Below are 71,100 nucleotides of genomic sequence, written 5' to 3'. Positions count from 1 at the left end.
TAGAACTAGGATCCTATATAGTAATCGGATTCAACAAGTTCACAAAAGATAGCAAAGATCCACTAAGCATTAGGGTGGGAACGGTTTTCACTTCTACGTGACTGAAGGAGACGTGCAATATAATGCGGCTTAGCTTCATCCGGCAGCCCAATGAAGATCTCCAAACGCTGCACCTTATCGGCCAAAATTTCACAGATATCAAACTTCTCATTTATATCCAGCCCAGGGATCTTACCAAGTTGATCGAAGACGGTTTGCCTAGCCATTCCAAGATCAAACTCGTAGCCAACACGAGTTGCTAGATCTCCAAGACGTCCGCCGGTTTCATGCCCAATCTCTCTAAGTACAGCAGCCATCATGTTATTCTCATCTGTGGCCTTGCGCTTCTTGTTCTTAGTTTTAGCAGCTGCATGTTCCTTCTGAACTTGACAAACACTGTCCTCTGCCTCATCGGTGGATGCGTCTTCAGCGGATGTGGGAGTTGGTGCGCCATCCATACCGCCGTTCGCAAGGTTGTCAGCCTGGTACATCTTATGAACAGCCTCCATAACATCCTCAGCATTATCACCTGTCGCACGATCATTCCCGAAGACTTCCTTCCAACTCTCAAACATTGGCCAACTTTTGAATCGCATACGTGATGCATTATTATCACGCTGAGGGTAATGCAACAAATGTTAGCCAATTATCTGTAATATAGATATGGTTCATAAACACAAAGGATTCACAATATATAACTAACCTGCACAATCATTTCCCATTGCTCGTTATTGCAGTCAAGCATAAAAGTCCCATTCAGATTAAACCCCACACCACTAAACTTCAGTGCATCTCTCAGCGAGTTGTGATTCTTCTTCCAAGCACTGATTTTAGAATTGATATGGGGCATGCCTCTTAAATCAGTGCCAGGAAACGCGGTACGCATTGACACTTCTAGTTTGTTAAGATAGCCTGCTCGGAACCCATTGTCAGCCTTCCAACCCTGGACAACGAGTTCTTTAAGCGACACTAGTAAAATCTCCTCCTCCTTCAGAGTCCAGCTTCGCCGAGTCTTATCGGACTTCGAGGTCTTGCACCGACCACCCTCGCTACTGTCTGCAATATCATGTTGAAGGAGAAAATAAATGAATAAAAAAAAACAATCTACTATCCTCGAATTAACACTTGTGCATCTTACGATTTTGGGAAAAAAAAAAACATATCTTGATGTTTATTACAAAATAGCGAGGTCACCAAAATCAGCCAACACAAGTTAAATAAACATCACTCTCAGGTTCCCGGAAAATGTAGAACAACACTTGAAAATCCAAAATGGCATCCACCCTCAATTAATGAATCACTGAATCAAAATATTGTATCCCAAAATAAAAATTTACTAAGATTCGAATCACACTACCTTGGCCGGTAGCCTCACTCATGATCGCAATTAGTCGAGAATGAAATATCTCACTTCCGGATTGTGAATCTCGTCCCGATGAATCGCCCAGCTTCTGTCGTCGTTTGTCTGTAGATGAATCGCCCCTCTGATAACACTCTTGTTTCCATGGTTTTTAGTGTTCATATGATGTTATTTTATAGGAAACTGAGTGTTGGATGATTGTTTTATGCTTAATTTGCTTTATCTTTTGAAACATGATTCTTATTCGAACTTTCAAGGAAATTTCAGGTTTATTGAGTTCGAATTTGGAAAACTTATCTGAAATAGAAGTTGTAGATCGTCTCGATACGAGTTCGTGAGCGCAAACGGATCATAAATCGGAGTTCGGACGAGAAAGTGATGACCAAAACAAGAAAGTCGCGCGCAGCAGCGAAACATCGGCGATCAACCGACGACCCAGCCGGCGACCGCCGGATGATGAAGGAATTTAAGGCAACAGCCGGCGACCCAGCCGGCGACCGCCGCGCAGCCCGCCGAGAAATCGGCGTGGCTGGCGATCGAGCGGCGCCCGCCGGGTGCCCGCCGCGTGCAGTGGAGAATCAACAAAGGAGCCGGCGATCGCCGGGTGCCCGCCGGGGGGGTCGCCGCCAGTCCGCTATTTTGCGTTTTTATGCGTTTTTCGAAGTCTTTTCGAGCTCAAACTCTGTAGTTTTACCCTGGTACTATAAATAGGTCTTCTTTTGACCTATTTTGGGTTCCCTTTTTAGTTCCCAAACTTTATTTTCTCAGTTTCATAGCTTTAGATTATTTTAGCTTTCCAGTTTTCAAGGCTTGGATGAAGACTGAAGATTCAAGCCGCTACAATCGTTTTAATTCAGTTTTTATTTAATTTAGTTTTTACAATTGCATTCTTTTTAATTATGTTTATGTTTGATTTCATTATGTCTGGCTAGTTTTCTTTATCTGAACCTAGGGTTTGTATATAGCTGATTAATTATGTGTTTTTGATTTATTGATATCAATTTGCCCTCCAACTTGTGATTCATGATTCCTGGTGCTTAATCTCTTGTGAATTATCTGATCAATGATTTACATGTCTAGCTGTTCAGTTTGAGTCTTGAATGCGATAATTGTTCAGCTGATTCAGGAATGCATGATATAGTGTTAGCCTTGAGTCTTGAATGCGATAAGTGAAGCTATAGGAAGCTATTCTTTATGTGCTATTGGGAGTTAATTTATTCCTTGGAGTCTTGAATGCGAAAAGGGATTAATTAATCTACATTCATAGGTGGTCGTTAGAGACGCTTGTGATTAACATAGTGATCTTTCATCAGGGTTGGATTAAAATTGGTAATTGAATCAATAGGTTGAATGCATATAGTTGATTAGTGAAAATACATCCCTAGGGTCAGAGCTTTCCTTTTATTTGAGTTAATCATCATAGTGTTTATGCTCTTTAGTTTTATTTAGTTAATTTTAGTTTAATATTCGCCTTCATATTTGTTTACTTGCATACTGTGAAAGTTTGTGTAGGAAATAGATAAAGTGATTTCGTGTTACAATCCCTGTGGATACGATATCCGATTTCTGTTTATACTACGATTACACCGTGTTAGTTGCGGTATTTTTGTTGCTAATAAAATTAGTGATCAACTTTTTGGCGCCGTTGCCGGGGATTGTTTAGATTTTACTTTAATATTTCCAATAGGACTTAATATTACTGCAAGATTTATTTGTTTTTATTTTTATTTTCTGGCTTTTATAAGTTGCGTTTCTGTAGGTTGCATATGAACACACGATCTCACGAGACTCCTCTCTTTGAGTTGAATCCTGAAATCGACAAGACCTTGCGCAATCTTAAGAAGCAACAGAATCAAGTTGAGGATAATACGATGGCTACTCCAGAGCAAATCCAAATTCGAGCTCTGCAAGAGCAGTTGAAGAAGCTGCTTGACGCACAGGAGACGAGAGAGGCTCCGAAACAACCAGCCATCAATGAAGCGTTCATACCACAGTATGTATACCAGGAGCCCCCACGTGTGAACGCTACCAACTTTGAGCTGAAAACGGGTCTGATCACGATGGTTCAACAGAGCCAATATGGTGGACAGGCGACCGAAGACCCTAATGCGCACCTGGCGCATTTCCTGGAGCTGTGTAGCACGGTGAAGATGAATGGTGTCCCTGATGACATTATCCGTCTTCGTCTTTTTCCCTTTTCACTGCGGGATAAGGCGAAGTCGTGGTATCATACGCTGCAGCTGGGAAATAATGTTGTGTGGGGGGACTTAGCTCATGCGTTCCTACGAAAATTTCATCCGCCTGGCCTTACATTGAAATTGAAGATGGACATCGTGCAGTTTCAACAGTACGAGGGAGAGAAGCTAGCGGAGACGTGGGAGCGATATCAGGAGAAGCTCAGAAAGTGCCCAGGTCATGGATTTAATGAAGGCACACTAGTGATAATGTTCTACAATGCCTGCGGGGAGCGTACACGGATGCACATGGATACAGCTGCAGGTGGATCTCTACTTCAGAAAAGCAGTTCTGAAGCGTGGAACATTATTGATAGTATGGCTTCTACGAGCTACCAATGGCCATCTGAGCGTATGCAATTGAAGAAGGTTGCAGCTGCGTCCACTTCTGATCCTATGGCAGCTATGGTTACTCAACAGGCAGCGATGGCTACACAGCTGGCAGAGCTGACTGCAAAAATTGGTGAACTGAATGCTGGACGTCAGGAGCAAGCTGTGATAGACCCATCAGGCTTGGGAAACGTCAATTATATCAATGACAGAAATTATGGGAATTTTCAGCAAGGACAGCCAGGGATGTATAACAGAGGTCAGCCATATCAGCAGGGTCAGCAGCAGTTTCAGCCAGGAGCACGTCCGCACCCAAATCTTTCCTATGGAAACCCAAACAATGCTGTGCAACCTCCACCAGGATTTTCTGTTTCTAGTGGGGGAGTCATCAATGAGCCAAAGAAGGATTCGATGGAGGACATGATGAAGCAGATGCTCATGAAGATGACTGGGATGGAGGTGAATGTTGGAAATAAAATCTCTAACATGGAGAATAATTTCTCAGCATTATCTAAGCAGGTACAGATGTTAGAGAATCAAGTTGGTCAGATTGCCAACCAAGCGGCGGCACAGCACAAGCCGGGCCAATTCCCAAGCAACACTACTGTCAATCCTAAGGGCCAATGCAATGCTATTTTCGATGGTATTCTGTCTCCAAAGGATAGGAGGATGAGCAAGGAGCATGAATCTCTGATTGAGGAACCATACAAAGCTCCTGTTCCACTTAGGGAATACATCCCAAAGGCTCCATTCCCCCGTAGGCTGATGAAGAGGGAGGTGCTTGAAGAGCAATGTGCTGTGCAGCCAAGCAAAAAGGTGGATGCCAAGGAAATCAAGCTGGAGATCTCCCATTGCAAGAATGAGAAAAAAATTGCCAATCCCGATGAGACAGAGCATAGACGTATAGTGGATGAGCTTGAGAGACTACTTGAAGAATCGGACCGGCGTGCACAGCCTCAAACTCTCTCAAAATTTCAGGATCCCAAGGATAAAGAAGAAAAGGCAGTTGTTCACACCAAGAACATGGGTGATGAGGATAGGAAAATCTCGCAGGCGAAAGCTGTGAGCACTGAGCTGCCAATGAAGCTACTTTCGAAGAAGAAAGATCCGGGTAGCTTCACCATTGAGTGCGAGATAGGAGGAGAGCTCTTTCCCGAGGCTCTATGCGATTTAGGGGCTAGTGTCAATGTGATGCCCATCTCTGTTTTCAAGCGGTTGGGAATTGGAGATCTCAAGTCGACCTCGATGGAGATTCAGATGGCGGATAGATCAAGAGTGAAGCCGAGAGGAAAGCTTGACGACATCTTTGTGAAGGTTGACCAGCTCGTCTTCCCTACGGATTTCTTGGTCCTCGATATTCCTGAAGATACAAATCCGCCGTTGATTCTTGGTCGATCATTCTTAGCTACGGGAAGAGCTATGATAGATGTGCCGAATGGAAGCGTCGTTTTTCACACAGCTGATGCGCATGAGTCCTCTGTCTCTGTTCGTGTTAGGCGGTCTGTCACGCCTGCTGCGTTTGATGTTCATTGAGACCATGAGGTACCGTCGAGCTCTAGACGTTAAATTAAGCACTTGTTGGGAGGTAACCCAACTGTTTTTCTTTGTTTTGTTTTCCTTTCTTTTAGTTTCTTTTAGTTTCTTTTTGTTTCTTTGTTTTCTTTGTTTTGTTTGGGAGTTTAGTGCAGTGTTGAGCTTGGAAGATGCGGGAACTCGCGCCTTGTCCATACTACCACCGTGGAGCATGTGTTTTCTGTGAGTAGTGACACACATATCATCATCCCTCCAAACTTACTTTCGAACTTATGTTCTGTAATAAGTTTGGGGGAGGGGGGTGAGAGTAGATATGTGTATCACTTTTATTTTTTATTTTTTTTTTGTTGGCTTTATTATTTTATCCTGCTTGGTTGGTGGTGTGTGATTGTTCTATTTTTGAGTTGGTTATTACTCCATTAGATTTCTGGTGAGATGCCAATGATGATTTCTGTGAAAAAAAATTGAATTTGATTTTCTTTGATGATTTAAGCATAATTGGAACTAATTTGCATAATTCTAGAGTGATTTTGACCTTGACTTTTGGACGTTGAATAAACCTGTGAGGATTTGAGCTATAACTGTTTATCATGCACAGTTTATTCTTTGTTGTGAGTTTTGTCATGCATATGTAGTGATCTTCTAGAACTTGCCATGGTTTCTGTGTCGAGGTTGCTGTTGTGCCCAGGATTTTGAGATGATTTTAGGCCATCTTTTGTTAGCCACATTATTTTCCCAAACACTGTCCTTAACGAAAAATTATCCTTTGTTATCTACTTTGAGCCTATTTAGCTTTTATTCTTTAGCCGGATGATAGGGGTGATGTAGTATATGGGAATCTTTGCGTGGTGAATATTCATAGTGGGTTGTGAAAAAGAAGGGATGATTTTGTGTTACTATTTACTCTTATAAGCTCTAGAAAAGTTGTGGAAAGAAAAGAAAAAAAAAAAAAAGAAGAAAAAAAAAGAAAAAAAAAGAAAAGAAAAAGAAAGAGAAAAAAAGTGAAGTCGAGTGTATATTGAGAAATTTGTTAGAAAATCGACTTCGTGTGTTGGAAATAAATAGAGAGCATAAAAGAGTGTTTAGTTCTGTTTTGCGATGATTAAATCCCTTGAGATGTGTTGATTATGGTGACATAGTTGGGTGGAAGATGGAATTTATTCCATACTTGATTTGTGAAGTTATAAGGTTGGTGTTCTTGATCTATTTGAAGTCACTTAACCTATATTTCCCTACCTTAACCAATGTCCCTACATTATAACCCAAAAATAAAGACCTATTTGATCTTAGTCTTGGCACACTTTTAGCGATGGAGATTGTAGACGATTGGCAAGCTTATGGTAAGTGATCTATATTGCATTGAATTCGATGAGAGTATACACGTCCCGTTCCATCAAATTGAGAGTTGAGTGATACACATACCTTGTGAGATTCAATTGTTTGGAATGTCAAGGTTGATTTTGCTATAGGTTGTGTTTATTGGTGAATTTTGTGCTTGATTATTAAGGATTTGACAATTCTATTATTCTTTATTATTCGGAGGCATTGATGATCTAGATTTCTTACCCATTCGTGTTATTGATTTTATTCTTCCCATTATTCGAGGACAAACAATGGCTTAAGTTTGGGGGAGTTGATAACACTCTTGTTTCCATGGTTTTTAGTGTTCATATGATGTTATTTTATAGGAAACTGAGTGTTGGATGATTGTTTTATGCTTAATTTGCTTTATCTTTTGAAACATGATTCTTATTCGAACTTTCAAGGAAATTTCAGGTTTATTGAGTTCGAATTTGGAAAACTTATCTGAAATAGAAGTTGTAGATCGTCTCGATACGAGTTCGTGAGCGCAAACGGATCATAAATCGGAGTTCGGACGAGAAAGTGATGACCAAACCAAGAAAGTCGCGCGCAGCAGCGAAACATCGGCGATCAACCGGCGACCCAGCCGGCGACCGCCGGATGATGAAGGAATTTAAGGCAACAGCCGGCGACCCAGCCGGCGACCGCCGCGCAGCCCGCCGAGAAATCGGCGTGGCTGGCGATCGAGCGGCGCCCGCCGGGTGCCCGCCGCGTGCAGTGGAGAATCAACAAAGGAGCCGGCGATCGCCGGGTGCCCGCCGGGGGGGTCGCCGCCAGTCCGCTATTTTGCGTTTTTATGCATTTTTCGAAGTCTTTTCGAGCTCAAACTCTGTAGTTTTACCCTGGTACTATAAATAGGTCTTCTTTTGACCTATTTTGGGTTCCCTTTTTAGTTCCCAAACTTTATTTTCTCAGTTTCATAGCTTTAGATTATTTTAGCTTTCCAGTTTTCAAGGCTTGGATGAAGACTGAAGATTCAAGCCGCTACAATCGTTTTAATTCAGTTTTTATTTAATTTAGTTTTTACAATTGCATTCTTTTTAATTATGTTTATGTTTGATTTCATTATGTCTGGCTAGTTTTCTTTATCTGAACCTAGGGTTTGTATATAGCTGATTAATTATGTGTTTTTGATTTATTGATATCAATTTGCCCTCCAACTTGTGATTCATGATTCCTGGTGCTTAATCTCTTGTGAATTATCTGATCAATGATTTACATGTCTAGCTGTTCAGTTTGAGTCTTGAATGCGATAATTGTTCAGCTGATTCAGGAATGCATGATATAGTGTTAGCCTTGAGTCTTGAATGCGATAAGTGAAGCTATAGGAAGCTATTCTTTATGTGCTATTGGGAGTTAATTTATTCCTTGGAGTCTTGAATGCGAAAAGGGATTAATTAATCTACATTCATAGGTGGTCGTTAGAGACGCTTGTGATTAACATAGTGATCTTTCATCAGGGTTGGATTAAAATTGGTAATTGAATCAATAGGTTGAATGCATATAGTTGATTAGTGAAAATACATCCCTAGGGTCAGAGCTTTCCTTTTATTTGAGTTAATCATCATAGTGTTTATGCTCTTTAGTTTTATTTAGTTAATTTTAGTTTAATATTCACCTTCATATTTGTTTACTTGCATACTGTGAAAGTTTGTGTAGGAAATAGATAAAGTGATTTCGTGTTACAATCCCTGTGGATACGATATCCGATTACTGTTTATACTACGATTACACCGTGTTAGTTGCGGTATTTTTGTTGCTAATAAAATTAGTGATCACCCTCCTGCTCTCTTTGTATAGAGGATTAAAATCCCTCCAAAATGCATAACCCTACATTCAGATTTCCCGCCGTTCTCCCGTAAAAAAAATCCGAGGGTAAGCTTGTAATTTACCTCAAAAAAATAGGGATAGTATGGTAAATACACTTATATCTAAAGTGGCATATCTGGGCCTACCAAACACAAATTCTTATTTGACCCCAAATATTCTGGGCCTACCAAATGGGGGCGTCCTTAATATAGTCATGACTAAAATGGAAGAATTGTGGCCCACTTTTTTAATATGGAGAAAACCGGCAATGCTACAAAACACACCCCAAGTTTTAGAATCGGCAAGCGCTGTTTTTGGGTGTATTTCAGCACAAAAATGGTGACCCACTCGGCGGGTCACCGAGTTGGGCGGTTTTAAGAGTTTTCCCGATTTTTAGAGTTTTTCTGGGCTTCAAACTCTGTTTTTTACCTTGGCACTTTATATAGGTCTTCTTGTGACCTATTTCGGGTTCCCAACTTTATATTTCAGTTATATAGCTTTAGATTTACATTGTTTTTTCAGTTTTGAAGGATTGGATCAAGATTGAAGATTCAAACAGCTACATTCGTTTTATCAGTTTTATTTAATTCAGTTTTTACAATTGTGTTCTTTTTAATTATATTTATGTTTATTTTCAGTATGTCTGGCTAGTTTTCTTTATCTGATTCTAGGGTTTGTACATAGTTAACTGAATTCATGTGATTAATTTATTAATACCTTCTTGCCTTCCAGTTTATGATTCATAATTCCTGGTGCGTGATTTCGTGTGAATTATCTGATCAATAGTTTGCATGTGTAGCTATTCGGTTTGAGACCTGACGGAGATAACTGTTTAGCGGATTCAGGAATATATGATATGATTTTAACCTTGAGACCTGACAGATATATGTGTATCATAGGGAGCTATTCTTAGGAGCTATTGGGAGTTAGTAGATTATCTTGAGACCTGACGGAGATAGATAGTTTATTAATCTACGATCTTTGCTGCTTTGACGAGAGTAATTGATTATAATTGTGATCTCCCATCATAACTGGATTAAATTGGTGATTAAGATTAATAGATTGATTATGTGGATTTAGTTGATGAATTTACTACCCTAGGATCAGTTGTTTTTATTATCTGATTTATTTACCTGCGTTGTCTTTGCCTATGTTTGGAATTTTAGTTTTAATTTAATATTCTCCTTTTTTCTGATTGTCCGTCTATTGTGATAGTTTGTTTAGGAAATAGATAAGTTATTTCGTTGTTTCAGTCCCTGTGGAGACGATACTCTATTTGCTATTTATTACTACAATTGTACCGTGTTAGTTGCGATTTTGTTGCTAATAAAAATAGTAATTACAGATCTCAATGGCATAATGTGGTTGTTGAGAATCATATATGTCCAAATCAAAAATGACTTCTTCGCTGCTAATGCAATAAATGGAAACTTATAGAAAATATTTAACTATTGGCTTCTCAAGGAATTAGGATAGGGTTTAGGTACGATAGCGTCGAGCGAGCGCTGGACAGAATAGAGGTGAAAAAATCCACATAAATCTCATAAGATGAGGTGAGATTTCTCTCTTTGTATCTTTGAAGGAGAATCCATCAAAATTCATAAAGTTTTAAAATCCACTAACTTTTGAATATCTAAAGAATTTTTAAAATTCATATTGAATACCTTTAGATTTTTAAAGACTTTTAAAAATTTGAATTAAATAACCCCAAACTTTTAAAGTCTAAAAAAATTCTACAAACTCTACAACCAATACATCCTCCTTAGTTTTGTTTTACTTGCCAAAACATGACTAACTTTTCAAGCATTAGTCTTAAAGAATAAAATATGTTCTAGAAGAAAGAATAAAAATATAGAACCAAAGAAATAAATTGGGTGAGGATCCATTCATGAGGTAAGCACCTACTGTATATAGAATCTTGAGATTTTCGAATGCCAAAACATAAAGAAAAGGAGGAGCATTGGAATTGTACTTAATTGAGTAATCGAGTTTACCATATGGAAGATCTTTTACCATTTCTCGGTATCCCAACCTTAGATCATTCTATTTTAGGGTACGTTCTCTTTTGTTGTAAATTTATCATAAAAAAATGAAGGATAAATAAAATTTCACCCTTTAAATTTTTCCTTTCTTTCTCCTCATTTCTATTTGACCCTTACCCAATCCTCCTTTACACTACAAAGGATGTATAATATTATCACATAATTTTTGGAGGGATAATATTATCCCTCCTTTATAATGAAAATGAGGAATGAGTAAGGGTCAATTAGGAAATGAGGGTAAAGAAAAGAAGGATTTAAATGGTGAAATTTTAATTATCCCTCCTTTTCCATGATAAATTTACAACCAAAGATAACGCACCCTTAGTTTTCTTCTTCTTTTTATTTTGTTAATTTTTATAGACAAATACCAATCCTTGGGAACAAGAAAATTAATTCGAGACATTACGAACATTTTTTTGGGGTTCACAAACAATTACTCCCTCCGTCCTATTTTTTGGGCACGATTATTAAGAATAGTATAATTAATGTAGTAAATGTGTGTAAAGGTGTAGGGTCATATTGTTTATAGTATAAATTCATTATCAAATATAGAAACATGACAAGATTAATGAAACAACCTAAAAAAGAAAACATGACAAGATCAATGGGACGGAGGGAGTACTAACTAAAGTGTAATCGATCCGTCAAAATTCCACGGGTATGACTTTACGTCATTATTTACAATTATTTTATATTATTTTTATAATCATAGTAATAAAATAATTATTATATAAATTATTTTTTAATTAATTTAATTTGACCGATTTAAATTGATGCTGCATTTTAGATTATATAAATCTGAATCACTTTCATTAATTAGATGTTAATTTTTTATTGGGATATAAAAATACTTTTTCATACTAGTTTTCATTTGATAAAGTTTTATAAAAAGTCAATGTGAAGTTCATGTTGATATTAGAAAAATAAGAAGAAATTATGTAAATTTGGCATAAAATATGAGGATTGATGTGACGAATATACCGTTAATCATATCATCTGGAGTTTGTGAAATTAAAATTTATGGTTGAGCATAATTTCGTATGGAGCATAAACGATCGTAATTGACTTCTGACCATTATCTTATTTGGAGCTCGAATAGTCAAAACTCAATTCTAAGCATCATATAGAGATTGAAATACCATAGTTGACTTGTGAGTTTCATCTTATTTGTAGTTTGAAAGACCATTATTGAGCTTTGAGTATTATCTCATTTGGAGCTTGATAGACCATCTATGACTTATGAGCATTATTTCGTTTGAAACTTTTTTTTTTTTGAGGAATTTCGTTTGAAACTTGAATGACCATAAATGTGTTATGAATATTATCACTTATGGATCTTGATATAACATCATCAAATGCAAAATTATACTAAATTATAATTTCAATTGTTAGCTCTCTAGCAAATATAATTATAATAATTAAATTTTTTATTAATAATTTGAATTAATTTAGTAATTTATAATTATAATTTACATTATAAATTGTTGTGATAATGGTTATTTGTCTCAATACACATCCGAACATTACAGAATAAATAATACTCTATCTATCCTTATAACATCTTCATTTATTTCCTTTTTGGTCCGTCCCCAAAACATTTTCATAATCCGTTTTTGAAAAAATTCACTAATGATTATCTTTACAATTTCCACATATTTACACACATTGCCACTAATGGACCCACCTTTATTAATTTTAATTTGTTAATTTAATTAGCCATTATCATCACTTCTTATATCATCAGTTTTTTATTTAATTGTGGGATCCATTTTCCACTCATCAAATATACAACTAACTTTTATTAAAATTTGTGCTGCCTCTTATCAGGAAGATGTTTTAGGGATGGAAGAAGTAATAAATAATAATTTAAATGACAAAAGATGAAAAAATTAGATAAAATTTAATGTAAGTATATCGATAAATGTTTAGACCTATCTAAAACATGTATACTCGTACCCGTCCAAATCTGAATAATCGAGCACATTTAAATTTATAATATAATAATTGATTATTTGTCTCAATATAATAAAACATTACAAAGTTATATGCCTCAATAATAAATAGTATAAATAATAAAATATTTTAAAAAAATCAACATAGACATGCCGATTAATATTTAGACACCTTTAAAATTTATGTATCCGTACACGTCGAAACTCGATTAAGCTATGGTTTTACTGCTCATATCTTCATGAGCATCTGCTATACAAATTAATGCATTAAAAAAAGAAAAATTGTTTCCTTCAGGATTCGAACCCAAGTCTTGCATTCATCCACCAAGATGATGTATCCACGGTGAATCTTGATGATCGAATGACTTAAAATGGTTCTCCGTACTTATTTTATTTAGTGGTACGTATTTGAACCTCTCTCTATATATATAATATATACTCCCTCCGTCCACCAATTCAAGGCCTACTTGCTTTTTGGTCCGTCCACAAAAACAAGGCCTACCTATTTTTGGTAAGTTTTTATTCATTATTTAATAAAAAAAAAGTGAAAGATTCTTTACAAAAAAGTGGGACCCTTTCTCCACTCAACTAATAAAAATACACTTTTTCTTAAAAAGTGGGACCCTTTCTCCACTCAACTAATAAAAATACACTTTTTCTTAAAATCCGTGCCTTTTCATATAGGCCTTTAATTGGTGGACGGAGGGAGTAATATTTATTAATTATTATTATTTTTATTTTCATGAATTTATATTTTAATATTTACTATTTCTATTACAATTAACATGCACAAACAATTTAATAGTGTCACATCACAATTAGAATTACATGTAAAATATTTATAAACTATATATATATATATATATATATATATTAATTGATTTGTGCTTTGTAATATCTTTATTAATTGATTGATTAATAAGTATTAATGTTAATTAGAATATGCTGTTAATTAAAGGAAATGTAAAATTCAGAATAATTACAAATAAAGAAAAATTAAGAAATGTTGAAATGGTTACGTCAAAAAAAAAATGTTGAAATGGTGAAATTTAAGAGTGGCTCGTGGAATTATATACATTATGACATTTTTGCTAACTCGAATAAACAATTCGAGTATTTAATTTTAAATATAACATGCTAGTTTCGTAAAAGCTAATATCAAATTATAATTTCCCGATATAAATAAGTTTTCCAGCCCCCAGTTAGGTTAGGATAATCTAGATTGGAGTGGAATAGTTCATAACAAATGGACTGGAAGTCTCCAAAAACCTGCTTCAACGTCACTATTATTATTTATTATAGGTATTATAGGAAATTGGGTTTAGTCATAATCATAATAGCCCTATAGGAAATACCAATAATACACTTTTATGGTGTTCTGCTATTATTGTTTCTTTAATTATCAGAGTCTCAGACTTTTTTAAAGTACAAATATATGATCATACTATTTTCCTCAAGTTCACGGAAGTTTCACTCATATTTTCTAAGGAGTGAATTCATATAAAACGGTCTTTTAATTTTTAAAAATATGTTCCCTTCAATAAAATATATAAATATGTATTTTAATATTTAAATGAGGAATGAAAATGGTAATTATATTCATTTAATCATGTTTTGAATAAAAATCATAAAAGGACCTTTAATTTGATACGCTATGATATGAATGAAATGAATTTAAAATAAACAAGCTATAATAATTTAAAGTTTTAATATATTAAATTATTATATATTACTTGAAATTAAAAAACCTTATTATAAATATATTTAAATTTTTTAAATTTTATATTTTACTTTTTAAAATTTTGTAATTCTATTTAGGTTACGTGAAAAAATTATTAATAAGAAATAATTTAATTATTATAAAAAATAAGATACTATATATATAATTTATCTTAAGAAATACTAAATCAATATATTTCCTCAATCTTATTAAACATATTTACATTTTTTTAAAACTTAGTTATATATTTTATTTATTTTATATTTTCATTATAATTATTAGACGGTAATTGAATCGAAAAAGAGCAATAATATTTTTTAGGCGAAACCTTTAATTTATTTTGAGTGTTGAACTATATTTGGAAGCAGAGTAGCGCTTTCCGTCGAAGCTGTGCAGGCCAGGTCGGTTCCCAATTCCAAACAAAGATTTTTCATTTAAATTTCCGCATATTCTTTCACCTTCCTTTCCAAGCAAACCCATCTTCTTCTTCTTCTTCTTCTTCTTCTTCATATCAGAGATTAGAGATACACAGAGTCTTGCCTTTCTTTTGAATTTCAATACAAGAATTTGAAATTGAAATTGAAAGCCTTGGGTTTTGAAGGTGGGATTCGATTCTTTTTGAATTATGGTGAAATCAGTGGAGAATGGAACGACGCTGCCGCCTTTCTTGGTTAAATGCTACGAGATGGTGAATGACGAGTCAACGGACGAGTTGATTTCTTGGAGCGATTCCAACGACAGCTTTATCATATGGGATGAGTCCAAATTTTCTTCACACTTGCTGCCCAAGTACTTCAAGCACAGTAATTTCTCCAGCTTCGTCCGTCAGCTCAATATCTATGTCAGATTCTCTTTCACCCTACCCTCTTTTTTATTTTAATTTAATTGTTTTTGTGTATGATGGTGTGTTGTGCTTCTATCGTTGGTAATTACTTTATTTCTGCATTTTAAAACCCAATTATTGGATTGCTCCCAACACCATTCAACTGATCACGGAGGACACTGGCAATGCTAATTTTTCATCTTCCATCTTGGGCTGATTGCGCTTGTGAGAATTGTTTTTGTTGAAATTTTCTTTTATCAAGTATGTATAAACTTTGGATTGGGGAAATGGATTTGTAGAGGAAATCTGCGCTGCTAAGTAGCAGTTGTAGTAGAAATATGTTTAGGATTTGGTGACTATGGTGATGCCTAAATTGTTTGGAAGTCTCAAGAATTGTGGGATTTAAGTCATTTATTCATGACAATGAGAATAATGGTATGGACTTGAAAGTGAAGTATGATGAACAAAATATAAGGATGAGACTTCCTCGTGTCTAAGTAGTATCGAATTATAGTGTATCTTCTCGACTCCTGCACTACATAACGTACGAAGAGCTCTGAGTACTTAAAGTAGGATTATTACTTGTTCGTTATCCTGGAGGCGAGGAGACATTGCACTTGTTGCTCGAGCAAATATCCCTATCCCTCACTCAAATCCTAGTGTCTGCATTGAGACTAGATTCTTTCTATATTCTCAACTTCCTGATCATAATAATTTGTAGAAAAATTTAGTGTTTCCCTTTTATTTTTGTGTGCAGTGGAGCTATATCCTCACATGGTTGTAATTGTAAATGTAGTGGATATTGCAAAGATGTTAGTTCAGAAGGGAGTGTCCATTGATTTTTCAGTCATTAACCCTACATTTGTCGAACCAGGGTTTCAGGAAAATTGATACTGACAACTGGCAATTTGCTAATGAGGCCTTCATCAAAGGGCAGAAGCATTTGCTGAAGAACATTATCCGAAGAAAAAACAGTCACAATCTGGTGCAGAAGAAAGACGCAGAGCCCGCCCTACAATCTGAAGAAGAAGACAAGAGACTGGCGCTGTGGAAAGAAGTCGAGAGCCTTAAAACGGATAGAAATGCTTTAACACAAGAGCTGACAAACGTAAGACAGCACCAGCAGACTTCACGGAGTAAAATGCTTCTCTTGGCCGAACAATTAAAAGGAATGGAGAAGAACCAGCAGCAGATGCTGTCCTTCATCGTCATGGCAATGCAAAGCCCTGAGATTATGGCTCAGTTCTTCCAGCCGAAAGAGAACAGTTGGCGTGTGGCTGAAACTGGCAAAACTAAACTGAGTGAAGTTATCGATGATTGTGAACCAACTCCTTCGGATGGAACAATAGTGAGGTATCAGCCACCTAAAGATGGAGCCGCCAAGCCTGCATGCACAGCAGAAGCTGCCTTCAATTATGAAGATTTTATGGAATTGGATTTTTCTTCTGATGAAATGAGAGATCTTCTGATGGATGTGGACTTATTGTTAGGTCCAAATCCAGTGGATGAGAAGCTACTTTCTTTTGAAAATCAAGGACAATTTGTTCTTCCGGATGCACCTGAAAACGATGCAGTTCTGGAGCAGCTGCTTTTGCCCTATCCATCGACACAAAATGAAGTTCCCGGTGAGGCTTGTACTCACTCTGGAATGGCATGCCAGCCAGATGAATCTGAGAACTCAGATGCTTCAGCTGATGATGTCAATGAAGATCAGAATCAGATGGCCGAAGCTACAAAGTTTCAGAGCTCTGAAAAAGTTGAAGTTTTAACTAGACAAATGGGATCCCTAACTTCTGAAATGAGCTGAGATTTTACCTATATCTTGGGCTTTTTGTGGAAAATGGTTTTGCGTAAGAATAAGGGAACCAAGAATCCCCTTTTTCTTCACTCAACTGAATATCCAGTCCAGGTATTATAAGTAATATTTTTGAAAAATTGAAATCTATTCTTTTTGTTATTTGATGGTGCACCATAGTAAAAAGCAACAATATTACAAATATTTCCTTTAAATTTATATTTTTTTTACATCGTGTGTGTCATTATCTGATGCCACATTTGTCATGGGATTGGTTATTTACAGGTAGATTAAATTATGTTTGTTGTTGAGGGGAACAGGTGATCAAAACAATTTTTTTGCAGTTGTTGATGTGATAAGTGAGTTGAAGTGGCTTAAATTTGATGATTAAGAAACGCAAGCTAGGAATGCTCACTTGTAGCTGTTTCACTAATGAGAATCCACAGCATAATTGACTATTGTTTGTTGTGACAAAATGGAACTTGCTTTACTTTGCTGTAGTTGCCTCTCAATTATTGAGGTTAGGGTTAAATATCTCAAACCTAGCAAAGCAAATTGGCAAAATGTTGCCCAAAATAAAGTAGACATGACATTCAAAAATAGCTCTGCTAAATAAATGGTTAATGTCAACACTAGAACATGGTGGAGAAAGAAAGAGAGGTGTGAATAGTGGTCATCCTTGTACAAGCTTGGCCATGCCAAAAGCAGCTGCAGAGGCGATTGCTCCGATGAAGGCGGTCTGGAGGGCACTCCAAAAGGGTTTGCTTCCGGTGAAATGGCCTTTGCCATAGCCGAAAACGAGCAACGCCATGAGAGTTACAATGATGGAAGCAACAACAGCTCTATCAGCAGAGGAGATCAACATGTAAGGAAAAAGTGGGACTATCCCGCCTACTATGTAAGCTATTGCGATCGTCAATGCACTCTGCACTGCTCTCTTTGGATCTGGCTTCTCCAATCCCAGTTCAAACCTGATTCATCAATGCATTTACCACCAACTAACACAAATCTTCATCTTAATTTCTCATCACCAGATTAACAACTTTTCGATCTTATACTAAGAAAGAGTGATTTGATGCTGCATTTACAAAATTTTCTGTTTCTTTAGAACAAAATGACACTTGAACTGAAGTGATCTCAGATTTTTATCCAAACATAAAAGGTTACAAGATGAAAATTTTGATTTAGAACATGTTTGAAGAGGAAATGCTAGAATTGATTCCAAATCTCAGAACCTAGTCTCCCTCACCTTCACCTTTATAGTAAATGGTGATTCGAGTTTATCAAATCCCAATTAGGATGGATGATAAAACAAAATGCAGTATCTAGCTAGAAGCATATGTAAACCAAATTTATGTCGTGACGGAGCATAGTTTTTTCCCCTGAGCGGCGATGATAACTAAGATTGGTTTAAACTATAAACAGGAAAAGGTAGGGAGAGAGAGAGAGAGAAGAAGTTACTTCATCATGAAATCAAGCCAGGCTTTGGGATTTTTTCTGAGTGCATTTACCACCGGCGAATACTCATGTGGCTGAATTCCATATTCCGACAATATCTCTGCTACCTCTGCTGCTTCTGTTATAGATTCCCATTTAAAATTAGTAAAATCCCCTACGCTTGAACTTTTAATTAATCATCTACTTATATGAGAAAGCAGAAGCTTAAAAGGAACCTGTATCAGGCACATCAATGATCTCGTCCTGCTCCCTTTGGAGCTCCCTCATGTAATGATCCGCCTCGCTTTTTGCAGCCAAGTAACTGCAAATTCCATCCATGTGCATTATACAACTACTACAAAATTCATTCAGCTAGAGCTAGGGATTGATTGAATACCCTCCGAGGCCCATGGAGATTGCGCCGGCGGCGATCTCAGCGACTCCGGCGGTGACAATGACGGCGGAGGTGGCGTTGGCGCCGGAGAGACCCGCGGCGAGGGCGAAGGGCACCGTGAGACCATCAGAAACCCCGATGATGATGTCTCGCACGATCTCGCCGGCGGTGAAATGCTTCTCTTTGTGCTGATTCAGCAGAGACGCGTTCGATTCTCCTGCCATTTTTATTTCCTCTACCTCTATCTGTGGATCACAACAGCACTATATATATATATATATATATATGTGCGCTAGCGCTTCCATCCTACTTTCCATATCTCATTATTAATCTTTTTCTATTTTTAATTAATCTGTAGACCAAGCGTGCCATGCGTCGCAAAATTGAGTGCCCTCGTGTATTTGATTGCGTCGGTTAAATTACAAATTTACATTTTTATTTTATACCATAAAAGGTAGGCAAAAAGGCGTGTGCTGTATGCATAAAAAGGGGTCTTCTATTATTCAAAACGAGCATTCTATTTTTGTTTCCTTTTACAATTGAATTGAATACATAAATTATTTGGGTTTTGATTTATGTTGGGGGTTATCAAATGATGTGTAAAGTTAAAGCGTGGTCTCAGAGTGGGTATGCGGTAGATTTGTTGTTATTTGCATATTGAGGCAGTCACTCTTTTGATCGTGTGCTTTTGGATTTTTTGTATTCCGACAAGGATTCCTTCCACGCAGATCCTTTTTTTGTTTTTTCTATTTTGGAAATCATTAATAATATTTCAAAGCGTTTGGAGTTGTCCATTCTACGTTGTGATTCGAAATTGAATGAAAGGAAATGTATGTTTTTTCCCGTTAATGGAAAATTACTAATCAAGACTAAGGGCAAAACGTCCTTAACCCCACCCGGGTCGTAATCTCTCTAGGCATTTGGAATAGGTATTATGAATATTTATAATTTTATTGATATTTGAATTCAGATATAAGTATTGATTTAGAGAGAGAAAGAGTGGAGAGCAAGGTGGTCCATCTTTTCCGTGTACAGTTTGAGGCTAAGTTGTTTTATAGTGGCGTCGGGAATAATGCGCGCTTTCTAACATTTTCAACATTATTTTCAATATCTTGCGACAAAGTATAGATTTGTGAAAAGATTTCTGAACAAAGATTTCGGCTAAGGAATGATGTAATTTCAGTACTTGATTTGCTAATTTCATTAAAATTTTAAAATATATGTAAATTAACGTGAAGAAGTAAAAAGCATAGGACATATACATAAATGATTTAATATCAGTACTGTTCGGACACTATTCTCTTATTACAACATTACAATTATTTAGGGCCGTGTAAGTTAATATAGTCTCGTTGTATTTTATGGGTTATTATTAAGAAAAACAATCAAACTTCCATCTCATGACAATTTTTTAGTTTGAATTTATAATTATTGTATGTGTAGTTGGTATATATATCCGATCTTAAGTTCATAGTATGAATCAAAATTTTCGGCTAATTAAAGCTTATCATCTTTTATACATTCAGACATTTGGCCACGTGAGTTTTGATCATCCGATAAAGTCCTAGCCATATGAGTTCTGTACATTTGCACTTTTGATCTTACATTTAATCAAAAATTTTGACTCCTAATATAAATTAAGTAACTGTAAACACGAATTTTATTGTATTCAATTTAATGAAATACAAAAATGTGTTCAAATCCAAAATAAATGGATTGAGATGGATTTATTGTGGGTTGCGAATCTCCACTTGATCCTCTGATTATCCTCTTCAAATGTTACTTGAAATCTTTGGAGGGATGTACGCCTTCTTGATATCCTTGGATTTGATTTGATGACTTGAATTTGAATTTGATGTGTTTCTTGAAATCTTTGGAGGGAAGTATGCCTTCTTGATCTCCTTGGATTTGATTTGATGACTTGAACTTGAATTTGAATTTGATGTGTTTCTTGAAATCTTTGGAGGGAAGTTCGCCTTCTTGATCTCGTTGGATTTGATTTGATGACTTGAACTTGAATTTGTATTTGATGACGTCAATCCGGAGGACTTCCACCTTATTTCTGAATTGAACGTTGACTTTGATGAATTTGATGAAGAACGTGTTGACTTCCTTGTAGAACGCCTTGAACCTTGAGCTTTGTGCTTTATAACATTGATGTAGAGGGCCTACGCCTTATTTCTGGATCGAGCGTTGGATTTGACTTGAGCTTTTGGGTTGCTTCCACGAAGAATGCCTTGATTGTTGGAGATGACTTCGTTGTAGTGAATTACTCCTTCAATGCTTGAGCTCTCAAATGATTTGTGTGTGTTTAGAACTGATATGAGGACCACTATTTTTAGTTGTATGAAGAGTCAAGCTTTGGGCCAGAGTCCACATGATTATGGGCTTAGGGCTGACGTGGCACGATCCTATTGGCTCTTGAAGATTGATATATATCAATATTAGATTTGACTTGCTGCCATAGAAATTGATCTCTATCTTTGAAATATGGTAAGATCTTTATTAATAATATATCATATTTAATCTTGGATTTCATAAGATTCCAAAATAAACAAAGATATAAAATTAATAAAATATTTTTTATATCCTATAAATTTCGTGTGCCTACAAATGCCCCCTCGAGACTTGTTCATGGACGACTTGTCGTGGAAATGAACGAGTCTCGACAGTTTTGAATTATTAGATAATTTATACTCATATGAAGGAGTTCTTGGATTCAAATTTGTGAATAGTTTATACTCATATTCAAGATTTTTTCAATTTGAATTTAAATTAAGATAGTTTATGCTCGTTTCAAGGATTCTTCAACTTGAATTTATAGACATTTTATACTCGTGTCAAGGAGTCTTCACTTGAATTTGAATTTGTAGACATTTTATACTCGTGTCAAGGAGTCTTCAACTTGAATTTGAGTTTGTAGACATTTTATACTCGTGTCAATGAGTCTTCACTTGAACTTGAATTTGTAGATATTTTATACTCGTGTCAAGGAGTCTTCACTTGAATTTAAGGGGGGTGTATTGGTTGTGGATTTTCACAGACTTTAAAAAGTCCATGAAATTTAAATTCCATGGAATTCACATAGATTCCAGACGACTTTCAAAGAATTCGTGGTTGGATTTCACCCCGATTTTCACTGATTTTCGAAGACTTTACGGGATAATTTTGGAATTGAATTCCATGAAGCCAACGCCCGCTGAGTCCCAGCCCCGCTGGAAACCCAGCGACCGCTGAGTTCCAGCGAGCGCTGGGAAACCCAGCGACCGCTGGGTACCAGCGAGCGCTGGAAACCCAGCCACATTTTAGTTGATGAGAAGAAGTTACAGTCCAGATATTTCATATTTGAACTTGTTTTCTTCACATGTCCATTTAGGAATCTCATAAGCTTGTGCCATCTCCCAAAACAGTTCTTCCATGCTGTATGTTTTTCCCTATTTTCAATATCAATCTCATCATAACTCAGCTCTCACGCGAATTCACCAACTAAGCCCAATACATCATTAAACAGAGCAAGTGTACCCATTCACGAGAGACACCATTTCTTGAACAAAATCGGAGAAACCCTGAAACAAGAACACACAATTTATGCATTCAATAAACATATAAAACGTAAAAGAGGGCTTGTGATTGTAGGAAGCTATACCTCATCTTCTTCGTCAGATCAATATTCGCTTTGTCCGATCTGATAAAACTGTTTCCCCCACCAGACTTCAATGGCTGGGTATCCTGCACCGACTCCAGCTCTTCCTGCTCGTCGCCTTTCCCTTCAAATCAGATACTCAATTGGTAGAGCTAAGAAACCAGAAAGCTGAATTAAACAGAGATTCATTCTTTGCAAATTATGGAACTGATAATCTCTGTTGGAATCGATGCCCCGTCTATGCAAGAGGCGCCGCCGCTGAGGTCTAGGAAGATGGTGGTGGTGAACAAGAGGAGGGTGCGCACCACCATCCCACGTGGCAGCTCCAAATCTTGGGCGTTTCGCAGCAACCCATCTCTGCTTCAAGTTTGTATTCTTCTCGTTTTCTCCATCTCTCTCTTGTGTTTCTAGGAAGATGATGGCGAAAGATGTAGTAGTTGTGAATTTCTTTATATTAATATTTTAATGGCGTTGAAATTTGTTGCCAAAAACACACTGTGTGTGTGCCAGTGTGTGTCTTTTTCTTGCTTGAAGACACAAAATTATGGCTGCGAGAAGCAGCAAGTCCAGATTTTGATCTTTATCTTTGGCTTAACGTAAGCAGCTTCTGAAGGTTGGCTTTTCTTGCAAATATGCTTTTGTTGAGAATCTTGAGATTAATGTTTGAGAAAATTTCTTTGTGCAGATTACTAACTTTTCTATGTGTTTCCAGCGACCGCTCAAACCCAGCGAGCGCTGGACTTTCTCAACGGATGCTGAGTTCCAGCGCTCGCTGGCTTCTTGGCCGCGGGCGCTGGAACTCCGCGCTCGCTCAAAACTCCATGGATTTCAATTCTCGTGGTTCTTGGCCGGATTTCGTCGTGTGTATTTTTTGGATGAAATCCATGAAAGTCATTCCGGATTTGAAGTCAATGGAATAACGAATACACCTAGATTTGTATGGATTTTAAAAAGTCTGAAACGAATACACCCAGATTTATATGGACTTTTAAAAGTCTTGAACGAATACACCCAGATTTCTGCAGACTTTTAAAAGTCTGGAACGAATACACCCAGACTTTTAAAATCCATAGAAATCTATTAAACTCCACAACGAATACACCCCCCTAAATTTGTAGACATTTTATACTCGTGTCAAGGAGTCTTCACTTGAATTTGAATTTGTAGATATTTTATACTTGTGTCAAGGAGTCTTCGACTTGAATTTGAATTTGTAGACATTTTATACTCGTGTCAAGGAGTCTTCAACTTGAATTTGAGTTTGTAAACATTTTATACTCGTGTCAAGGAGTATTCAAGTTGGATGATCATTTTGCTCATGTTTGGGGGCTTCGTTGATAGTTTAGGCTCTTCTCAAGGAGCATAATTGATAGTTTAGTCTCTTACCAATGAGCATTTGACTTTATGAATTTCAACTTGAAGATTGGTTTGTGGTCACATTTGAAGTTTCTTCATCATCTTCATTTGCATGTGTAGATGCATGCCTTGAATGCACATCTCGATTGCTGAAGCTTCAGATAGTTGATCTTTACAATTTAAGCTCAAGTCCCTCCATCGGTTGATGTAGTCGATGACTGACTCTTCTTTCCAGTGTTTTGAGTTTGTAAGCTCAACTATGCTCACTGTTCTTCGAGTGTTATAGAAGCGATTGAGGAACTCTTTTTGCATTTGCCCCCAACTATCGATGGAACTTGGCTCCAAGTTGACATACCAATCAAATGCATTGTCTTTCAAGGAACGAACAAATTGCTTTACCAAGTAATCTCCATATGTTCCCGCATCATTGCATGTCTCCATAAAGTGAGCCACATGTTGCTTTGTATTGCCTTTGCCATCAAATTGTTGAAACTTTGGAGGCTGGTAGCCTATTGGCATCTTCAAGGAGTCAATCCTTGTAGTATATGGCTTGCTATAAATCCATGCTGATTTCGAGGTCCCTTCGAACTTGTCTTTGACCGTTCCCATGATGAAGTCTTTGAGTTGATTGATGTGAATGAAGCCATCGGCAGAGACTTCGATGTTCTTAGGAGGCGTCTTTTCTTCATGGTGCTTCTCGAATGACTCTGAATCATCACTTTTTTCATCTTTTTCATCATTCACTCGACTTCCTTCTCCTTTCTCTAAGATGAGCTTTGAGATCTTGGCATCTTTCTCCAATATACGCTTGTTCATGCTTTCAAGAAGCTTAGCTATGCTAGCAACTTGTTCCTCCAGAGTAGAAGCATTTGTCACCATAACAGGAGCTTCAAGATAGTAGCTCGCGGTTGAATGCTTTTCCATTGCTGAAGCAGACTTGGAAATCTCCTCCAATTGCATAGCTTTGCCTCGAGTGATAACACCAATGTTCTCCAAAGTGATGTTTAGGGCAGCACTTGAAGCTTTGTTCTCCATTTGAATTTGCTTGAGTTGTTGTTGGTGAAGATGAGAGATGAGAGGTAGAGATGTCCCACCGGGCGTGCCAAAATTTGTAAACACAAATTTTATTGTATTCAATTTAATGAAATACAAAAATGTGTACAAATCCAAAATAAATGGATTGAGATGGATTTATTGTGGGTTGCGAATCTCCACTTGATCCTCTGATTATCCTCTTCAAATGTTACTTGAAATCTTTGGAGGGAAGTACGCCTTCTTGATATCCTTGGATTTGATTTGATGACTTGAATTTGAATTTGATGTGTTTCTTGAAATCTTTGGAGGGAAGTACGCCTTCTTGATCTCCTTGGATTTGATTTGATGATTTGAACTTGAATTTGAATTTGATGTGTTTCTTGAAATCTTTGGAGGGAAGTTCGCCTTCTTGATTTCGTTGGATTTGATTTGATGACTTGAACTTGAATTTGTATTTGATGACGTCAATCCGGAGGACTTCCACCTTATTTCTGAATTGAACGTTGACTTTGATGAATTTGATGAAGAACGTGTTGACTTCCTTGTAGAACGCCTTGAACCTTGAGCTTTGGGCTTTATAACATTGATGTAGAGGGCCTACGCCTTATTTCTGGATCGAGCGTTGGATTTGACTTGAGCTTTTGGGTTGCTTCCACGAAGAATGCCTTGATTGTTGGAGATGACTTCGTTGTAGTGAATTACTCATTCAATGCTTGAGCTCTCAAATGATTTGTGTGTGTTTAGAACTGATATGAGGACCCCTATTTATAGTTGTAGGAAGAGTCAAGATTTGGGCCAGAGTCCACATGATTATGGGCTTAGGGCTGACGTGGCACGATCCTATTGGCTCTTGAAGATTGATATATATCAATATTAGATTTGACTTGTTGCGAAAGAAATTGATCTGTATCTTTGAAATATAGTAAAATCTTTATTAATAATATATCATATTTAATCTTGGATTTCATAAGATTCCAAAATAAACGAAGATATAAAATTAATAAAATATTTTTTATATCCTATAAATTTCGTGTGCCTATAGTAACAAGCATAAGTATATGTTATATTTATAATAATTATAAATTTAGGCTAAAAAATTATCATGAGGCCAAAGTTTGAACTATCACAAATACTTATAAGAGACCGCTCTCATGTATGTATGAGACCGATTGTGTATATAATAAAGGATTTTGTCAAAATAATTCACAAGCATTGGTGCAATGGCAATAGCATTGAAATTATTATGTGTTGACTTGGGTTTGAAACCACTTAATTTATGTTTTTTTTTTCTCAGCGATTTTTTTAGCTTTTCCTTCAACATTTTTTTTTAGCATTTTTCAGCGCTTTTTTATGTTTTGTTATGACATAATACAATTGCTGCCCAAGTACTTCACACTTGATGATGCTCTCTCAAACTGTAGATGAGATGATGCTTAGTATTTAGTTCAATAGTTTTGGTGAATTAAGTTTCAGATAAAACAATGCTCAAAAGTCTATGTCAAGCTCTTGACAAGATTATGCTCATAGGGCATTTATGATATTTCAAACATTAGACGAAATTATGTTGACGAGTTATTTCTCATCCTTCAAGCTCTACATAAAGATGATATTCAGAGCTCAATTTTGGTCAATCAAGCTCCAAACAATATTATGCTTAGAAGTCAATTATGATTTTTCAAGGTGTTAAATAGTAAAATAAGGATTAAATATTTTGCCGTTTCATTACCTGCAAGAGTTCGCCAAAAAGAGAATTTTTTTGAGAGGAAAGCAATAAATAATGTATATTTCTGAGAAGTAGATTCCTTACAATTTACAAAGAGGTGTTATTTATAAGACACAGAGAATAAGGGTACTATGGTCTTTTTCTAGCTATATCACGTACTCCCCATGCATGATAACGGTAACTGTAGTAGGAAGACGATGGCTTGTTAGCTTTTGTAGGGAGATTTGTATTCCTATGTCAAATATGGTATTCTCATATTCTGCAGGGGTGGGGCTTGACACGATTGGGCCATTGCTTGAAAGGTGAGGATTTATACAGCTCTGGGCGATCATCTTACTCACTTTTGTCTACATCCCTATATGCAATACTTCTAAGTAATTTACTATTACACCGTTGGGCAAGACACCGCTCCACATTTTATACCTACAGCTTCTCTACCAGATTATTTCCAATTATAGATATACATGTGTCACGATCCTAGCCAATACGTATTTTACTAGATAATGTTTAGAAATCAATTACTATAATCTTACAAAGCTCCAAGTGATATGATACTAACAAATCAATTATGGTCTTTAAGCTCTAAATAGTGATATCAGAAATCCGACTTTCAGTCCCCAATGGGACACCAAGCGGTGCGACCTCTTGTGTGTGAACTGTGAGGTCCCAAGTTCAAACCCCACTGCTCCCCCTCCCCAACTCCCCAAGTCAAAAAAAAAAAAGAAATTCGACATTCATAAGTCAAATGTAGTTTTTGAGCTCCAAATTAATTATGATCAAATCTTATCTTACAAGGTTCAGATGAAATAATGCTCAAACGACACGTGTGGTCTTAAATTATTTCTTGTCTGTCAATTTAAAAAACTGTTTAATAAATCTTGTCTATATACAATTAATAGCAAATTAGGCACATTAATCATCCATTATATCCTACATCAAATTTACATAATTTTTTTTTTCTAAAATCTCAAATCTCGTATCGATCTTTTTCAAAACTTCATCAAATAAAAACTTTTATAAAAAAAATTCTATTATCCAAACCAAAAATTTACCTTTAATGGGTGAAAGAGGTTGAGATATTATTTAAAATGTACCATAAATTTAATTTGATTAAATTAAACTAATTAAAAAATATTTTTATATATAAATTATTTCATTATTTTTCTAACTATAAAAATAATATAAAATAATTATAAATAACAACCTAGAGTGATTGTGCGCTGCATTTCAACGGATTACACTAATTTATCAAATATTGTTGCAGCATGTGGTGAGGGCCAAAATCTTGTTATATCAAAGCAGGTAATGTGCATGATGAGTGTTGAAATACCACACCCCTTTCTTATACCTGAGTTTGAAAAAGATGGAGTCAGTGGGCCAAATTTGGAGAAGTTATAAGTGATAACTGAGTTGGATCGCCACCAAACTCAAATATGGATTTCAGCTCGTTTGCTTTCTTTCTTTAGTGGCTTTTCCCTATTTGGTGTTTTCGTTTTCATCAAGCATTTATATTATTATTAACTGATCGTTGGCTGCTGCAGATAATAACATTGGATTTAGAAGGGGAAGGTTGATGGTTCTGCTTTGTTACTTTACCAAAAATTAAACACAAAATTATACTATTATAATTAAATTAATACCACCTTCCATTCATTAGTACCAATCAACATCTCATAGTTATGTAGACACTTTGAAATAAAACTTGATCAGTCCACGAAAAACTAATAAAAAAAATATAAAAGAAAACTATTCAAAAGATTTTTCCGCAAACTAAATACTTTATCAAAGGTGAGAGTGTAATACATAATCAATTATTCAAGGACATATATCATATTAAACCCCAAATTAGTGACACATCTATACATATATAAAAGCTGGTCCGTTGGCTAAAAATTTTTCCCGCCTTTTTACTCAATATGTAATTATGTATTTACAAGGTTGATTAATATATGGAGCAGTTACAATTTTCGGAGCGGTTACAGTATATCTAACAAAAGATGCCACCATTAATTATGCATAATAATCAATACTAAATGCATTATTGTGGATATTAGCATTTCATATTGTACTAAAATCACTCGAAACAGTTTATTGTGAATATTTCATTAAACAATCCAACTCACTAAGATTGTTCGAGTCTCTTCTTTTTTATTTATATCTGACTTGGCTCTAACAAAAGCTACCACCATTAATTATGCATAATAATCAATACTCCCTCCGTCCCGTTATTAATGGCACGTTTCTTTTCGGCACGGAGATTAAGGAGAAGAAAATTAGGGAATAAAGGTGTATGGTCCACATGATTAGAATTGTGTTTAGGGATTATTTATTATTTCTAATTTATCAATATATAAAAACATTTATTTCTTGATTCATTAAATAAATTTAAAATCTGTAATTAATTAATCATTTCTTAACATTAACATTAATTTCACAAATTCACGAACTGGGAATTAGGAAGAACATGAACTAGGGTGAAAAATCAAAAATTCATGAACTTGGTGAAATTCACGAAATCAATACAAAACAGAATCAAAATACCAGAACAAAATTCACCAAGCAACAATAAAGATCCTAAAAATCAACAAATATTCACAATTCATGAAATTCAGGAAATCAGCAAAAATCAAGAATAAGATTCCAGAAATTGTATGAAATCAATAATAAGATTCCACAAAAATCATGAAATCGACGAAATCAAAAATAAGAATCAGATCTGGAGCAGGCGGCGGAGGTGTGGAGGCGCGACGATGGAGCCGCTCAGATCTGGCGTCGCACTGGTGCTAGGGTTTCACTCGGTGACGAAGGAGGCGGCGGCGGCGTCACACTCAGACGAGGGTAGAGAGGGCAGGAGAAGGCGGCGGGTGGAGGCCGCGCTAGGGTTTAAGAGATGGTGGTGGAGGGATGAAGAAGAGGGTAGAGAGGGCAAGAGAAGGCGGCGGGTGGATGCGAAGTCGTCGCCGTCGCCGTGGAGGAGGAGGAGAGACGGCGAGTGAGAGTAATTGGGAGAGAGAGAGTGTGTGTTAAGAGTGAGAGTATTCTTTTTTAAGTGTTTAATTAGGCTTTTAATTAGGATTTTAATTAACATTAATCAATCCCTTATTTTTTCCAAAATAGGAAACATGCCATGAATAACGGGACAGCCCAAAAAGGAAAACATGCCATTATTAACGGGACGGAGGGAGTACTAAATACTTTATTGTGGAAATTAACATCTCAGCTTGCACTAAAATCACTCTAAATAGTTAATTGTAGATATTTCATTAAACAATCCAGTTCACTAAGATTGTTCGAGTCTCTTCTTTTTATTTATATCTGACTTGACTCTAAGAGTTTAAACAATGTCACACCTTTGATTATTTGATCTATGATTTCTAAAGTTTATATTTCCATCTATAATGTTCCTTTGGTTTTTAATTCTTTCGGATGATTGACTCCAATAATATTGTATAAGTTTATCTGGTTGAAACTCATGCATTTACTCTCTGTTGCTTTTTTTCTTCACCATGATTGCAATGTCTGTGACATTGTAAAGACTTTTGTGGTTTTGTGTTTCTATAGATTTCTATAAAATTATTTTTATAATATGCTTGTGTAGGATGTAGATAAGTCACTTACTTATGGATGTTCCTTAACCAAAATTTTCTTTTAAAATTTGACTAAATCTACTTTTTGGTATATTTGTAGTCATACAATTGAATGCGTTTAATATATTCTAAAACTTGATGAGAACTGACAATGGGATCCGAAGCAGTAGCCAAAAACAACAGCTTTATACACTGCACCCAAAACTCGGTATACATGTTTTGAAAGGGAAAATTCTCACGGGCCATAATGCAGAACATCAAGTCCTGATACTAAGGATGACACCGGAACCAGCTGATCCAAGACTACCGTTCAAGTTTCAACGGCGGTAGTTTGTTACTATAGTTTCTTATGCAATGACTATAGACAAAAGTCAAGGTCAATCACTTTCTCACGTGAGTTTGTTTTTTAAGAAGTCTATTTTTAGGCATGGTCAATTTTATGTAGCTGTTTTTAGAGTTACAAGCTGAAAATGTCTAAAATCTTGATATGTAATAAAGACAAGGTAGGTTATTCGACTACTACAAATGTTGTATATAAAGAAGTCTTTCAAAAATTTATAATAATAAGATGAAAAGTTTGCAGTTGTCTTTTGATATGTTACTCCCCCCGTCCATCAAAAGTATGACACTTTTGATTGGCACAAGTTATAATAAAATTGATGGTGATTTTTATACACTTGAGAAAGGGTCTCACCATTATATGAAATGAGTGGTTGAGATTGAATTAAGGTGATCTTTTTTTTTTTGTAAATAATGGGGTATTTGTAATGTAAAAGATAAGAAAAATATGTGGAACCATATTCTAAAAAGTAGAGTGTCATACTTTTGGTTGACACACAAATGACAAAATTGACATATTTTTCATGGACGGAGGAAGTATTATTTTTATATTTTTTGAGAAATTTAAAAAGTTAATCTTAAAATATATATAGTTAGTATTAATATAAATTGTATAACAATTTTATAACTTTTATTTGATGTCTTACTCAACTACTTATAATAAACGTACTATGAACTTTTTTGTAAATGGATAAATATTAAAATAAATTAAGAATTTTTTTTCTTATCTTATAACTTGTATTTAATTTTAATAATATTCGTGTACATTTAAAAAAATGAATTAAGTATATGAAATTTCAACAAAATACGTATCCCGTGCATCGCACGGGTGAAACGCTAGTAAGATACAAACCTAATAGTTTGAAATTTTAAAACATATTTCTTATAGTTGAAATAATTTTTGATAAAGCTAGTATATAATTTAAGTTACAACATGATATTCAAACAATTATTCAATCATCCATTTAAGAGCAAATGTGGTTAAGTAAATTTACCTATAAAAATGATGGGAAAAAAATTGTGAAAATGGTTTAGTTAGAACAAAGGGTAATATTATGCCACTCAGCCAATGAGCCAAATGCCTCGAATTGTTATCAATATTTTAAAGAAGGGATATCAGACTCGTCATCTGTTGTTTATCATCAAGGAGAACAATAAAAATTACTACAAGATTAAAGAAAAAAAAAAAAAACTCTCATGTGTATGCGATTGAGGGAGCTAAACATTGGAATTACTTGATAGCCTACTTGATTTTTTTAATTTTGATTTTTATGCTTTTTATTTAATTTTAATTGCTCAAATTTAAATAAAATAATTTTCTAATAATTTAAATAAACATATTTAAAACTAACATTAAAATATCTAATTTCAAAGAAAAGAAAAAAGAAAAGAAAATAGGTGATTCTCAGGTATACTTGAACAAACGAGTAGCCCTCAAATAGGCAAGCCCTGCATTGGGCTACTCGATGCTTGGGCTACTCAAGTAAGAGGCATCGAGTAGCCCGTTGCAGAATCGTCATTTACGGTTTTACTTATACACATTGGGTCATTATGTTAATCAATTAAAATTGTATACTTTCTTTTATGGAATTACAAGAGTTATATAATATATAATCAAATACTCAGAACATTGATAGAATTTTTAATACGTTGCAAAAGTAGACGAAGAAAAGATGTAGAGATAAGAACTCTTCAGATCAGGTCTCCATAAGATTTTTCCGCACGATAAAAACTCAGCAAAGGCGAAAGTGTAATTATTCATCATCATCAGAGTTCATTTTTCAAGCAAAAATTACTAATACATAGTTCATACAGAATATAAATAGAAACTATAAAAAAGGGGCAATATTGAACCTCTCAGACAAATGCCTCGAATTGTCATCAATATTATAAGAATGGATATCAGACTCGTCATCTGTAGTTCATCATCACTGAGAACAATAAATCCCCTTGGATTTCAAAGTAGAGAATAATAGAATCGAAAAAAGGCCATAATGTGTAATACAAGATTCTAGTGATTCAAATTTTACAATTTCACTGTTAAAAAAAAAAACATTAAAACCCTATCATTTGACTTCGACCAAGAGATCTGAACGAGTTTCAGCAGAAATCATCTCAGAGAAAAGATTGTAATGAAGCTATTAAAAATCTTAATAAAACATAACTAAAATTGAGAGCCTCTTCAGTTCAGGTCTCCATAAATCTTCCGCACGAAAATATTCTCAGAAGAACGAAAGTTATGTTTTAATCATCATTAGAGGCAAAAACTTTCGGAAAATAATAACAATAATCGAAAGAAAAACTTAAAAACAAAATTTGACATAACAAGAAATGAGTCTCTTCAGTCTCCATATAGATTCAGCACATAAATTTATCTCAGGAGATAAAAGGTCTTTACTCAAACACATCATCAGAGTAACAAAGATAAACAGAAAATCAATTGAAGAATGAAGAGAAAGAAACAAACGAAATCAACTCTGTTAAAGAATTTGAAGTAATCTTGCCGGCTAGATCGTACGATGAGAGTAGAAGAAGGGGCTCAGGAGTTATATAAAGCACAATATCGAAACCCTAGAGAAGAATTTGATTTTCATTGGGCCAACATATTTGGGCCTGTGAAATATTGTAGTGAAGCTGCATATAGGCATAATGAATCCTAGATGTATTTGTCATAAACACTTGATTAAAGAAAACTCTCTACCCAACTATATTCTTTTTTACTCCCTTAAGAGAACAACAATACCATTGATTATTAAAGACTACGTTATAAAACGAGATTCGAGTACTAGGACTCGCTCGACTCAGGCTTATGACTTGTTGATTGAGTTCGGCTCGTCACTTAAATATCAAGCTTTAAGCATGACTCATCATTTATTTATCGAGCTCTAAGCCCCAAGCTCCACTCGTATGACACTGGATAATATTGTATTTGAGTTTGAGTTTGAGTTTGAGCTTGAGCTCGAGTCGTCTGATATTTATATAAATGGTGGTCGAGTTCAATCTCGTTAAAAGCTCGTGAAAATTGTAGTGGATGACTGAAGAGACTCATTTCTGGTTATGTAGACTCATAAGGTGAGTGTCGGCTTGGTAGATAAGGTAGGGAAAGACGTGAAGAGATTGAATCCTAAAATATCGAAACGATTAGGGTTCAAACGCACGTTCAAGTGCAATCCTAGCCGCCACATCCTCTAGTTTACATAAGGCCTTCTAGGTCAAATAGATGAAGATCACGTTCATACTCACATCAACTCTCACACGCTCTATGTATTCTATACGATCCCTCTTACTCTCCACGCCTCCAAGCTTCCACGTGACCTCCACTGTGATTCAATCGTCGGACTAGTCACTCGGATGTCCCATATGAGAAACCTTACTCTCTCAATCCTTTACTAACTTTTCATTATGTTACAATTTTTACGTAATTTTCATCAATTACCTCTCGATCATTACTGACTAGAGGGTTAGAGACCCTTCCATCGACAACCACATCGGTGCTCCTAGGAGAGCTCAAACGTATTTGTGGTTTCAGGTTGCTGGTGTCTGTCGTTCAGGACGACTCTGACATCTTCTTCCATAGTTTTTAGATCTATCCCCAACATTTGGTGCCCATTGTGGGGTCCTAGCAATCAAATATTCCAATAATATGTTACCGAGCCTTACGATGAATACCCCAAGTGAGGTACATGATGTGAACGAGGCCACCACCCAAATAGAGCTTCTTATCCAATTGGAGATAAATGCAAGAATCCATGCCTTAGCCGAGCAGATCACACAATAGCGAAAAAGTATACTCTTACTCAAGAAACATAACGTGAAGTTACTCACCCGACTCATCCAGATCCAAACATCCCCAATTCAAACACGTCGTCCCAACCTCTTTGGAACTCATGTCAAACCCATGCTAGATATTGAGAATATCTCACTCACACCTGGTGGAACTAAAATCAATCTGGATCAGCATTCATCATCGGTAAGGAATAACAAATCAAATTTTGTTGCACATTATAAGCCGTGATATATACTTGTGAAAGCACGTGAGCATGAGACACATATCCCAGAACATACAGCTGGGACAGATGCCACCCAGTGGAATCGTGACACTGATGTAAACCAAGCAATTAGGACAGTTGGAATTGATCAACCCAACTCAGTACGCCGAACTAACGTGACACAAGACCATACCACCCAAGCATATACCAATATATTGACGTATAGGGACATGCCCCAACCTGACAACGTGAAGACGTGAAGATAAAGATAACAAAAAAGGATTAACCAATACAATCTACTTGACGCTGCGAAAGCACCGCCCTCCCAGAAAACAACTCAATTTGCTCAGATCTTGTGAACATCTCGCGAGTATCATTTTCTCACACGTATAAGACAACTAGCGCGACCAAATTTGGCACTCTATGCTTGTGTATATAAACGGAATGAAAGAAAGCTTGACAATACGGATGTCCCTACCAGTTACGTGCTATACCATAATTCGTAAAAAGAAGGCTGCCAAGACTAACATAATGTAGTAGAGTGAAAAACTAAAATAAAAAATATGAACGATGGGGACATTACCCCTAGCAACTACTTACTTGGACATTAGGACATGGAGAACCCCTAGCAGCTCCTTATCAGGACATCTAGGACAAGGGAAACAGTACTCCTAGCAACTTCTTACATGGACATATAGGAACATGGAGAACATTACCCCTAGTAGCTCCTTACCGGAACATCTAGGACAGGGGTTGCATGTTGTGAAAAGCTTGACAATGAATTCTTTAATGATCTGGGCTTTATCATTTTTTTCCTCTCTCCACGCACCATATATGTCCGTCAAGCCTCTGATTGTATCATTCTTCCTTCTTGTAGAGGCTTTAGCATGGAAAGCACGTGTATTTCGGTTACCATTTGCAAGCAAGTTTGTTCTTAATCATTGTTTCTAGTGACACGCCTCTAATTCTGCTGCCATTTCAACTTTTCTATATAGCTCGAGCAGAGCCTCTACTGTATCCTTTTCTTCCATATTATCCAGCAATCTCTTTCATTCCATTTGAAGCTTAGCTGAGTTATTTCCTTCCAAATTAAACTTTGTTCTGGTCCATCTTGTTAGAAACACTCTGCAGAGAGTCAGTTTTTGGGATAGCTCAACCACTCATTCAAGCGTGTGCAGCTCACATATTATATTTGGAATCAAGCATCTATTTGTCTTCATAGTGGAACTTTCCACTTCCTTTACATACTACCTCATTTTTATTAACAATCAATCTGCACACAATAGGTCTCTATTATTTCCACTCGTATGAACTACACATTGTTGAATAATATTTGTATTATCATTAAAGATGAGAGATCGGATTCTCAAGTCCCCCGTCCTATTTTTTTATTATAATTATTAAATGTGACATTAGAACATGCAATAGTTTCAAACATAGTTTCACTTAAGTTGGGTCATGTGCACTGTTGATAAGCTACAATATAATAATAATAATAATAATAATAATAATAATAATAATAATAATAATAATAATAATAATAATAATAATAATGATGATAATAATAATAATAATAATAATAATAATAATAATAATAATAATAATAATCAACAATTACATGTCAAACAATGAAAGTATGCATTCTAACATAAACATGGCATTGTGATAAAAAAAAACATATAGATGGCATTGTGGCCGAAAATACAACACCATATTGCATATTACTCCATCTGTCCCATTATTAATGACACGTATTCTTTTTTGGTTTGTCCCAACCTAAATGGCTCGTTTTCTATTTGGAAAAAAATAAGGGTCAATTAACAAATTAATTAACCCCTAATTACACCACCCAATCCAGACTTCCCAATTACCCTAAAATCATTTCATTTTTGTTGCCATCTTCACATCCGCTATTCTCTCTCTACGCACTAGTCTCCACCGCCCGCATGTCGCCGCTTCCACCCACGTCGTCACCTCATCCACCCACGCCGCCTTCCTTACCTTCTGCCTGCTCCACGCTACCGCCTCCTCTGTAATTCAGCAAATCACCGGTAGAGAAGAACCCTAGTAGCGGCATAGCGACGGAGTGCAAGCAGCGCCATCCTTTGAGTGAACCCTAGTAGCAGCACAACGACGAAGTGCGATGAGAGCCATCCTCTTCTCCACCGCCTCCTCTATGTTCACCTTCTCAGTTTCGCTTTGCCACCTCTGAGTGGTAGTAACAGCACGGCGACAGATTCGGTGTTAGGGAAGCGGTGAATCTAGATTCCACCTCCACCCTCGCCGCATTTGCGCTATTCAGTAGCGCGATATACCGTCTCCTCTGGAGTTTCGCTTTTTTGTTTCTGAATTTGGGATGTGTAGATCTACTTGTTATAAGGGTAAATTTTGTCTTCAAAATTTGGGTTGCGCTCTTGTCTTCAACCAATGGGCAGATCTTTTTAGTTTCGATTTTTGTTTGTGAGTTTTGCATAATTATTTTGGTGAATTCCAGCTGAATTCTTGATTGGCAGTTCTACTTTATTTTGATTTTTGTTCATGGATTTTGCATAATTATTCCAGTGAATTCGAGTTGAATTCTCGATGGGCAGATCTCTTTTGTTTATGGATTTTGCATAAATCGAGCTGAACAAATTGGTGATGAACAAATTCTTAAACACACTATTAATTTTTTAATTTTATTTTTCTTAATTTTCGTATCGAAAAGTTATGTGCCATAAATAATGGGACGAAGGTAGTATAACTTTCTAAAAAATAAGCCATAAATTTATATTAAAAAAGAAGTTGTAGTCTAAAATTAGTCATACTTCTGGTTCTGGGTAACAACTCCTCATTATTTGATTTGAAAAGTTTTTTATTTGGGGGGAGGGGGGGTGTTGTCATGAGTTTTAGAGGATCCACATTAGTGTGTTCTTTAAAGGGGCTTTTAGGTGGTCCCCACAACTTAAGAGTTATTTCTTCACAGTATTTTTACTTTTATGTTCTCTAATTTTATTTTTTCATTTTATCTTATTTTAAATATATTTCTAAATTAAATTAAACATTGAATTTAAGAACATAAATTTCATTAAAATTAAAAGTCAACATTACATTAATTAAAAAAATTACAATAACAAAAAAATATTAATTTAAATTTCTATTTTCCCATCAATTTATATGTATTTGTACATTAAAATAACTATTAGATTTTATAAACAAAATTTTTATTAAATTTAAATTTTAAGATTACAATAATTAAAAAAATACAATAATTAAAGCAAATTACAATAATAGTAAAAAGTAAAATAGAAATTAAAATTATTTGGAAGCTACATTAAATTGATTTTGTATTGAATCATATGTCGAAAAGTGTATGTTTCTTTACTATGTGTAGTGCACTATAAGAAAGAAGCCACATTAAATTGATTTTATATTGAATCCCACATCGAAAAGCGTATGCTTTTCTACTATGTGTAGTGCATTATATAAAAAGAAGTTACATTAAATTGATTTTGTATTAAATCCCAAATCAAAGAGTGAGGATTCTCTACTATGTGTAGTGTAAAAAAAATGAAGCTACATTTAGTTAAAATTTAATCAATTTTTATAACAAAAAAATGATTTTAAATTTAAAAGTACTCCCCCTGTCCCATAAAAACACGCATAGTATGAGATGACACAGGTTTTTAAAAATTCTATAAAATGTAGTGTGCGTGAAGAAAAGGTCCCACATTGATTGTGATATTTAGTGGGAGAATTATTACTATAAATAGAGTATGCATGCTTTTATGAGATGGACGAAAAAGAAAAACTATGCATGTTTTTATTGGACGGAGAGAATATTTAATTTTTCATTTATTAAGGCGATGCACAACACCCGCCTTCACATTTTCCTTCCGTGCCTCGCTCTTATACCTGAGCTGCTGCCCCCCAACATAGATGCACGGGTCGCACCACAAGTCCTATTGTGGATGCTCTTAGAAGTCCTAACTTAAAGAGAAGAGGTAATTAGAATTATTTTGATCAATACTACTCGGCATTTCGTATTATTGTGTGGCTATATTTGTCACACTTTATTCATGCCAGGGGTGGATTCGGGATTTAACATTAGGGGGAATTGAATTTGTTAAACTACGATATCTGAAAAGATTTACACGCCCCGAAACAATTTTTTTTTTTAGCATTCCGTACAGTTCATTGTATTTTTTTTAACAATCACTTAATATAATAAATAGTTGTTCGCAATTAATTAATTCAACATCAAGTACATTGAAAGCATATAAAAACATACTTTTAAGCATTTCTATTATTTTTAAAATGTTCATCTTCTAGACAAATAAACTAATTTTCATTATTAATAGTTCGCACATTTATTTTAACTTGAAGATTGACTCAAATTCAACATTAAAAATAAACTAAGAAAAGGAAAATAGGATAAAAATAACATAAATTTAACAAATCAATGTAAAATGCCAAGCAATTTAGTTATTAAAACAACGTACGTATAATATTTTTTCTTGCATTTCTTATTTATACACACACACACATATATAAATAAATAAAATATTAAAAAAAAAAAAACCCATTTCAAATGCTAAGTTGGATCGACCAAGGCCTCTGGAGCTTACAAATGAGTTGCTCCATTTTACAACTTAGCAAGAGCAGCCACTACACACTAATTCATTATGTCACTATGCACATCCCCTCACTCGTGGCTCAGGTCTAGGTAAAGGCTTTAAGTTGCGAAGTTGTTATTTTGTTTAATTGTATAGTAGTCTGAAATGGACCAAATTAATATTTGTTTCTATATGTATTACATTTGAAAACAGATTAAATCTAGTATTTCTTTTTATGACGCTGGTTTACAAGGAGGGGGAGGTGAATCCGTTTTACCGTTCCAATCTTCTCAAGTATCCTTCTAAAAGCCAAATTAAAATCATTAATTCATGTATCCAAGTTCAGGCTTTTAAGTAAGTTATTCACTTTCACGCGTGTGATGATTTTTATTGATTTATGTATGGAATAAATAAAAGGCAAGATTGAATATTAAATATCTTGCAAAATTTAAATTGGATAGTAATCAGAAGGTTCTAAAGTCGAACTACATTAGATATATGGTACAATGCACTTAACAATCAAGCTAAATTACATGTCTTCATTTGTTTAAGTATTACTCCTATTATGGAAACAGAGTGTGTATATCAAACTAGTTCACGCCAATTAATTATTCAATTACATTATAAATAAAGGAAACAAAGAGTGTCACTGTAGTTATTTTCTCAGCCAGCCAGTCAGTCATTTGTTCAACTGCAAAAAATAATAGAAATGCATATATACTGTATTAACAAAAAAAATACACAATAGTATTACAAGTAATCAAGTACAGAACAGAACACGTGAATGTGGACGATTGTGGGGCCCGACGTATAACAACCACTTCGTATAAATACCTCTCTTCTTCTCAACGTTCCTTAACCGCTCACACACACACACAAACTCACGCGAAAAAGATATCTCCAGCAATCTTCTGATTCGATCGCGTCGCTGTTGAGGCGAAAACTCTTCCTTCAGCGATGAAGCGCAAGCTCACTGCTAAACATGTTTCAGAAATCGAAGAGCAATCGCTCTGTTTCAGGCGGAAGCAGCTCCGATCGCAGCTCAGTCGCCGGCGGCGGCTTCACATCTCACCTCTCGTTGTGTTTTCCGGAAACGAGTCACATTTTGCAACAGTGAGTGAGGTCTCGTGTGACTCTAGCATCGCCTCGGTGAGCAATCTGAATCCGCCGGAAACTCAGGACAAGTGTCAGAGAATTGTTACTAGATCATATTATAGGAAGAATTTTAAGAATGCGAGCAGAAATCAAGATGAAGCGGTGGAGTTATCGGATGTTTCATGCGTGGAATCGTGTTCGGGAACGAACAGAGACTTGAATTTGAAGAGTTCGAATGTGGAAGAACTAGAAGTTGGAGTCGGGGTCACCAAATCTGAAGTTTCTAGCGCTTCGCGGTTTTCGTTTCCCGCGAACGACGCGACGGTGAAGGAGAATGAGAGCTCTGCCGGAACTACTCAAAGCGAGGTCGTGTTTGAAATTCCTGGCGTTAACGAGATTTCCTGCGAAGAAATTACAGCTTCCGAAGCTGAAAGGGATAATTCAGCTAAAAACGGTCGCGTATTACTCAATTCCGCAGCGAGAGCAACCAAAATCAGTGAAAGTGGAGACGCGTCTGAAGAAATCCGACCTCCAAACCTCGTCGCATTCGACTTCGATTTAGCTTGCTCGGAGCAGTTCTCCAGCGGCGGCGTTACTAATGGTGGTGAAGAAGTATATGATGAAGAGGAGCATAACTCCTCGTCGTCGGGAATTTTTTTTATGGTTTCGGATTCTGAATTCAGTTCCGACTATACGCCATCAATATGGAGTTCCTACTTCCGGAAGTCAATTTTCCGAGAGGTCGTACGGAGATGAGAGTTCTTCGCCTACGTTTGAGTTATTCGGGCAATTTAAACAGCAGTTCTGCAGATCGACCTCTTCCTTTAAAGACTATGATGATCGTAATTCGGATGAAATCAATGTGAGTTCCGAATATTTTTCTCCTACAATAAAATAGATATTATACCGCCGATCATTAGATGACTTGCTGCGTCTGGATGAATTTTAGTGTCTCATTCTCTATGATTTGTTAACTTATTAATTTAGTTGTTTCTTCGTATTCTAGAGTGATACTAATGCGTGCGCGGACATCATTTACTCTTCCGAGTAAATGCGCTTTATGATCGTTTCAGACACGCTTCTGGAACGTTTTGTGTGGCTATATCTTTATATGTTCTAATTCAGGATTAGTGTTAATTGAAGGTATAATAGTGTATTTATATCCATACTAATTACTAGAGGCATACGAGCAAATTAAAAGTTAAGGCTTATTTTTCCATTGCAATAATGACAATTAATTTGGCAATTATTTGTGGATTAGGGATTGGGGCTAGAAGATGAAGAAGATGAAGAGAGCTTCAAGATGATGAGGATGAGAGAGAGGAGGCGAGAATATGTGCATGATTATGCAGAAGAATACTGTAATGATACTGCCTACGGAGACCTAGTCATTCAGCAGACGATTGCAAATGGTCCACTGGATTGTCGAGGTCTGTGCAGATTATTACTTCCGACTTTTCTTTTCAGTTCATCCTCCATAATTCATATTGCTAAACTTAGTAACAATATAAGTACTAATGAGAAAGTAATGGTCTAGTTTGGTCGGGAAATGATTTTAGACTTTTAGGAGCTTTTTTTTTTTTTATCATTTCTAAATTTAAATTATCAATTCAGCATGAACGAAAATTTGTAATCAATCCCAAAAAATTATGTATTAAGGATATAAAATAGGTCGTACTACATAATCATTACTTGAAAGGGGGCGATACCATTGTATAGAATATTTTGCCTGTATGATCCTATTAGAGGAACGTGCATTTTTTATGATGATACGGTGGTCAATTATTTAATTCTGGACTTAATCATGCAGCAAGCTACCAAGACTGAGCTTCAGCAGGAAACCATGTTTCTAGGAGTTAACCTTCTCGACAGATTTCTTTGTAAGGGATACTTCAAAAGCGTGAGAAATCTTCAGATTGCTGGCATTGCGTGCCTCACTCTAGCCACCAGACTTGAAGAAAATCAACCCTACAACTGGTAAAGATTTAATGTGTTCACTATTCTGTTATTTACGTAGATGTGTGGCGGTCTGCAAAATTTCTTTTGAAACTATAGATTTGATTATGTCATTGCAAATTAATTCAACCATGAAGATTGCTACCAGCAGGACTGACGTAAAACACAACATAACTATCGAATGATGAAACAAACCCATGAGAAATAAATCTTCCTCCAACAACAAACATTCATTCATATATATCTCACATTTTACGAGAATCAGGTGTTAGAAAATGTGACCATATTTTATGGACCTGGGAAATGTTTATTAGCAAAACCAAGATAAGTCCTACTGTACAAACTCATGTTGCTTTTGTTTATGTGCCTCATTTAGGTTGTATTTTCCTAGACTTATAGTTCATATAGACCAAGTATCATTAGTTATTTGGCTAACTATCTACTTGTTATTTGTGTGTATAGTCAAAGTGATCAATCTTCCTCTGTCAATGTTGCTCTGTTTTAAGAATGACAAGGAGATGGAATTGTTATTAACTCAAAACAGAACCTTAATGAATCTAACGCACTTTCTTGTAGAATTACATTTTCATATCTGGATGAAGGTCTGTGTACTGGATGTGATGTATGTATACCTTGTGTGTACATGACACAAAAATGTTTTGTTTACTAAATGATGTAATATCAACAGGAAAACCTAAGCCTTGATCTAGTATTGTTATGGATCTCTAACTTGAATAATATTTATGTCAGTGTCCGGAAGAAGTCGTTTTACGTCGGTAGCACTATATATACCCGGTGTGAAGTGGTGGCTATGGAGTGGCTAGTGCAGGAAATCCTCAACTTCAAATGCTTCCTTCCCACCGTGTACAACTTCCTCTGGTACAGAATTTGCTTCTCGCATTAATCTAATCTTGGAAACAAGCGAGCGTTTTCTCAGGCAGTTTCGACTTTGAATGTGCACAGGTTCTACCTTAAAGCTGCAAAAGCTAACGAGAACGTAGGGAAGACAGCCAAATACCTAGCAGTACTCACACTGATGGGCCACCAGCAGCTCTGCTATTGGCCATCAACTGTGGCAGCTGGACTCGTTATTATTGCTTCAATTGCCGCGGATCAAGATGCTTCCTGCCACCTAGTCACAAAGGTAGGCATTTACAGTCTTGCTTCTAACTCCGAGTATTTGATTTTTGATGTTATGATGAATTAAGGTATAGAAGCATGAAAATGAAATTCGATGGTTGGTACGACGATTTGAGTTTTTGTTGATGAATCTCATACCTTGACTACGCAGATTCATGCAAGACACAATGATAAAGATTTACCAGAATGCATTAAGGTATTTGTTAATTGTAGATTTCTCATATTCTGTTTGTTTGAAATTTAATTTTTGGTCTGATTAAATGTTTATTCTGTGACAGAGTATGGAATGGTTGGTGAAGTACCTGTAGTAGCTGTAGGCTTGTAGCATTCATGAACAAATTTTGAAGGCCAATAACTTTTGTGCAGTAGTATCATTCTTTCATGTATACAGATCGTCATAAACAGCCAATACAAGCAACATTGTAAATCGGAATAGAATTTGTAAGCAACACAATACATTCTTACTGTAAGCAGCCCCTGATAACTGTAGGGTGATGTTATTCTTTTCAACTCATCATAAACTACTTACCACTCATGTAATTGCGGTATTCCCAAAGGATGTAATTTTTTTTACATCTTTTAGTCATTGTTATGATAAAGAATGTCAAATTTTTGGTTGGTAAAACATAAAGCAATCAGAAATGGTTGCTACTGGCATGAGCTGAAGTGATAGGAAGGGCTGGAGACAAGTCGCGGCGACTGGCATTGATGAACTGGGAATATATTGCCTCCCCCTCTCTTCGTAGGGTCTCCCTCTTCTCCTCCTCGGCCTTCTCCACTTTCTCCATTGTCATGGCCCCTACATCCTCGGCCGCCTTTGTGACAGCTATGTATGCATTCGTGACCCATGAAGCTCCGGTCAAGACATAGCGATTGTTCATGATGGCAGATCCTGCACTGCTGGCCTTCTCCTCAGCAGCTGCGTAGGCGGACTTTGTCATGTCCGATACTTGCAGCAGCTCATCCATTTCTCTCACCTTCTCGTTTACTGCAGCTGTGCCCATGCTTAGCTTCTCGCTCAGCCCAATTCTTCTATCAAGGGAAGCAACGGTAGCCAACGCGTTTACTGTCAGTTTGTGCTTCTCATCCAGCGACTTTGCCCTTCTGAGGCCATCCTTTCCCAAGACAAACCCCCTAGCTAGCATGGTGCTCACCACATCCTCAGCCTTCTTCACAGCACTTGACTTGGGAGACTTCAATGCAAGCAAAAATTCTATATTTACCAAAACTAAACGAGATATCTAGATGCCAAAGCTCAATGAAAGAAAGCAAGAAAAGGCCACAGTCAACGCATATTTTAGTTTCGAGTTGTAAACTACATAAAGTGCAAGTAGAGTTAACTCACTGATGTCAAGGTAGCAGCATCTGGAGGCAGTTGATAATTCTTAATCAGAGTTATCGACACATAGAGATCAGCTAACTTGGATCCCTGAAAATATACTGAGTTACCATCTTAATAAGTAGCTATATATCTTGTCCTAGAATTGCTGTTGCCACATACATATATTTGATTTGAATTAATCTTGGATTTTGCGACAGTGCCCTCTCACTTCCACTTTTTCCTTTTGGAAAAAGTATCTAAAATGTTTCAACTGACTCATCAGCCAACAAAGGGAAATGAGATAAGTATGTATCACTCTATTTTCCTCAACAATTCATAGCTAATGATGGATGCTTACTGTCAAAAGGGCAGCTCTCTCTGCATCCTGAGGATCCATGAAGGTGACATAAGCAACCTGAGTGGTTTCACTTTCCCTGAAGAATGTAACAAGATTAACACACCCCCATTTTTAACTGCATTACGAGCTAAACAAACACTCACCTCTGCATCTCAATATACTGTATGTTTCCAGAAAATGTAAACAACTCAAATATATCTCGTTCGGACACATCTAGTGAGACATTGCTCACCTTAATAGTCCTTATCTGTCAATATTGGATAATAATATAAGTATTTGATTTAGTAAAGAGCTGTTATCTACTGAAACACCTAAAACAAAACTAAGCTTATACATATAGTTATTTGAGGACATAAACCTCACATCTGAAACATCGATCGTCCAGCTTGGTGAAGTTGGCTGCAATTCTCCTTTTATTGTCTCGGTATGATCCATCAATTCTGCACATTAATTATTACATTCCCATAAATAGGAATAAAAAACACAACGCCAATGGCGGATCTTTAGAGAAAAATTTACAATTGCAGAACAAATTGACCTAATGGATTCTAGAACTGAGCTAAGAGTATATAAACAAAAAGGAAAGATCCACTTTTTTTTTTCCCCTTTAAAAGAAATGCTGATTCTTTTCCTTCACCAGTAATAGTCGCATTCATGTTAACTGGAAACGAACGCATTAAATTATCTAATGCAGCACCCAAAGACCATTAAGAGAGGGATTCAACACCAACATTTTGATTGATCTGCCCAAGAACTAAAAATTACTGATGTAAGAAATAAAAAGTGAAAAAAAGGGGAGTGATCTGCTTACTTGCATATGAAATACTATTATTGATGATGACTCTTGAGAAATGAGAATCAGTCGCATGACTCGCATTCGAATTCTTCTTCTGTTGCACGGTTTTGAAGGTTAATTAAGCCGTTCGATCTACACTGATATTTTAGTGTTACAAAAAATCTATAAATTTAAAGGTGAAAAGTTGAGCTCCCTTCAATAGGTGGCAATTAATGCAGTTCTATCAACTCTTTAGTAATGTATGGTGACAATATCACAAAATTACTAGTAAAACATTATGACAATATATATATATAGGGGTGGGCTACCGTGAGAGCATATATTAAAATAAAAAATAAAAATAATTTTTAATGTATGAATTTTATGTAGAACACGTATAAATTCGTTGTATAAAGGTATGCATTGTGAAAAATAAATTTTTGTTACCTTTGGGATTCGAACTCAGGACCATAAATTCATCCAACATGTTTACGAATCAACCGTAGATCTTGATGATCTAAGGGCTGAAAATTATTCTTTTTTTATATATTAAGAAATGCTCTTATTTTAGCACTTCCCTATATATATATATATATATATATATATATATATAGGGAGAGGTTCAAATAAGAACCACTAATAAAATAAGAACGGAGAACCATTTTAAGTCATTCGATCATCAAGATCTACGGTGGATGCATCATCTTGGTGGATGGATGCAGGTGCTGGGTTCGAATCCTAAAGGGAGCAAAAAAATTATTTTTTTCGGATGCATTAAATTTAATAGCGGATGCATTAATTTGTATAGCAGATGCAGTAATTTTATTGGTTCTTATGTTCTCACGATAACTGTGGTTCTCACTATAACCGCACCCTATATATATATATATATATAGGGTTGAGATCTATAAAGAATCCCTTTAGAGTAAAGATTAAAGAACATATCTTAACCACTAGTCTAATAGAAATCCACGGCCAAGATCAGATTTTGAATTTTCATAATTTCGGTTTTTTAATTCAATTAAAGGGCTGAAAAATTGGATGTAAATTCGGTGAGGGTCATAATTGGTATCATATTTTTTATTGAATAATCAGCCAAAAATAAATCCCTTAATTTGCTCCATTTACCAACCACCTCCACCACGTCTCTAACCCTAGGCATACAGAAACGTTGACTACCCATCTACAGAGCAGCGGTGATTCCACTCTGGTGTGTGAAATATCACCGGCGACTTGAGTCGTGTGGTTTCCGGCGGCGCTCCGTGAAAAGAGTGTAAGTGTTTACTTTATTTACTTGCTTGTTCGAAATTTTCTGAACAGTGCGAAATTTTTGTGAAGAATAATGGAAGAATTGTGGACCAAAATTAGAGTTTTTTTCGTGGTTTATTGAATAATGGTGGAGGGAGGCAACTGACAGTGAAAGAAAACGTAGGAATACAGTTTAAAATTGAAGAATAAATGGCGAGCTACGTGTTGTGGCTGATCGTCGCTATTGCATGCGCGATCTCAATTCTTTGTTTGTCTTCTGTGGAATCTGCAAATTCACCGTTTCTTGTGGCTCATAAAAGAGTTTCTCACAGAAGATGAATTCGGATTTGGAACCGGTGTCTGTCTCCATCGATATGAATAAAGGTGGATTTGAGTACCCCTCTTTTCTCTCACTTGCATTTCTTTTAAGAATTTGTGTGGAAGTGCACACAACAAACTCATTTTTTTTCTTCAAATTGATAGTTGATTGCTGAAATTGCTCTTGTATGAGTATTTGCGTGCGCATTCTGTATATCACTAATATTGATATTATTCAGAATATACGTAAGTTTATTCAGGAAATGTCGTCTTATTGTTCAGTATATTTGATAAGTTATTCAGAGTCTGTCTTGTTTGAGTATTTGCGTAAGCTATTTGTTCAGTTTGTTTGTCAAGTTATTCAGCGAAATAGTAGTTTACATTCAGAATATTTTTAACTTTATTCAGGAAATGTCGTCTTGTTGTTCAGTATATTTGATAAGTTATTCAGAGTCTGTCTTGTTTGAGTATTTGAGTATTTGCGTAAGCTATTTGTTCAGTTTGTTTGTCAAGTTATTCAGCGAAATAGTAGTTTACATTCAGAATATTTTTAACTTTATTCAGGAAATGTCGTCTTGTTGTTCAGTATATTTGACAACGAGGGTGGCGAGGGATCATCGAAGAAAAATGATGGTGACTTGGCCAAGGAACAAAACGTCGAGGATGTAAAATTCAAACTTTAGAGCCAACGGATTGGTCGTACCAAAATCAGAAGTATACATTCTTCGTAACAATACTACAAAGATACAAGAATACCATGAAGATCTAGATTTTGTAACAATATATTTTCATTTGTTTGACTTGATTTTTGTTTGGAATGTGAATTTGTAGGGTTGTAATTAGTCAATAAAATATCTTATATAGAAAATTAAACAACATAACAGATGGTTCGATTGGCATGATTAATCATAGTATTTTGAGATCATAAGACATAGAACTGAATAATTTATCAGAACTTCCGAATAATAATATACATAAGATATTGAATAACCGATATAATATAATGAATAACTCAATTAATTTAATGAATAATTATTGTGAGGTCCTAAACTATTAGAACTTCCAAACAACGAGTTAATCAGTGGACGATATACCAATTGTGCAGAATAATACGCATGATATATTGAATAATATATATAATATAATGAACAACTCAATTAATTTGATGAATAATTATTGTGCAATACTGAACATGTCACTAAATAACTCGTATAATATATTTTGTATGAATATAGAGGAAAAATTGATGAACAACATAATAATATTTTGAATTTTTTTTTTTATCATATATATGGACCTATTAGCTGAATTAATTTAATTATTTTTACAAATAAATACACGTTAAATTTTTTAAATAACAAATATATATACGTTAAGTATTTTTATTTTAATTATGAACATAAGTAGAATTCTATTCTTCTCGCAAAAAATCATATGATGTTAAAATATCAATTTCAATATAATAACAAAATAAAATAAAAATATATTGAACACGTAAATGATGATTGGATTTTTTACTAGAATCATCAATTGAAAGAAATAAAAAATATATATATTTTTCTATTATGATATTGCTGAAAGAGATAAAATATGTGAGGGAACAAATAAAGCAGCAATCTTAAATTGACGTAAATGATGATTGATTTTTTTTACGAGAATCATCAATTGAAATAAATAATTTTCTTTTTTAATATGATATTGCCGAAAAAAATCAAATATGTGAGGGAACAAAGAAAGCAACAACTTAAATTAAATTGACGTAAAGATTTAGTTGAACCAATTTTCCATAAATACAAAGATTCGTAAGATATGTAATATATCTTAATTGTAGGCATAAGCAGTTACTATATAGGACAATTACTAACATATCCTTTTGAAATTAAAACACAACAAAAAATTCGCATCAATGTGATCCGTTGGATCCACTAATTTTAATGATTAGGATTGATTCTTCATTCTCTCTACATTTAGCATTCTTTTTTGATCCATTCCCTATATATATATATATATATATATATATATATATATATATATATTTGTTTTAAATTTTATAGGTACTAGTAAAAAAAATGTGCCTTTACGTGTAAATCAATGTCATTTTTCTTATAAAATATTACTCATAATCTACGATTAAATTAAATTTGAAATTATACTATATGTAAAATCTCAAATATTATCTAAGATACGAACACAAGTATAAATTTGAAATATTACAATCAAGATCAAGTTCCTTTTTGGATCGTTGTTGTTGTATAAAAATAACCATAAAAGTTTAAGGAAGCAATACAATAGCGTCCAGACCCACATGTATCTTGATCTTTCATCGTATTTATAGATGGAAATTGAATAGAGCCGTTGGAGAAAACTCTTCTTTAATTTCGACCTATTGACCGTTGAAAAATTTCTCGTTGGATTGCTTTTGAAATATCGCTACCGAGTCTGCAACTTTGTGCTGTGAACTTTGCAACTTCGGATTTCCTTTTTGTTGTATGTCATGTACAAATAATCTGTATTGGATCCACAGTTTGTGGACAGTAAATCAGCTACAAATTTTTGATCAGCTGCTTCCTTATTACTCAGTTGAATTTGCACATACGCCAAGTCTTCTGAGTTTGTTGAGTCTTTTAAGCCGAATCTTCTTTATCAGTTGGTTCCTCTAGATCTTGACTTCGGCTGGAACTCCTTCTTTAGCTGCGACTCCATCTTCAGAAAACCTTTTTCTCAAATGGGATAAACACGTCATCTGGAATACCAAGTACTTCTTCATAGTATCTATTAAAATTTTTGTCTCATAGACTTAGATTTTAGCATGTTGCACTCTAGTTGGTATTTTCCAAATCTATGCAAAAACTCATAAACACTTAGTCTTATCAGTGAGACGGGTTCGACCCGCACCCTAACCCAACGCCTTGATCCGCGCCCCCTCCCCACCCTAAATCCTAATATCAACAGCCATTTCGTCCCCTCCAATTTTCTTTCTCTTCCCCCTCTTCTCGCGATTTTCTCCCTCCTTCACCAGTGTGCTCTTCGGCGTCGCCAACTCCACCAGAAACAGTGCAGATGTACCAGATGTGGTGGTTCACGACCGGGCCCTAGTTCTCATCATCGAAATTTGTTCTCCAAGGTTTCAGAGGCCCTGGATTTCTCCAGCGCCAATATATGCCCCAGGGTGAGGTAGGAGAGGATTATGAGGGGGCGTTTACTTTGAAGGATTAGCCTTGATAGATAAAAATAGTAAGTCTAATCCCTTATTTAGCTTGTTGGATTGAAACTTTGGGATATCCCAATGCCCTTGATTATTTTTATCATTTAAGCTAATTTTGCTTGATTCTTATCTCATCAAAAGGGTGGGATTGAAATAATCCTACTTTTGAGGATAAAAATACTCAATCATGCAAAGTAAACGCCCCCTAAATGATTGGATCCAAGAGCTTCAACTGAATCCCTGGTGCCAAGGCAGCCATAATCTGCTTTCTTGAATAGGGGAATGATTGGATCCAAGAAATGGGAATTGAGGTATTTTTCCCTTTTATTTAAGTTGTGAAGGTGGATTGCATAAGCGATGCTATGATGCTCGATTGGAGACCTCACCGTTCCGACAAGGCAGCCTGGGTTCACTATTGTTGCTGCTCGAATTCTTCTTCCCTATTTCTTTTATTTTCTATTGCATACTTTTAATTATCTAGTCAAGTAATTATCGTCGTAAGAAAAAAATAATTATTCATATGAAGAAATGTACTCCCCCCGTCCCAACTTTTAATATCCAACTTTCCTTTTTTGACCGTCTCATATTTTAGTACTTTCCCATGAGCGAAGAAGTCGAATGCAATTGGTCCTGAGACTTTTTCACGTCCGTATGCAGAGCTACAATTTGCCCTACTTCTTTTACCTTAGGCTCTGCATACTCACTCCCATATGCCCCCTTCATCTCTCCCTCTCCCTCTCCCTCTTTCTCTTACTCTTTCTCATCATCTCCCTCAGCTCCTTCATCCTCCTCCATCCAAGGCCAATCTGCTCAAACTCATCTCGAATATTCTCATGAGCAATTGGCAGGACCAGAAACGGAACTGGGTATCGGTTGTTCCTCCAAAACTCCTCCCATCAGTCATCTATTATTTTGATGATGCCAAAAAGAGGGAAAGTGGAAAGAAGAAGCCGATATGAAAAGAGATTGAAGATGATGAAGCAGTAGGATCACCAGAAGATCAAGGAAGAGGACAACAGAGAGCAAGAGCGAAAGAGCAAGCACCGGAACAAAAAGACGAAGATGGAGATCAACACCAACTGAAGACTGATGGAGAGCAAGAGCACAAACCTTAGTTTATGTTTGTCCTTATGTTTTTAGCTTTTCTGTATCTGCCTTGTGCAGTGTATGCTCTTTTGAAATTGATATCTAATCAACCTCTCAAAGATTATACTCCCTCCGTTTACAAATTAAAGCCCCATTTGAGGGTGGGCACATAGACTAAGAAAGCTGAAAAAGGTGTTGTGGATGAAATATAAGGGTAGTTGACTAAAGTGATAAAGTAGTTGACTAAAGTGTTAAAGGTGTTGTGTGGTGGGTCCACTGGTGATAAAGTGTAATAAATATAGAATATAAAAATGATAAAGTTGTTGTAAGGTGGGTCCATTAGTGGCAAAGGGTAGTAAATATAGTAAAAGAAGAAGAGTAAAAAGGTACATAAGGCACAATAGGGCTTTAATTGGTGGACAAAATTTTAAGTGCAAGTAGGGCTTTAATTCGTGGACGGAGGGAGTATAAGAAAAGAATTGTTCCATCAACCTGATGACAACAACTCTTTGTCCAGGCTCTGTGTTTATTTTCTCAAGTCATTTGCATGCATATGCTCTGATGCCTGTTTTTGAAGTTGTGTGTTTGTTTGAGTTGTAATATGTTCAGTTACTAGGTTGCTTTGACTGCAGGTTATAGGATTATAATGTTCAAGGGGAACTGATATAACTCCCTTTGAAACCTGTTTCAGTCTCTTTACCTTCATAACTTTTGTGAGGTTTTGACATCATCAAAAAGGGGGAAATTGTTGGAAATTGAAGAAATATCATATTCCAGTTTTGATGATCCCAAAACTCTTAGATTTATTTTCTCTAAACTAGACTTCTTGTTTGAACTCAACTGTTAGAGTTCAATCTTTTAGCTAGAATGTAGGTAACTGGCAGCTGAAGTTTCTCAATGATGAAGACCAAAGAAACTGAAGACGTTGAAGATCAAAGCTCGACTGAAGACTGAACAACTGAGGAAAGATACTGGTGATACAAAGGACAACTTAACTGAAGTCAACGACTTGTCAAGCAAAGGACAAAACATTAAATGCAGCAGATATAAAGATCGTCATTTCCAGTACACCAACTTTCCTTTTTGGTGCTAAAGTACAAACGCATCATGCTCCTAGGACAAAGAGGACACAAACTCTTAACCAATCAGGTGCCAAGCACATTGAAGCCTCAGCCCAGAGCACGGAATGTCTCACAATGACAGAAATCCTAAAGACCATCTCTCCAACGGATATATTCGGGACTTCACCTATAAATAGAGCTCAAGGAACACCTTCAATTGCGGGGACTGATTCAAAGACATACGCTGAAGGTCTATCAAATTCATGAGCTAGCATTTCCATAGATAGAATTTCGAATCGAAAAAGAGAGTAATCAATTGTTGTAAAATTAGTATAGCTGATTATCTAAACTCTCTTAGTGATCTAGGCATTTCTTGTTTTATCTTTAGCCTATAACAGATTACTTGAGAGCATGTTCTCAGTAGTCTTAGTTGGAAGAGTCCAAACCCCTTTTCAACCGAGAGAAAAGAGTATTTGAGTGGTTGTTTAGTACCAGGTAAACTAAACAGTTAGGTTCCTTAGCACCCGGTAAGCCAATAGTGGTTGTTTAGTACCAGGAAAACTAAACAGATCGGTTCTTTGGCACCTGGTAAGCCAAGAGAGAAATCCAACTCAGAGTGGGTTGGTAGGTTTGCTGTGCACCTATATGCATTAGACCAGAGTGTTTGTCAGACTAATCATCTAGCCGTTGAATAAGAATGTTGTTTCTGAACCACGTAAAAATTTTTGTGTTCTTTACTTGCTTTCAATTATTCCTTATTTGTGTTAAAACTGTCTTCAACTGAACTGGATTAACTGAAAATTGTAACTAAGGATTTTACCAGTGACAAACTTTTTTTAAAGGCTATTCGCACTAAGTTTAAATTTCGCTGCCGAGTTATAAATCTTGCTGATGATTCAACTGATAGTCAGCGAGATCAATAACTCTACTCTGTTTACAAACTTTAGACTGAAGCCTTACGTGGATATCAGTTAAAGCCCAGTGCTCAACTGATGTCAAAACTATTGAAGTCTTTTAGTATCAGTCTACAACTTATTTCCAACTAAAATTTGGTTAAGTTTATTTTGTTTTGCCAAAAATAGCCTAAAGGTGTATTCCCCCCTCCTAATACACTTGTTTAGTCAACCCTCCGGGACCCAACACTTATTTATCCACAATTATTTAACAAAACTATTAATGTGAGGCTCTTTCTCCACTATCAATAAGCTAAATAATTTTTTATTAAAACTCGTGCCATAAGCACTTATACATATTTATGGGGGGCAAATGGAGTATTTTGATATATTGTTTTTCTTCTAAATTATATGAAGATCATGGTACCTATTATTATACATATGTAAATTCTCCTGTCACCTGTTAGGGCGGTCGTACAATGTGGTGTAGGTCAATCCGTGTCTGTCTCGGTCCTCTCCATCCATCTGTCAAAATTTTTTTGTTATTAAAAGTATTATTTGTATGCATTATGTATTATTTATATTTACTTTTATAGAAATTAAGTATCAATTTTTTTTATAAAAAATATTATTTGTGAAGTAGTATCATTTGATTATTGTTAAGAAAAATATCATATTTTATGTGCATGATTTCATTTGTTATTGATAATTGTGTCATTTATTATTAAAAAAATATTATTTGTTGTTAGTAAAAGTATCATTTATGTATAGTAACTAAATGAAGCAGTGTTGGGCGATGAAGGGGCGGGGCAGGCAAGGATTGACCAGGCATGCATGGTGAAGGAGACTTGATAGGAGACCAACTCTTATAAAAATATATATACATATATATTACTCCCTCCATCCCAACTAACTTGATCAATATTTCTTTTTAGGTCGTCCCAACTAAGCTGATCAATTTTTTTGTATAGAATAAATATAAACAATCAAACATGTAATCACTTATTCATTTGATTACCAAACACACTTAAAACACTAGTTTCTTAAATCTCATGCCCAAAAGAAGTTGACTAACTTAGTTGGGACGGAGGGAGTAATAGATTTCATGGATTTGATTAATTTATTCATGTTTTCTTATTTTTCACTCTCTTTATATATATTGTTATGCTAAAAAATAGTAACAAGTTTGACGGAAAGTGAAAAGAATGTGAGAATGGTTTGAAACTTTGGGGTTTCGTATTAACTTGATTTGCTTGTATGTGTGTAGTATAATGTTCGTAGATTGTAACGTTTACAATGAGACTTTACATGAATTTATAGACTAACATATTGAGAATCCTAGTAGGAATAAGACTTTGTTTGTGATTGAATAGAACTAAAACTCTTCGAGTTGGTCTTGTTTTTAATTTAATCTCCAACTTCATTGGATCTTTAACCGCTTTAGGATAACGGTAAATCCTGCATAATTAGGATTGTCAGGGCAACGCTGTCAACGGTCGAATTTAGTTAGATTTGCCTTAATTCGTTAGCTTTTAACTTCGTTCTTCGTGGATGCATACTTTTATTCTCATAATATATAATTAAAAACAACTATTATATACATAATATGTAAAGTAATGATACCATATATAGATATTTATAATTGCATTATATCATAATTTACACATGTTGTCTGTAATTTAATACATATAAATAAAAAATATTAATAACATGTATAGTATTTTATCAAATATTTTTCCCAGCTTAATTGTTTGGTCGTTTAAAGCCTAACTTGAGTGTCGGGGTTCGAAACCCACCCCACGCTGCTGCAGTTTGAAGAGCATTTCAGAGCTTATGTTTTTGTTTTGAACTGTCCTAATTCAGCAATCACCAATTTTTATATATAAAATATACTCATTTCGTCCCATTATCATAGACTCATTTTTTTAGGACGTCTCATTAGAATAGGCTCGTTTGTATTTTGAATAAAAAAATATTTAATTGGTGCGGACACACCACTTTTTTCCTAAAAAATACTTCATCCGTCCCATTACAAATGTCTCATTACTTTTGTGCATGGAGATTAAGAAATATTAGATATAAAGAGAGAATATGTTGTCAAAAAATGAATGAAACATTTGTAATGTGTCACATCCCAATTCTTGAAACAATAACTATAACTGGGGTACGACTCATCATTTAAAATGAACAAGGGAAAAACCTTGTGAAATCCGAATAAAAGGGATAACAATTGGGCTTAGCCCCTTTGGATGAAGAAAGACATGTATTCAAGTGATACAAATCAATCAACAAACACAATAACTTCAGGATCACAAGTTTAGTGTCATGCTTCAGATAACCAACATTTATAGAATGAAATACTTGTGAATTTAAAAGTCTCTACTCAACAAAAGATGTCGTTTAGAGTCACAGCATAAAGGTCTTAAGTTAAGGAAAACTAAAGACATATACTGGCTAGTTCTACAACGGAAGTCAAAATAAGGAGTTGAACTCTAGCCTCAGCTCATCCCGTCAGCACCAGCCATTAACCTGAAAAATATTTGAAGATTTTTGGGCTAAGTACTAATGTACTTAGTGGGCTGCAACTTTTGAAACATTTCATAATCTGAAGAACAGTTTATCCAATCATACTGACATGACTTAGAAGGTTTTGAAGTGAAATAATTTCTAAGCATGTTAAAACATTTCATATAATACTTAATTATTTTGCGCGCGTTTGCACACTCCATTCTGTTACTCGCTATGATCCCGGACCATTTAGTCACCGACGGATCTCTGTCTCCCGCTGACTTGAACTGAGGGCGTAACCTAGCCAAGTAAAATAAACCTCGGAAATTAATCCATACAGGCCTATCATAACTATGCTCCGGAACACATCCCGTTGAGCACCCTTATAACGCCTCTGGTTAGTGCCCGATGGAGATCAACCCACCGAGTCAGGCTAACAAGTGTACACAATTCTTAAATAACGTGTTAGGCTATAAGAGAACCTCAATTGATTCGTTGTGGCGAGCCTTAAACATGGTAGAGTGCATAAAAATACTTTATTGGATAAACAGTTTATATTTCATGAACATTTAAGCTCATTAGCTCAATCATACATTTGGAAAATAAGCCCACCTGAATAGGCAAAACCTGTCGTTTAACTTAATCTCTGAATCGGAATAGCAGTGCTAATCCTCCTGATGTTCAAGGCCTACAAGAAATCTATTCTCAATAGGTCACTTTAAATCTAAACTCAAGTCACTGTAAAGTGCTTAACATTCTATGATTCACTTAGCCGGATTTTCAAAATTTAATGAATAAATAATTGAAAACATTTCTCTTGAGTTAAGAACACCAACAATATTCTTACTCATCTTTCTTTTGTAATTGGAATTATAAAACCAATTAAATCATGATGCAATGCATGACTCATTTCATACTTAAAATGCACAAGTGTTCTACTCCGTTCTGCTCTGCTATCTAGCTCTGCTTTGCAAATCTAGCTCTGCTCTGCGATCTAGCTCTACTCTGCATTCTAGCTCTACTCTGCAATCTAGCTCCGCTCTTCAGCTCTGCTAGTCAGCTCTGCTCTTCAGCTCTGCCGGTCAGCTCTGCTCTTCAGCTCTGTCGGTCAGCTCTGGCCTCCGAGCTCTGCAATCCAACTCTGGCCTCCGAGCTCTGCTATCCAGCTCTGGCCTCCGAGCTCTGCAATCCAGCTTTGCACTCTCGCTACTATGCTCTGCACTCTCGCTACTATGCTCTGCACTCATCTCCCTACTCTGCTCTTCACCCCCAACCTCTAAACATCCGCCGACTCTCTCTGTTTCTCAGCCTACCAGTACAGCTCACGCTGATCTCCTCCTTGGCAACGGTGAAGCGCCGTCACCTCCCTCTGTTTCCAGCGACCGCAGCAAGCCACGGCCGCTACCTTCACTCTCATCTCCTCCAATTCCCCAATTCAGCCACCATTCAACCCACCCTCTCCCTTAACTCCGACGACCCACCCACACAGTTAACTCCACAAAACAAACATGCTCAAGACACGAAACTAAAGCAGCACAAAATCAAGACTCTACCTTTATCTATTCTTTCAAAAGTTATGCAGCTAAAATACATATAAACACACAAAAACATGAACATGAATTTGCGTTTCTTAAACGAAAAGTGAAGTGAAGTAGTAGAGGAGTTAAAGGTGAAACCTTGGCTTGAATTTGCTGGGCTGCTGTGTGAATCAAGAATGAGCTATGGTTGCTGTTCTTGAATTCGTTGGGCTGCTGTCCTTGAAGCTCAGTCCGGGTGTTGGAACGAGAGAGAGAAAGTGAGAGAATTGAGAGAGAATGATTTGGGCGCAGCAGCGGATGAGATATTAGAGAAGAGGGGGAATAGTGAGGCGGTTGTGGTGGAGAAAAATATCTTGAATCAAAGATGGGTTGGGCTTGATGTGAAGATGGGTTGGGCTCTCATTTATTTTACTCAAATGTAAATAAAACATAAGGCCCAATATGAAAAAAAATTCACATACATTGATGCTTGAATGCTTAATTAAATAAATATGCAATGCATATAAATTTAATAACTAAATTTGCAAATGCTTTTGTAAATCATTTTTGTTGGAATTAATATAAATTCTTTTTCTCAATCCGGCGTGAATCATCTTAAATCTAAGTTCAAAATTATTCTAAACTTAGCTCGAGGAAACGGGGTATTACATAATGGGACATCTCATTATGAAAAATGAGACATTTGTAATGAAAGTGAAACAAAGGGAATAAGTTTTTTAATCTCTCTATCTAAAAAAATGAGCTTATTAGAGTGGAACGAATCGAGTAATATATTAATAAAATAACAAATCTATCTATTATTAAATAGAATACATATTGAAGACCTCTCCTTCATTCTCTATCCTATGTGGCACTCCCACAAATTAGTATTTTGATCATTCTCAATTCTATATTATATGGCATTTTTACATCTTTTCTTCATCCATCCCACATTGAAATTTTTCTAAACTCCATCAATTCATAATCTATATAAAAGGCTCAATCTTCATGTAGACAATAGGCCATCTATTTTTTCCACATTGATATTATATTTAATCATTGGAAAATATAGATAAAGAAATACTTATAATATGTATTTCAAATAAATGGTTTTCCACATGTTTTTATAACTGCAATAGATTTTCACACTAAACTTCATAATTAAAAATCTAAAAAGTTGAAATTAAATTTCAATATTTGCAAACTAAATAAAAGTATAGATGTTTTTGAAATATATAGGTTCTTAAACTGAACTTGGTTAAAGTAAATAAAATGGTCGTTAGATATATTTTAAATAAATAAGTAATTTAATTTAATTTGGTCATATAAAATAAAGAAAATGATAATAAGATATATATTAAATAAATAAGTTCTTCAATTTAATTTTATCATGTATATAATTTGAAATAATCCTCATTTTCACATTAAACTCATAACCAAAATAAAAGGCTTAATTTTCATTCATATTTTAGCCTTTTATCATTCTCACATTAATATTCTATTGAACTTAATCGTTGAAGATCTAGATAAAGAAATACTTAAATTATGTATTTCAAGCACATAGTTTTTCATATTTTTTTTTATAATTGCAATAGTTTTCCACATTCAATTGAATTTGGCTATATAAAATAAATAAAATGATACTTGAATATAGTTTAAATAAATAGGCTATTCAATTTAATTTGGTCATATGAAATAAAGAAAATAATACTAAGATATATATTAATTAAATAAGTTCTTCAAATTAATTTGAAATAAATCCTCATTTCCAAATAATCTCATAATAATCTAGATAAAACACTTAATCTCCATTCATATATATATTAGCCTTTCATCATTTGAATTTTGGTTGAGATGGATGATCAACTAAGGTAACAAATTATATATCTTAATAAAAGGCTTAATCTTTATTCATGTATTAGCTTATCATCGTTCCCACATTGGTATTTTGTCATTCATGCATTGATCTTTATTGAACTTCACCATTAAAAATATGGGATTATAGCCAAAACACCGGAACATCCGCCGGGACATCCATCCCTTAGCAACACCACCACAGTTTAACACTGGCGAGCCCACCAAAGATAAAACACACCACAGAAACAAAGAGATCCACAAATAACAACAACAAAAATAAAAAAATAGAATCTTTTAATTGTTGAGAGAAAAAGAGGAGAGGGATGAAGAAAAAAAGCCCTAATTTGCGGCGAGCCCTAATTTCTGAAAAAAAAAAAAAAAAAACAGAGGAGAGGTGAGGTAGCCGGCGGGCGGAGGCAGGAGGGCGGCGGCAGCACAAAGGGCGAAGGCGGGAGGGCGACGGCTATGATGCAAGAGGAGTGACAGGCGGGGGAAGTGGTGTTAGGTGAGAGGCGCTGGCGTCGCCGGAAAGAGGAGCCGCGGCGGCAGCTGAATTCTTGGGGGAGAGCTAGGGCTCGAAATTTGTAGAAGAGGGTAGCTAAATTGAGAATTTGAGAAAGGTGAAGGGAGAGAAAGAACAAAACAAGGAGAAAAGGGGGCGTGGCTCACCGGATTCAGGTGCGGCTGACGCCGCCGGAGAGGGATGGTGACAGAATTTTATGGAAATAGAGAGGGTGAGAGTGTGTGCTGGTGTGTGTGTGTGCGTGTTGTGTGTGAGAAATAGAGAGGGTGAGAGAGTAGGGTGAAGGGGTGAGTTTATTTTAGTGAATTAATTAGGATGATGTTTAATTAACTAATCAAACCCTAAATTTTTCCTAAAAAGGAAATGGGACAAACCAAAAAGGAAAGTGGGACAAGATTATTGGGACGGAGGAAGTACAAAATATTATTTTCATTATTCTAGAAAAAAATTAACATTTAATTGACGAATATAATTGTAATTAATATATTCCCTTTGTTCCCTCGAATATATATATTCCCCTTTGTCCCACATCAAATGACCCAATTTTTATTTTGGGTTGTCCCATTTCAAATGAACCAAACCAAATTTAGAAATAAAATTAGACATTTAACACTACTTTTTTTGTTGTCCCACCACCACTTCACACCTTTATCATACATTTTTTAATCTTTGTGTTCAATTATTTTGAATAATTTAAAGCGGGACGGAATGAGTAATATGAACTCTATAACATGAAGTTAAATTAATTAAAAAATAATTATATTATACAAAAATAATATAAATAATTTGAATCATAATTTAAATTTCCGTCGAATTTCGAGTTATACACTAGTACGTATATAAAAGTGAGAGTATATCTTTTGTAGGACGGAAACCAAACTGAGGAAGTAAAATGTATATTTAGAAATAGACGCGCATAATTCTGTGTGAGTGATTAAGATGTATCAACATTAATTTTGGATATTTAAATTACACTTAGGCCCCTCGATTTAATAGACTTGTGTTTGATTTTAAACTAGTTCAGATATGGACCCAACAAGAAGAAGGAAAATAAAATAAACGTTAATTAAATTCGTATTGATTGAGCCATTGAATAATTGATATAGAATAAATTCGTACCCAAACACTAATGCAATGTTTTTGGCCACGTATGCAAAATTTTGAACTTGTGAAATTGCAATGTGCCAAACTCCTATTTAAGGCTGCTACACCCTATCAAACTAGTTGGCGTGAAATATTCTTGCACATAAATAACACGTGGAGAATTAATCAAATTCATTATTAATTAATACTTTCATCTACTTACTTCTATTACATCGTGACAATATGAACTTTTGGGAGAGAAATATGCGGAGAAATCCGATTAAATTGTGAAATTGAGAGTTCTTCTCGAATATGAATGTCAATGACTCAATGGGGTCCTAATCACATGTTAAACTCAATCCTATTGGCTACTATCTACAATAAATATGCTTCTGTTTCAAAAATTTTCCGACAGATAAATATTGCATTCTATTCCTTTTCTTGTAAAGTAAGAATTCAACATTCTGTTTAGCAAGTGGTTGGTTATTATAAGAGTTGTATTTATCTTAAGAATATTCTATTAGATGTATGAAATTACTGTATTCATAATAAACTTTATTGTATTAAAAATTTAAGAATTAAAAATTATTTCTTTAGAAATTCAAATCCTAAATATTACATTCATCCATAAAAATAATGCATTAGGGCGCCATATATTTTCATGATTGAATGATTGAAAATATTGTTTCATTCTCATTTTAAATAAAGATTATTATTTGAACCTCTTCTTATAAATATATATTTAAGATTAAGTGAAAATGACTACCTTTTTATGCAAATCACATTATATAGTCTAATAAAAAATAATGTCAGAAGAGTAAAATTAAAATATTTTAATGAATCACTTCAGTTGTGAATATATTTTAAGAGAATGTCTTGAAATATTTATGAGCAGTCATACAAATATTAACAATTGAATAATTTATAATAAAATATGTGAAATAATATGCTCCATTTGTCTCTGAAACATTTGTCTAAGGAGAAGCGGTACAAATTTAAAAAAAAAAATAGTTGTATATTTGACGAGTGGAGAAGTGGTTCTACAAATTAGAAAAAGTGTTGATAGTGACTAATAAACCAATTAAAATCAAAAGAAGTGGATCCATTAATGTCAATGAGTGTAAATATATAGAAATTATAAGGATAATAGTTAGTTAAATTATTTTCAAAAATAAATGAGAAAGAAGTACTAATATTTGTTATTTCAAACTATCTAATTAGTAGAATACTTGAGTTTGCGATTCCATCAATATTTAAACAGCGTCACACTTGTCACATAAATATTGACTATTTTATACCATTTGTGATTTATTGTACATAATTAATAACTCTAAATTCTATTTGTCCAAAAATAACAACAACAATATCAACGAAAACAATAACAAATACTATTTCAATGATATCAAAACATAAACATGGAAAATGAAAAACATTGGGACATTCAAGAAGAATTTAAATTGTTACTAGTTTTCTTGATTTTCTCTCCCCATTTGACTAATAAAAGGAGGAATCTAAGCTGTCTAATATGCAACAATGGACCACTTTGCCAGCTATTTACTGTAATTATTTTAAGTTATCCTTGCAGTTATCCATTAGTGCCATGAGATAGGTAGACAAAACTCCAAAGTCCAAGCACATAAAAAAATAAAAATCAAATTTTTATTGTTTTGCTCTCATCAGTTGCACTGTGCTATGTTTCCAGTGTATATAAGAAGCTTTTGATGCACCTCCACTACAAATAAAGATAACAAAAAAGAAACAGTTTTGAGCACTCAGCTCTTCTCCTTTTTCACATTTTTCCCTTTTTCCATAGACTAGGGTTTTTCCCCACTTTTATTTTCTTGTTTTATTTCAACTTAATTTGGATGAACTGGTTCTTGAAATATCTTCAGTTGTTAGTCCCTTGCTATTCTTTGTCACATCTTTATGTGGGCTCTTGCTGTTTACTCATAACAGATGAGGTATTATCTTCTACTTGTCCCTTTTTATGGTTATCTGTTTTGTGATCTGAAATTTATTCTATTTCTTGAATTATATATTTCTATTTGTTTGACATCAATTTTTTACTTTTGTTTTGCAGCCTGTAGCTTGATTGGATCCTCACAAAGTCAAATCTTGAGCGCACCCTTTTTGATCTTATCTTGGTAGGCATACAATTGAACCTTATCTCTTGCTCTATGTTAAAAGAGAGTTTTTATCTTGGATGTTAGCTGATTGTTCAGTTTCAAGCATAATTTCACTCTGAAGAAGGGGTCTTTTTTTTTTGTTCTAGGGACTGGTTTTGAGAAATTAAGGCTTGAGGTTGTTAGGGTGGTGCGAGAGAGAGAGAGAAGAGGGAGAGTGCACACCGTTTCAAGCAAAATTTCACTCTCAGAAGGGGTCTTTTTTTTTTTTTCCTTGGATACTGGTTTTGAGAAAATAAGAAATAAGGTTTGAGGTGGTTGAGGTAGTGCTCTGAGAGAGAGAGAGAGAGATGGTGTCTAGATCATACTCAAATTTGTTAGAGCTAGCTTCTGGGGAAGCTCCATCACCATCTTTTAGCCGTATGAGCCGGCGTATCCCTCGTATTATGACAGTAGCTGGGATAATGTCTGATATTGATGATGATGGTTCGGACAGTGTATCCTCGGATCCATCATCTTCATCTTCTCAAAAGGATAGGATAATTATTGTGGCCAATCAGTTGCCTATAAAGGTGCACAAGAAAACAGATAATAGTAAAGGTTGGACTTTTAGCTGGGATGATAATTCTCTTTATCTCCAACTAAAAGATTGTTTAGGAGATGAAGACACTGAGTTCATTTATGTGGGGTGTCTCAAGGAAGAAATTCACCCCAATGACCAAGATGAGGTCTCTCAGATACTCCTCGAGACGTTCAAGTGCATCCCGACCTTTTTGCCACCTGATCTGTATAGCAGGTACTACCATGGGTTCTGCAAACAGCAGCTATGGCCTTTGTTCCACTATATGTTACCTCTCTCGCCTGATCTTGGTGGTAGATTTAACCGCTCGTCGTGGCAGGCTTATGTATCGGTGAACAAGATTTTCGCTGACAGGATCATGGAAGTGATTAATCCGGAAGATGACTATGTTTGGGTTCACGATTATCATCTGATGGTACTGCCTACTTTCTTGAGGAAGAGGTTTAATCGGGTGAAGCTTGGCTTTTTCCTGCACAGTCCGTTTCCATCTTCGGAGATTTATAAAACTTTACCAATAAGAGAGGAGATTCTGCGAGGTCTGCTTAATTCTGACTTGATTGGTTTTCACACATTTGATTATGCCAGGCATTTCCTCTCCTGCTGTAGTCGAATGTTGGGGATTTCATATGAGTCGAAGAGGGGTTACATAGGCCTCGATTATTATGGGCGCACTGTTAGTATCAAGATTCTTCCTGTTGGCATTCATATGGGCCAGCTTCAATCAGTTTTGAGCCTTCCAGAGACAGAGGCGAAGGTAGCAGAGCTCGTTAAGCAATTTTCAGGGCAGGGACGTACAATGTTACTTGGGGTTGATGACATGGATATTTTTAAGGGCATCAGCTTAAAGTTATTAGCGATGGAGCAGCTCCTACTGCAGCACCCCGAAAAGAAAGGAAAGGTTGTTTTAGTTCAGATAGCTCTTCCTGCTCGGGGTAAGGGAAAAGACGTCAAAGAAGTGCAGGATGAGACATACGCAACGGTAAAGCGGATAAATGAGACATTTGGAGAACCTGGATATGATCCGGTCATCCTAATTGATCAGCCGCCTAAATTTTACGAAAGAGTTGCTTATTACGTTGCTGCTGAATGTTGTTTGGTTACTGCAGTTAGGGACGGGATGAATCTTATACCATATGAGTACGTTATCAGTCGGCAAGGCAATGAGAGATTGGATAAGATATTGGGACCTGAAGCATCCACCCCAAAAAAGAGCATGCTTGTTGTATCCGAGTTTATTGGATGTTCACCATCTCTAAGTGGAGCGATTCGAGTCAACCCATGGAATATTGATGTGGTGGCAGAGGCAATGGAATCAGCCATTGTAATGGCGGAGCCAGAAAAACAACTGAGGCACGAAAAACACTATAAGTATGTGAGCACACACGATGTCTCGTATTGGGGTAAAAGCTTCTTGCAAGATCTCGAAAGGACTTGTAAGGATCACGTGCGACGCAGATGCTGGGGTATTGGATTTGGCTTGAGCTTTAGGGTCGTTGCCCTCGATCCTAATTTCAGGAAACTGGCTATGGAGCACATAGTTTCGGCCTACAAGAGGACTACAACTAGAGCTATTCTTCTCGACTATGATGGAACTCTAATGCCTCAAAATTCAATCGACAAGAAACCAAGCTCAAAAACACTAGATATTTTAAATAGTTTATGCAGAGACAAGAATAATGTGGTTTTTATTGTAAGTTCTAGGCCGCGTGACAAGCTTGATGCATGGTTTTCGTCATGTGAAAAGCTGGGAATTGCAGCTGAGCATGGATATTTTATGAGGTATATAAGTTCAATTTGTTTAGTGTTGTGTATGGCATGATATCACTTAAATTGGTAATTGGTCTTTCCAGGATGAAGCGAGACGAAGAATGGGAAACCAGTATTCCGGCAGTAGAATGCAACTGGAAGCAAATAGCAGAGCCAGTAATGCAACTGTATACTGAGACAACTGATGGATCAATGATTGAACTCAAGGAAACATCAATGGGTTGGTGTTATGAGGATGCTGATCCCGATTTTGGATCCTGCCAAGCTAAAGAACTTCTTGATCACCTGGAGAGTGTGCTCGCTAATGAACCTGTTACAGTCAAGAGCGATTCAAATTGTGTTGAAGTTAAGCCTCAGGTAGTCTATCTTTTCTCTCAGAACCAACCCAACATTTTCTTCTTGATGATAGAAAAACTACTTCTTTCTTACTCAACTTATCTGGTAGTAGGTCTAGTAAGCTGCTAAACAAGAATTTAGGTTACATGTCTTCTTTAGGCTATTATATCAATTTACATGATATAGTCTTTCATAATGTTCGGAGGCACGTAATCTAGGCATAGACCATTTTTATCTGTACTTTGATATCATTTGTTATGTTCCTTGTTTCAGACAGTTGGTATGAAATTCTGCTAATCATTGCTGAATATTTCTGGCTGGAGGAGATATACATCTTCTACATAATAATAAAAGTCTGCGCTGTGACTGATTTTTGTGTTGAAAGTTGAAAGTTTGAAACTATTTATGACTTTATGAAATGTTACATAAGTAGGTGGTGTTTAGCCTTGACCCCAAGAGAATAACCTTATTTTGCTTATTTTATTTTAGTGATCACTTGGTAAAATCTTTAGCAGTTGTTAAGAGAGGTAAGAAATTGTTCGTTTAATGATATTATCATTCTCAGTATTAATGTTATACTCCATCCGTCCTATAAAAATAGTCCTAGGAGCTCATGGCATGAGTGTATTGTGAGTGGAGAAAGTGGTTCACATTAGTTGAGTGTATTGTGCCATATGTGGTAGAATATGTAAATAAGTTGATATACTAAGGGTAATATAGCGGCTATAAATGGAATAGACATGTTTTTTGTGGACGCAGGGAGTTGTAAATTTTATGACGTGGAATAGTTTAAATCTATTAGCAATCCTCATTGGTTGAGCTTTTCCGTGCATGCAGTGCAAGGCCATTAAGGCAATCCACAAGTTTCCTTAGCCTCGTAAGGTGTTGATTTCTAACATTTAGAGGGTGTTTGGTTAAAAGCTTATTTTAGAGAGCTTGTAAGCTCTAACAACTCGTAAGATGTTTCAAGAGTTTATAAGTTGTCAAAGTGTTTGAATAATTATAAGTTAGAGTGAAAAAATTTCTAGTTAGAGAGATGGAATTGAATGGGTATAGTAGAGTTTACTATTGTAAATTAATTGTTGCTTATAAGATTATGATAATATAAGTTTGGGTTGAAGAACTTATTTTGTGGCTTATAAGCTATTAGAACATATTTTCACTACTTATAAGCTGTTTAAGAACTTATTTTGCCAAACACTTGTCATGAGCTTATAGTTCCTTAAAACAACTAAAAATTTATAAGTTGTTTAAGGAGCTTATAAACCCTCTTACGATCTTGGTGGGTGACGAATGCAGGGAGTGAGCAAAGGTCTTGTAGCCAAACGGCTGCTGTCTTCGATGCAAGAGAGAGGAATGCTGCCCGATTTTGTGTTGTGCATTGGAGATGATCGGTCTGATGAAGATATGTTCGAGGTGATTAGCAGCTCCACCACGGGTCCGTCCATAGCTCCACTTGCGGAAGTGTTTGCGTGCACGGTGGGCCGCAAACCGAGCAAGGCTAAATACTATTTGGACGACACGGCTGAGATCGTGAGGCTGATGAAGGGATTGGCTTGTGTTTCGGAGCTTATGATACCTATATCGTAAGCATGCTATGCTTCTTTCATCAATTTGTAAATTATAGACTCAAAGAAGTCGTCTTCCCCCTTTTGGTTTGGTCGTTTGAATATTTTCACATCATACGCAAGTTTGCTTAACTCTGGGTGAGCTGTATATATAAGCCTTAGAAATATTCTTATTTTTATCTCTCTCTCTCTCTCATCATGCATTCTCTACTTTTACCTTTTGTCAAGAACCACCAAGAGTTTCTTCAGAAAAATCTTTGTTTTCATCTCTGGTTATTCAACTGTTTATTGTTTGGATTAGTTTTGAAGGTTGTGGAGTTTCCTTGCTTATTTATTTATAATAAAGAGGGTCAATGGCAACCCCTCCCCCCCTCCGTAGTTGAGAGGGAAGTGTGATACCAATTGAATTGAGTTTCGTTGTCTTTTTTAGCTGGTATTTTGTGTGAGGTTAGTTTAGATTATTATGAATCTGACACCTTAATAGAAAATGGTTACAAAAAATTCATTTGAGTTGCGTGTGACGAGTTCAACAAACAAATTTAAGATTTGGAAAAATGAAGGTTCGTTTTTAGTTTAAGCTTTAAACTTTAGAAATACATGAGCTGATAAGAGGTGAAATACAGAAATAGTTGAAAAGGGCCATCTCAGTGATCTCACCAGTCACCATTAGTACAAGTTACAAGTAGTGGATCAGCAAGAAATTTTTATCTGTCAATTTTTTATTATTTTTTTAAAAAGAATTAATGGCTAATTAACTTGTCTAATATTTCAGCTTTGTACTTGTTTTTCTTCGACAAATAACTTTTAGAATGAGCAGAAGCTGGATTGTTGTTAGACTATTATTATTAGTAATCACTCTAATCACTCGGCCATCCAATCTCTTTAATTATCTAATTAATTTATCTCTTTTTCTTATATTACTAATATAATCCTAATCTAATCACATTTAGGAGACTTTACTTTGCAAGATTGATAAAATGCATGATTGAGTATTTTTATTCTCATGAGTTGGATAGTTTCAATTTCACCCTTTCAGTGGGATAAGAACAGAGACGAACGCACGTTGATGACCATGGGGGCACGTGCCCCCACAACTTTTTTTTTTTACTAATTATATATGTATAATGTATATGTTGGAGTATATACTTATTTTCATTCCCCAAAGCCCAACCTAACACATCACACGTGCCTCCTCCCCACTCATTTTTTTCTTTTTTAATTAGTATCCCCAATCCCAAACCCTCAAACAAATTAACGCATTCTGCTCATTACTCAAAGACTAAAGTCAAATAAAGAAATCAAGGGATCAAGGTGCAGTCGGCGCCGCCACAAGTCCCCAACAAATTGCTCTCTCCCTCCTCTTTTCATCCTAATCTCATATAGTCATATTGAAGTTTCGATTTTATCTCAACAGCAGGTATCATAAAATAATCATAGATAAATTTGTAATATATCTTAATCTGATTTCTGATTGTTTATTTCGAAAGTTTTATTTTAATTGCTTCTTTCGAAAATTTTATTTTAATTTTAATTTATTAAATTACATGATTTTGATTTAGGTTTACATGGAAAGATTTTATAAAAGAGCGTTGGAACCACCATTCATTACTAGAAAAAATAATGATAGTGCCAAATCAAGTAGGGACAGTTTCGATGTAAAAGATCTTCCTACAGATCCGGGATTAAGAATTCAGATTTTGGATTATAATCCAAATATTCGAGATGAAGTTCGAAGGGCATACATATCGAGGGGTCCTTGTCAACCATTGAAGCATAATTTTCCTTTTACAACCTTCGGGAAAAAATCAAGGCGTTTCAATTCTAATTGGTTTTCTGAATATGCAAATTGGTTGGAGTATAGTATATCCAAAGATGCTGCATTTTGCCTGTGTTGTTATCTCTTTAAATCAAAATCTGGAGTACAAGCAAATGGAGACTTTGTTGGTGAAGGGTTTAGGAACTGGAAAAAAGGGGAAAAGACTGAAAGAACATGTCGGAGGTCCAAATAGTGCTCACAATAAAGCTTGGGCTATGTGTGAAGCTTTGAAAAATCAGAAACAACATATCCAATATGCATTTGACGAGCAGACAGATCAAAATCGAAGAGATGATTGAATGAGGTTAAATGCATCAATTGATTGCGTTCGATTTCTTTTACGTCAGGACTTGCATTCCGTGGTGATGATGAATCAAAGACTTCAGCAAATCGGGGTAACTTTCTTGAGCTTTTGAATTTTCTGGCAGATCACAATGATATTAAATGTGTTACAAATGGTGCTCCTGAAAATCTCAAATTGATATTACCTAGTATTCAAAAGGATATTGTAAATGCTGCTGCAGTGAAAACTATTATATCATCATGGAAGAGATAAGGGGTTCACTATTTTCTATTCTAGTTGATGAATCCCGTGATATTTCAATGAAAGAGCAGATGGCAATTGTGCTACGTTTTGTGAATAAGGATGGTTGTATAGTTGAAAGGTTTGTCGGTGTTGAACATGTGGTGGACGTCGTATTCCACCAAATAATTCCTGCAGAATTATCAAAACTAATTAGTATAATGATAAGCAGGGTCGATCCCACAGAGAGCAGGTAAAATCATTCAATTCCCTAAAATCTATATTTTTGGTGTAGCCACCACGCCTTAACTTGAGAAATATTAATTAACTAAGAAAGCAAATTAAATCAAATAAATTAAATCTTGAAATAAATCAATAAAAGGTAACTCGGCTCAAATAAATCCACACTAATTCAAAGCTCTGATCATCGACGCAAGAATTAATTAATCCCAATCAACCAACCAGTTATAGGATACCGTGAAACGCAACGGACGTACCCCAATTCCTACTTACTATGTCGATAAACAGTTGGAGACGTCAGACCTGCTTATTTCCTTTATTAAAATATAACCTAGATGGAGACGCCAGTCATAGATTTAATATTCTAATAGCATTAAGATGAAGGAACCCAGTTTAGACCAATTATCCTAGATACGCTAGTAATAATTAATCCACCAATTTATTCCTCCTACGAACACGGTAGTTTTATCACTAATCAGCCCTATTCCAACAATTACGGATTGGAGGTGCTAATTGACTGTAATCCAATTTAATCTAAGTTGAATAAAATCAGAATTATCTTTAAACCCTAGAAATAAATCGAAATCAATAGGAACCAATTTTATGCTCAATTAGGTCTCACAGATTGATAAATTAATGTTTCATTATTCTCGTCGAATCAAGAAATTAGGTACTCATAATTAAATTAAAAACAATCAAATAAATAAAGATGAACATGAAATAAGCAATACAAATTAAACGAAATAAATTGCAAATTAAAGAACCAATAAAATTAAACTAAGATAAGTAAATGGAATTGTATAAAATATTGATCACCACACTTGAATTAACCAAAGAAAATAAACTCGTCCACTGCACTTGATTCTCCAACTAAAAACTAATAATTCTCCCTAATCAATCTAATGTATTTGAATGTATGGTCAAAAGTTGCGGCTCTCCTCTAAAAGGTATATACCTCCTAATATACTACTCCCTCCGTTCACCAATTAAAGCCCTATTTGAGGGTGGGCACGGAGACTAAGAAAACTGAAAAAGGTGTTGTAGGTAAAATAAAAGGGTAATGGTTAAGAGATTGGATTATTTTTACTAATCTTTGAATAGAAGAT

General features: G+C 35.4%; 6 protein-coding genes, 1 long non-coding RNA gene and 3 other non-coding genes across 14 annotated transcripts; 3 read left to right on the top strand and 7 right to left on the bottom strand.

Moving 5' to 3' along the window:
• Window positions 1–36: 36 nt before the first annotated feature.
• Window positions 37–1,518, bottom strand: LOC130996154 (uncharacterized). The gene is made up of 3 exons (XM_057921662.1): window positions 1,397–1,518; window positions 743–1,095; window positions 37–656 (listed from the first exon to the last, which is right to left on the bottom strand). Exons 1-3 carry the CDS (start codon window positions 1,416–1,418, stop codon window positions 63–65), a joined length of 969 nt encoding a protein of 322 aa, XP_057777645.1. The 5' UTR covers window positions 1,419–1,518; the 3' UTR covers window positions 37–62.
• A 13,191-nt stretch (window positions 1,519–14,709) lies between these two features.
• On the top strand, window positions 14,710–17,227 carry LOC130996151 (heat stress transcription factor A-8). Its single transcript, XM_057921660.1, has 3 exons — window positions 14,710–14,782; window positions 14,983–15,222; window positions 16,079–17,227. The coding sequence occupies exons 2-3, from the start codon at window positions 15,007–15,009 to the stop codon at window positions 17,009–17,011; spliced, it is 1,149 nt and encodes a 382-aa protein (XP_057777643.1). The 5' UTR covers window positions 14,710–14,782; window positions 14,983–15,006; the 3' UTR covers window positions 17,012–17,227.
• Window positions 17,228–17,460: 233 nt separating this feature from the next.
• LOC130996152 (vacuolar iron transporter 1) lies at window positions 17,461–19,237 on the bottom strand. Its single transcript, XM_057921661.1, has 4 exons — window positions 18,834–19,237; window positions 18,673–18,758; window positions 18,461–18,575; window positions 17,461–17,970 (listed from the first exon to the last, which is right to left on the bottom strand). Exons 1-4 carry the CDS (start codon window positions 19,052–19,054, stop codon window positions 17,673–17,675), a joined length of 720 nt encoding a protein of 239 aa, XP_057777644.1. The 5' UTR covers window positions 19,055–19,237; the 3' UTR covers window positions 17,461–17,672.
• Window positions 19,238–22,172: 2,935 nt separating this feature from the next.
• LOC130996150 (uncharacterized) lies at window positions 22,173–23,584 on the bottom strand. The gene is made up of 2 exons (XR_009092417.1): window positions 22,477–23,584; window positions 22,173–22,396 (listed from the first exon to the last, which is right to left on the bottom strand). It is a non-coding gene; the product is annotated as an uncharacterized LOC130996150 (long non-coding RNA).
• Window positions 23,585–32,199: 8,615 nt separating this feature from the next.
• LOC130996357 (small nucleolar RNA Z159/U59) lies at window positions 32,200–32,288 on the bottom strand. Its single transcript, XR_009092539.1, has one exon. It is a non-coding gene; the product is annotated as a small nucleolar RNA Z159/U59 (small nucleolar RNA).
• A 77-nt stretch (window positions 32,289–32,365) lies between these two features.
• LOC130996456 (small nucleolar RNA SNOR75) lies at window positions 32,366–32,450 on the bottom strand. The gene has a single exon (XR_009092629.1). It is a non-coding gene; the product is annotated as a small nucleolar RNA SNOR75 (small nucleolar RNA).
• Window positions 32,451–32,689: 239 nt separating this feature from the next.
• Window positions 32,690–32,775, bottom strand: LOC130996356 (small nucleolar RNA Z159/U59). Its single transcript, XR_009092538.1, has one exon. It is a non-coding gene; the product is annotated as a small nucleolar RNA Z159/U59 (small nucleolar RNA).
• Window positions 32,776–40,012: 7,237 nt separating this feature from the next.
• On the top strand, window positions 40,013–43,823 carry LOC130994148 (cyclin-SDS; the record flags this gene model as incomplete). The annotated part of the gene is given in 9 exon segments (XM_057919178.1): window positions 40,013–40,909; window positions 40,911–41,054; window positions 41,454–41,591; window positions 41,593–41,622; window positions 42,003–42,169; window positions 42,899–43,027; window positions 43,112–43,292; window positions 43,440–43,484; window positions 43,567–43,823. Coding segments are annotated over 9 exon segments (1,761 nt in total), but the record flags the coding sequence as incomplete, so codon positions are not given.
• Window positions 43,700–45,985, bottom strand: LOC130996149 (binding partner of ACD11 1). 4 transcript variants are annotated; one of them, XM_057921656.1, is made up of 6 exons: window positions 45,779–45,983; window positions 45,331–45,407; window positions 45,111–45,214; window positions 44,968–45,043; window positions 44,634–44,717; window positions 43,700–44,481 (listed from the first exon to the last, which is right to left on the bottom strand). In XM_057921656.1, exons 2-6 carry the CDS (start codon window positions 45,400–45,402, stop codon window positions 43,924–43,926), a joined length of 894 nt encoding a protein of 297 aa, XP_057777639.1. In that variant the 5' UTR covers window positions 45,403–45,407; window positions 45,779–45,983; the 3' UTR covers window positions 43,700–43,923. The 4 variants fall into 4 exon arrangements, with proteins under 4 accessions (XP_057777639.1, XP_057777642.1, XP_057777640.1 ...); XM_057921659.1 differs by having other exon boundaries at window positions 45,326–45,407; window positions 45,779–45,981; XM_057921657.1 differs by lacking the exon at window positions 45,779–45,983 and adding an exon at window positions 45,699–45,735.
• Window positions 45,986–62,627: 16,642 nt separating this feature from the next.
• Window positions 62,628–67,594, top strand: LOC130996148 (alpha,alpha-trehalose-phosphate synthase [UDP-forming] 6). Of its 2 annotated transcripts, XM_057921655.1 has the most exons (5): window positions 62,628–63,002; window positions 63,122–63,185; window positions 63,314–65,523; window positions 65,595–65,868; window positions 67,147–67,594. In XM_057921655.1, the coding sequence occupies exons 3-5, from the start codon at window positions 63,515–63,517 to the stop codon at window positions 67,435–67,437; spliced, it is 2,574 nt and encodes an 857-aa protein (XP_057777638.1). In that variant the 5' UTR covers window positions 62,628–63,002; window positions 63,122–63,185; window positions 63,314–63,514; the 3' UTR covers window positions 67,438–67,594. The 2 variants fall into 2 exon arrangements, with proteins under 2 accessions (XP_057777638.1, XP_057777637.1); XM_057921654.1 differs by having other exon boundaries at window positions 63,122–65,523.
• The last annotated feature ends 3,506 nt before the right edge of the window (window positions 67,595–71,100 follow it).

Source organism: Salvia miltiorrhiza, chromosome 7 (assembly GCF_028751815.1).
Source record: "Salvia miltiorrhiza cultivar Shanhuang (shh) chromosome 7, IMPLAD_Smil_shh, whole genome shotgun sequence".
Lineage (NCBI taxonomy): Eukaryota > Viridiplantae > Streptophyta > Magnoliopsida > Lamiales > Lamiaceae > Salvia > Salvia miltiorrhiza.
The sequence above is the reverse complement of the archived record's forward strand: the minus strand, read 5'-3'. Positions and strand labels throughout refer to the sequence as shown.

Bases quoted from the DNA above. Each gene is read 5' to 3' on its own strand.
- LOC130996154 (XM_057921662.1), bottom strand. From the start codon at position 1,418: ATGAGTGAGGCTACCGGCCAAG. The intron at 1,096-1,396 runs GTAGTGTGATTC...ATGATATTGCAG, and splicing joins GAGTGAGGCTACCGGCCAAG to ACAGTAGCGAGGGTGGTCGG. The intron at 657-742 runs GTTAGTTATATA...CATTACCCTCAG, and splicing joins AATGGGAAATGATTGTGCAG to CGTGATAATAATGCATCACG.
- LOC130996151 (XM_057921660.1), top strand. From the start codon at position 15,007: ATGGTGAAATCAGTGGAGAATGGAACGACGCTGCCGCCTTTCTTGGTT. The intron at 15,223-16,078 runs GTCAGATTCTCT...TTGTCGAACCAG, and splicing joins TCCGTCAGCTCAATATCTAT to GGTTTCAGGAAAATTGATAC.
- LOC130996152 (XM_057921661.1), bottom strand. From the start codon at position 19,054: ATGGCAGGAGAATCGAACGCGTCTCTGCTGAATCAGCACAAAGAGAAG. The intron at 18,759-18,833 runs GTATTCAATCAA...TGGAATTTGCAG, and splicing joins ATCTCCATGGGCCTCGGAGG to TTACTTGGCTGCAAAAAGCG. The intron at 18,576-18,672 runs GTTCCTTTTAAG...AATCTATAACAG, and splicing joins CATTGATGTGCCTGATACAG to AAGCAGCAGAGGTAGCAGAG.
- LOC130996149 (XM_057921656.1), bottom strand. From the start codon at position 45,402: ATGGATCATACCGAGACAATAAAAGGAGAATTGCAGCCAACTTCACCA. The intron at 45,044-45,110 runs GTGAGTGTTTGT...TACATTCTTCAG, and splicing joins CAGTATATTGAGATGCAGAG to GGAAAGTGAAACCACTCAGG. The intron at 44,482-44,633 runs GTGAGTTAACTC...CTTGCATTGAAG, and splicing joins ATGCTGCTACCTTGACATCA to TCTCCCAAGTCAAGTGCTGT.
- LOC130996148 (XM_057921655.1), top strand. From the start codon at position 63,515: ATGGTGTCTAGATCATACTCAAATTTGTTAGAGCTAGCTTCTGGGGAA. The intron at 65,524-65,594 runs GTATATAAGTTC...TGGTCTTTCCAG, and splicing joins GAGCATGGATATTTTATGAG to GATGAAGCGAGACGAAGAAT. The intron at 65,869-67,146 runs GTAGTCTATCTT...TGACGAATGCAG, and splicing joins GTGTTGAAGTTAAGCCTCAG to GGAGTGAGCAAAGGTCTTGT.